A 72,089-nucleotide genomic window follows, 5' to 3' on the forward strand; every position below is an offset into this window, starting at 1 on the left:
TGTTAAATGTTGAATGGTCCAGCGATTTGCTCGGCTGGGGCCTTGTGTAATGGAAGACACTATATATATATATATATATATATATATATATATATATATATATATATATATATATATATATATATATATATATATATATATATATATATATATATATAATATAATATAATATATATATATATAAATATATAAAATATAATATAATATAATATATATGAGTGAGAGAAAGAGAATTTCATATATAACTGATCTGCACGTTTCATGATAGAATTTCATATATAACTGATCTGAGCGTCACGTAACTGAGAGGCATATGCTGCAATGATTCACAAAAACTAGTTTTGGGAAATTCATATATTAATAAAGGGCTGTATTTTTGCCACAGTCTCCACAAGCGTTCTCATGCTTCTGGCTTTTCTGCAAGTGGCCTTGAAGTCCAAATCATGCTATGCATGCATGCCAAAATTAAAATCATAAAACTGTAGACTTTCCATTATTAATGTAGCTAGACATTTTAATAAACTATCACAGTCATTTCTTTCAACTGAGCCACGATTGTTCTTGATTTTAGTTATGGAAACGAATCATTGGAAAAAGTAAAACTGTGAAGGTAAGCTCGTATTTGAGGTTGTAGACTAACTGGGTCGAGTTGATCAACCATAGGCCAGCAGTCGATCCAGCTCGATCGCATTGACTCGTATTGCTTGGCACCAGCTCGAGATGAGCTTTACACAAGGTTAGCTCGAGCTCAATTTGGCAGACTATGTATGTCAGAATCATGAAGTCTATCAATTGAACACACAAGTGGGCGCTCTCTTCATACTGGGGAGAGAGGGACGGAGTTCTGATAATGAAGATGAAAAAATAAAGCCCTGAGTTTCATGTTTTCATGGCATATAGATCTACCGTCCTTATCCGAAACTAAACACTGAAGTTACACGAGCCTACCCCAGTTTAGTTTGTTTGACCCGAACTTGAATCGTCTGTTAAAGGAGCTTGATGTGAGCTCGAGTCCAGTCTGAGTGGGCTCGTCACATTGAACAACCCTTACTCATGATAAATAAATTTAAAAATCAAAGAAGTCGAACTTAATTAATTACCATAAGCCTGAGTCGGCTCGTCAGATTGAACAACCTTAGTCATGATAAACCAATTAAAAATCAACTCCCTGGTAAAACGATAGATGTTGGGTTCATTTTCAAGATTATGGCCAAAAGGCAGCATAAAAATTTTCCAATTATTTTGACCTGCCGTGGGAGGAGATCCAACGACTCTTCTGATCTAAGTGGCTCTCACGTTGTTGAGAAAACATATTGGTTAATGTATTGCACGCCTAGGCCGAAGGGCGCTATCCCTCTCTATAAATATCTCTCCCAACTTACCACAACTGCAGACCATGTCATTCAAAGAGGAGCAAAACTAAAGAAGAAGAAGAAGAAGAAGAAGAAGAAGAAGAAGGAGAAGAGTGATCTAGCATCTCGTCTCGTCTCCGTAGAGCTTGAAATTTCATATCTTGTCAAAAGTGTCGGCCATGGCCAAGTTTGAAGCTTCCGCAGCCGTACTTGTCATATTCTTGGCTTCCTCAATCGCCATTCAGTGTGCCTCAGGTAGTTTGGCCTGGCCTTTTAGATAACCATATTCGATCAAATCTTGGTTTTTCTTTTTCTTTCTATTTTCAGCTTTTCTACATATTTTGCTCCTGTGTTTGTCTTCGTAAAGCCATGCTCCTGAAAAAGTATGTTTGTGTTCATAAAGCCAATGGCGGAACTAAGTTGTGGCTGCTATAGACAATTGCCTAATAGAATTTGTTTATTTACACATACACAGTTCATTAATTTTTACTTTTTTATATATGACTGTACAGGGAGGGCATTTTGACGGCCTTGAATTTTGATTATAGAATTGGCCTTGAATTTTGATTATAGAATTGAAATTCTAAAAAAAATTGAAATTGGAATAAAAATTCCTGCTCTAGTTTCTCTTTGTATTTGATAGTTTAGAATTTTGATTTGAGAATTAAAAATGACGTTTTTGATAAAACATGAATTAAAATTATAGAATTATGAAATAAAACTGTTATGACTTATGCCTCAAAGAGAAAAAAAAAAATTCCAAAATTCTGAAATCATAATTCTATCTAAAGGTAGAATCATAATTCAGGAATTTTTTGAGCTTATAATTTCTAAATCAAAATTCTTTGTTTGATAGCACCATTCTCATTTTAACAAACATGACAAAATTTTAATTTTCGAATTCCACAATTCTGATCTCATTAAGCACCACCATATAATTTTGACATTTAAGGTAAAAACGCCGCTTAACAAGAAATGTCTAACTCCGCCAATGCATAAAGCCGAAATCATACGAAGCTTCATTGTTAACTTTATCATCATACGATGAATATTAACTTTCCTTTCCGCATTGAGAAACCCGGCCTCACAGTGAAAGAAGAAATATTATATAATTTAATTTGTTTCCATATCGCCGGAGAACAGGTGAGCTTGTGTGTGAAAACCTGCCGGCGGACGTCTGCACCTTCGCAATATCGTCGTCCGGAATGCGGTGCGTTCTGGAGAAGTACAGGCGTGGCGGAGAGGTGAAGTATGAGTGCAAGACGTCGCAGGTGAAGGCGGAGAACATGGCGGAGTGGATTGAAACGGATAAGTGCATCGATGCGTGCGGAGTTGACCGGAGTTTGGTTGGCATCTCCTCCGACTCGCTGCTCAATGTTGAGTTCCTCAGCAAGCTTTGCGCTGCTCCTTGCTACAAGGATTGCCCTAACATTGTCGACCTCTACTTCAACCTGGCCGCAGCCGAAGGTACGTCCGTTCAGCATCCAAGAACATTGGATCCAATGGTCCTTCCAATTGAACTTAATTAAGGACAAAAAGAAACCCAAAGCAGGACAATAAAAGATAAAGTCCTTCCGGCAAAAGCCCTCTTTGTTCAGGTTGAAGATAAAAGACTTATCGACACTTTCAATCATTTGCATGTCATATTGATATTGCGATACATACCTTGAGATGGCCCTAAGTAGGGTGGCATCCAATGGTCTATTGATTCTTTTTCCAATTTGCTAAAATTTTCTCGAAAAACTTTTTATGGGTGTCCAATTGCATTTTTTGTAAGGTTACGTTTGACTATCGCGCATCTCCGATCTGGGCTGAGATCCACGGTTATAAGGTGCCATACGTTGGCCAAATTAAGGCCTCTTAGAAAATCCAAGACTATCAACTTTCCTCGACAACTAGCTACATGATACCTGCAAATGCATTTCATCTGCAGATTATAAAGAGAATTTTACTTATATTTATCAGGAAATTAATGTATCAGCTTGTAGGGAACTGCAGTCAGATCTTCACATTAATTCCATGTATGGTTCAATTAAATCCAGATAGAATAGCTAAATTCGAAAGCCAACATGTTGTGGTGGATGTGTCGGTAAAACGCGTATTTGGTGTAGTGTTAACAACAACTACCCAACACTAAATGCCTGGCATTTTAATACCATGTATTCAAAAGTCGCCGTGTTGTTCCGACTAGCCTTGAGTGGTAATAACCATAGCCACAATTATCCTTTTTTCCTTGAAAGTCTCCAAGATTTGTACCAAACTAGCGCTTCTGACACTACTAATTTTTGCTGGCAATGGATCTGTTATATTTAAAGGGTCTGGTTTTTTTCCCCCCACTTTCTATATATTAGTGATTGGTAGAAACCAGACGGCCTGTAGTAAAAGACAAAAACTAGACACTTTAAATATGACATTTAAAGTTTTTTCTTTTTAAATTTAGGATAGGTCGATGCAAAATATATATTAAGTTGATTATTTTTTAGGTTTTAATAGTGTTTTTGTAATAAACAAAAATGAATGGTTCTCATAGCATCAAAATTCTAATGAATACAAAAATCAACATTTTTCATAATAACTACTTGATTCAAAGCATGTTTTATATTAAAATAATTTTTATAAATATATTAGGATGTTTATATTTCATTTAAAATAATTTTTTCGCAAAATATAAAAGGGTCTGGTTTTCGTCCCCGACCTAAAGTGTCCGGTTAAACATGAAGAAATAACTTATGTACATTCTACTATTATTAATTTATTGGTTAATCTGAGCAGGTGCTTTCCTTCCCAAGTTGTGCGAGGCTATCCAATCAAATCCTCGACGTGGTATGATGGATGTGTTCCTGTCTGGTTTTACCGATGGTGATGCAGCGGCACCAGCATCTGCACCCGCACCGGCATCCATGTCTACACCATGATCATTGTTAGCTATGGCCTTACGTAAAATATTTACCGTCCTAATTTGTATTTTTTTTTCTTTTTGAGTATCTTGTAAGCAATAAATTGGCCTGCTGGAATGCATATTTAAGCGTCAATATTCTTTCTTTCTGTTCAGCCTTATAATATTACGGATGTAAGAAAACTGTATGTGTTGCATTAATTACATTATAACATCTGTTTGTAATATAAGATAAGCGTACACTCTCGATACTTTTATATCCTATTAGCGTAGTTAACCCGAAAATTAACGAAAATTGATTTAAACATTTATTGGCATGCTTAAAATTACATAAATGCTTATACAAAAGTGTAAAGCCTTCTAGCTCATGAACGAGGGTTTCCTCTTCCTCCAAGGGACATGGCTATTCCAACACAAAGCAGATAATATGTTCGATCATATATCATGGGTCCCCTTGACCGAAGCTGTCTTTCTTGGCTGCACAAAATCAGATTCTAACTAAACTTCCAATATGTATGTTCATGTTATTTTTTATATGTGTTTCAATTTCTTGAATTCCCAAGCTTCTCGACCAAGGAAAAAAAGAATCCTGTGAACGATATTGATAGAACATAGTTCTGCTTGTAAACTAATCAGCTAATTCTTTTGATTCACAACAGAAAGCTAATCCTCCCTTCCTAAAATAAAGTTAGAAAGTTACCAATTTCCTTGTTGTTTGATCATGTGCCAAATATTTGGTTCGTCAATCACGTGAATGGACTTTGTAATGTCTCCCAGCAACCACTACCTCAGATACATAAGGATGGGCTGACCAGCCAAGCCTCTCAGAAAGAGAACAGTGTCCGCCAGCTGAAAACCTGGAAGATTGTTCAAGTAAATGAGGATAGTCTCCAACATCTACGAAACTACAAAAGAGTATAATAGTGCACCACTTCTGCTCGAGTCTTGTGTGCTTAGTAATGATGGGATGTTTATTTCAGGTTTTGGCTACAGAGGCACTCTTCCCAGGAAATTGATAACCTTCCAACTCATGCAAGAGGCCATAATCAAGTAGACTTCCAAGATGTCAACCATAGTCAACAAATAAACATATCAAGCTAAGTCACCTGGGCACCGTTATGGGTTTGGGTATGGCAATGAGGGTACGGGCACGGCAATTTTAGAAAACATAGAAAACATGGATACAAGAGAGTTTGTGTGTGTGTGTATATATATATAAACAAAACTTTGACAAACTTAGAATTTTCTTGTGTTAATTTGTAAGTTCTAAATATTTAAGTTGTGTTTTTGTAATGAGTAATTTTTTTGTAATATGGATAAACTTAGTGGGCCTAATAGAAAGTTTCAAAAGCTAAACAAAAGAGAAAGAAAGGGGCACTGCAGTCCTGCAAGAGGTATGGTGTCTCTCTAACTTTCCCTTCAAGAAAGGGGCAGAGCAGTCCTGCAAGAGGTATGGTGTCTCTTCCTCTCTAACTCTCCCTCTCCTCCCCACCCCTTCTTCTTCCTCTCTTACCTTTCATGAAAACCCACCATCTGATTTTTTTATTTTAAACTTTAACCAAAAAAGGTATGTCGGGGATGTGTCCCCATACCCACCTTGCTGCACCGGCTTACCAACACGGGTACGGGGACATTTCCCCTATGACCTATATTTCAAGGCATATTACATTTCTTCTACAAGCAAAACTGTGGTTTCATCTCCTTTGGTAAACTTAATGACCACCTAAAAGAACATAATATATTCCTAGTTTATCATCTAACGAATAATCAGTGTCTCATGCAACTGCATGGACAACATACCAGAATCCAAGGGATTTCAGCCACCAAATTCATTCAAAAAAAGAAACCAGTTATAGCCAAAATATGTATAGGAATCACCAACTTTCCTAAAAAAAACTGAAGCCTATGATTTCTAGAACATCTATGTCACTGAACAATCAAAATGAAGATTGAGAAATAAGTGACGTCGAACCATGTGATCTCTGAAAATAACCTTTTTAAGTACAAAGACAGCAATTCACAACAACGTTCTGTTTTTTTGAGTAACAATACAAATGTCCATGAAAACCCAGTTAATATATGGTCTTGAAACTCAAACTAACATGATTGTAAGATTGATGACGAGGAATTGCCTAATTCATTTCTACAACAAGCTGATTCAGAAGCTTGAGCCCAATAGAAAGCTATCACACTACAACCTTTTGACCCTCAAATAATTTTTTTTTCTCTTAAACATAAAACATTGAGGTGCGAAGACACAACAATTCAAAAAAGAAGGAGCTATGTCATTCAAAACAATGTGGCAAACCTTCATTTATATAACAATTTCAATTCATACAAAATCACATCTGTGTATGACAAAAATGTCTCAAACCATATTATTGATGACTAACAAAAACAATACATCAATAAAATCAAAATAAGACATGCCGACACTATAAAAGACCCAAAACCTCCTCAGTAAGATGTTAATGAAGTCATTTGATCAACTTGCTGACCCAGATCTACCAAAATCTGAAAAAGGAAGCAACTGAAGGCTTAGCCTTCAGTTGTATGGCAACAAGCCAGTAAATCCCCGAACCCTTTCGGTATGAGCTCAAATGAATCACAATTATAAAAACAAATCATCATCATGTTGTGACAGGGCATAGTCACATGACTTGACAAGGGCTACTCAATGGCCACAATAACACAATTCTAACTCCCATGCAAGGCATGCATAAATATATCATTCTCATTCATTTCATTCATATACATTTCATTCATATTCTTTTCATTTCATTAGCTTCAGCGAATTAACAGTTCCTGTGGGTGCAAACATAGACACGTGCACACCGTGGGCGGCCTACAGCCGGGAGACAACTCCCGTAGTGGCCCATAACAGTATGGATCCATTCCCACTGCAGCGGTAGAGCACTCATCCATGGATGTGTGAATTTCAAGGAGAGATACTCAGTCTTCCTTAGGACACCCAAGTTGGGAAAGCGGTAGCCCAACGCTCTAAGCACATCACACAACAGTACCTTAGGGCCTTGCACTGCCTGCACTCTGAACAGGCGAGACCAGTAGCGAAGGCGGGACAACTCCCAAATACATTGCCACAACCCACTGGTCTCTCATCTCTTATTCTTTCATTTTTATCATTATAATTACACATTAACAAAAAGACTGACTAGCTCATGAGGTTGGTTCATTTCACGAGTGCACCCACACCTCCAATTGCCTCCATACGATAGCCACACATATCATTAATATTCTTAACTAGCCGTTATACAATACGGGTACAACTACCCTCCAATTTCATTCATTTGCATCATTGCCCAGGACAATACATATGCAACAAATCACAACATTCACATTCATAAACATTCACATCTTATCAAACACATCAATTACATCTTTCAAAACTTAGCCAAATCCCGGAGAGTAGTCTCGATCCGTGATTGACTCGTAACTGTCCTAGGCAATTATCATTTTAGGACGCTTCTTAATGTACAATTGGAGTCGAGGAGGCACTCGACTTGATACCCCACCTCATCTGTTCTAAGCAGTTATCAATCTAGCATGCACATGCAATTGCGTAGAAATTTTTAAACAAAACTAATCACATAAGCATCAAACTCTCATGCATACATTCAATCGTTTTACAATCATTCAATCATATCACAATCCTAGGATTCAACGATCCTAGGAACACACATTCACAAGTTGGCCCCAGGCAGGGATTTGCCTGGAACACCACCATACCTGTCGCGCGTCCACAAACACCCAAAACGCCTTGAGCTTCGAATCTGGTCGCTCAAGGTCTACTGGACGTGCCCGGTGCACCTGCAAACATACACAAGTGGTAAAATCTCTACTTGCTTAGTTTCACAATCCATACAAATATAAAACAAAATCATTGAGGCACATGTCATCGCCTCAAGGGGGTGTCGACCGGTAGTGTCGACCCACAAAGCCCTCCAATAGGCCTCTTCTCAGCCCTAGAAGTTAACACCAAATGGTTTAAACTTCACGCTTTCGATTTGAACCGATCACTAATCCATTTATCTCTTGCTTCTTTAGTTGAGGCGTCAACCTAACATACCTACAATTCCCCAACAACAACGTACGTGCACCTCGACAAAAACATAATTCACGAGTTCGCTACCACGGTTCTAAATTTTCTCCACACCACAATAATTTCTACAATGTTTCTCCAATTGCTTCAAAAAACAACTTATAATGCTAAAGAGATAAACATACATGTGGGCCCTTGTCTTACTCAATATAGTCATAATTTTTCCCCAAAATAACAGCATCGCTAATATGCATTTTAAATCATCAATTCTTAATTCTAGCATGCTCAAACAATAATTATACGTGCTCGAATAAAAAATATACAACAATCTAAGCTCGATTAGGCCTTGCTCACCCTAATTTCAAAGTCTTAGTTGCTGCAGTCCTCTCGGCAGCCACCTCACGATTTCGAGTGATCCCCCAAAGAACCAAAATTAACTGTCGTCGTCACCTTTCAAACCTTCAACTCGCTGGTATGAGGGGAAGTGATGTGTCCCCAAACTGCAATACAAACCAATAGCCCTAAAAATAGTGAGAAGGGGCGAAAAAGAATTCAAGAGGAGGGTCTGACCAAGAGGGTTTGGGCAGAGTAGAGAACGTGCGGAAGAGAGTTGGCGGGAAGGAGAAGAAGAGAGAGAGAATGCAGAGAAAGAGAGAGACGGCCAGAGAGAGGGTGCTGACGGTGAGGGGAGAGTGCAGGCAGAGAGGGTGAAAGAGCATGAGAGTGGCGGAGGAGGGGAATACGACGGGAGAGAGAGGCGAGCAAAAGAAGGCGTTGGCAAAGAGAGACAGCCAGTAGAGAGAGGGGAAGGTGTGGTAAAATGGCAAGGGAGAAGAAGAAGAAAGAAGAGACAGAGGGAGAGACCGATGGCTCACCTGAGCGCCGCCGCCGCCGTCGTTCACTTCCGTCGCCGCTGCACCGACCTCCGTCTTCCTCTTCTCTGTGTTGGGCATTCACTTGCAGCAAGAGAGACAACGAAAAGGGAGACCGAGAGGAGGAAGACGAGGAAGAAGAGACGTCGGGTTCCTTGACGCAAGCGGGTTCGGGTTCGGCTCTGGACCCGATCCGGCCCTCCAGAAAATGTCGAAATTGTTACATCCTACCCTCCTTAAATAAAATTTTGTCCTCGAAATTTAGATCATACCTCAATGTAAGAACAAATGTGGATACTTCTTTCGCATATCTTTCTCAAGTTCCCATGTGTTGTCCTTCAACCCATGCTGTTGCCACTCCACTTTCACTAAAGGAATCCTTTTCGTGCGAAGCACTTGTTCTCTTTGATCCACAATTCTAATAGGTTTTTTTCATTGTCAAATCATCTTGCACCTGAATACATTGAAAATCAATCACATGTGTAGGATCTGGTACTAATGACCTGATGTTACCTGAAACCACATATGCATAAGCAACATAAACAATAAGTTTGCAAGATGGAGAAACTGTCATCCAACCACCAAATGAAGTCAGCATGTCGCACTGTAAAAAAGCATAGATGAGGCATGAATAAAATTCCATTATAAGAGGAAAAATGCATTAACATCCCTGCAGCTCCTATAGGCACATGCATTTGTTTGCCATTTGGTTTTTCACAAAGACCTACAGCGAAACTTAGAACAAGGTATCTATTGACAAACCAAGATGAGCCATAGCATATTTTATACAGACTTTCAAGTACTAGTGAACTTCTAGAACTACTTGCTTTTTTAATTTCATCAGCAGAATGATTACTTCTCAGAAACACAGCAAGGCTTTTCAAGCATATACTGACTATTTTAGATTTATCAGTTTCTCACATTCAAACTGAAGGAAACAGAAAAGTAAGACTCTAAGAAACTATAAAATATCTTCGTTAAGAAATTGCTCCAAAACCCTAGGCTAGCTAGACCTATTCCCTTTTACTCAGCTAGCCTGACTGCCAAACCAACTGAGATGGCAAGGAACTGGATATAGACCACAAGGACAGACATAAAGTTTAAGTGCATACAAATTGGATGCTATTTCTTTTTTACTTCCTTTTGAAGTTGTTCAAAGTGAACTAAAGTACAAAATGGCAAGATGATGATGAAACTAATGTACAAGAAAGGGATTAAAACTAACTTAAATTGCTGACTCTTCCATTCCTCATGTACTGGCATAGCTTAAAACTAAGCACTGGAAATATGATAAAAAATATACGAAACCATTAACTATAATGGATATAAGGATATTATATTTATTGTATTATAACAATTCATATTATATATATAATTGTCCAACTTATATACGTATGTACTAATAATATATTACGTATATATTATATGCAATATAATATATGTTGCTGGAAGCAAGACGAGAGAGAGGAGAAGAGTTTGAAAGCGAGAGAGAGAGAGAAAGTTCTGTTCGTTGTTCTAATAGTCTGCCCTATTCTCACGTCAAATGAGAATTAAGGTAAGATAACAAATGACAACACTAGTCCACTACTAAAACATTTATTTGTAAAGAGTTGTTCCTAAAACTCTTAAATATTCAAAAAACCACCTAACACAAATATTATTCAACAATATATATACAATATATATTAACATATATAACAGAAATGTAATACTTGTACGATAACAGATATATACGCAGCATGCATGTCAAGAACGGTTCTGTCCATCACGGTGGATAAAAAACCTCCCAACTCCGAAGCACAGCCTCCCCCACAGTCTCGGCCCAGGGGGGTGGTCTCTTGCTACTTTATTATTTGTTTGCACAAGGATGATGTAGATTTAAGAAAAAAGAAACAATATCCTTCATTGTATTTTAGATTGGTTATGTTAGTCATTTTAGCTAAGGCCGACTGTGTTTTTCCTTCGGTTAAGTGTGTTTTGTGTATTCTTTGCATCAGATTTGATTATTTCTGGGTTTTTACCTCTTCACTTTTAAATCCTTAAGGCCGTTTGATGGCCTGGAAATATATTTCTGAAAATATAGGAAATGGAAAAATGAAATGGAAAAAATCTTTCCAATTCCAATTTTGGTGTGTGTGTGATGACTCAGAAATATATTTCCAATTCTATATTTCTGAGTTTGATGGTACAGAAATATATTTCCAGATTTCCAGAAAATTAATTCTTAGTTTGATGATAAGGAAACATTTGTCCAGATTTACAAAAATTAGATAAATAACCACACCAAATACATAAATAACCCTCCATTGCGAGTCTTTTTCCTGCAAGAATACAAATATCTGCAGTAAAGTTTGAAGAACATTTCAATGCATCAAGCTCTCCAGCTTTACAACATAAAGAAGGATAACATCAAAAGCAAATAAGTAGCATGATCCACGTCCAACATTGTGTGAATATACAAAGTCGCTTCTTGTAAACCTGAAAAAAATATGGACTTGTGATAAACAGTAATTACAGAACAAAATCAGCCCTGATATGCAACCCAGTGGAAAAAGGAAGGCTACAGGGCTATGCTATTAAGTCGAAGAAACCAAAGCAGTACACCTCCCTCAGTATCATATCGCGTATTCAATAGTATCTCAAATACATTCAATGGAAATATGTTAATCTTGAAGGCAGTGGCTGAAGAATACGAGGGGAGCGACTGGAGTATCTGACAGAGTACTTGCAATGGCGCTGTTGTTGATCATTGAAGCATTTAAATGGGAAGGAAAAAATGTCAACTTCCTCAGGATTTACAAACCCACATATATAACTCTACTCAGAGCCTTAGACCATGGGTTCAGGGCCATAACTGCCCAATTCATGCATGTGAGCTTTCTTCCCATCGTCTGTGGAAAAGAACATGCTTTAATCAGTTCCAAATCCTTACGGAAAAAGAACAAGAGTTAAAAAGTTCCAACATATTCATAATAAATATTCACACCATAAACTGGACAATACTATCATCCACTCAAAAATGTTAAAAACTAGCATAAGCATGAGCTTCATATGGATAGTCAGCAAAGTTCAGCCAACAATTATCCAATTTAAGGAAACATAAAACAGATATTTGCTCAATTGGTGCTATTGTAGTTGCAGATGTAGTCGGTTTTGAATAATGGCAAAGACTGATCATGGACCTTTTATTATTACTAAAACCACCTATTCTCGAACATAGCCAGCCCAAACTTGAAGTCTTTCTTTTTTGTGTGAAAGAACTCAGTATTCAGTTGGGTGTCTTCTCAGCCGATTCTACCCATTTGTCAGCTTAACGACGGTTGGATCTTGCTGCAGCTAGAAGCAGTAATATCAGCCATTTTGCAGCCACCTTGACCTGACAGGAAAAGGAGGAGACGATGGTTCCTATATTAACCAGTCATGCTTCAAACATATGCTGTATGTTTGAGTTATCTTAAATGCATGCTGGGATGCAATCAAACCTGTAGCAAGTAGAGGTTTTGGTTACTTGAATGTGAACAGTGCAGGTGCAATTTTTACCTTTTTGAGGAGATCTGATTTATTGTTTTTGGTCACTACTAGTGCAAAGTAAAACAGACAGTTTCTGCAGCATTTCTGCCTGAAGCAGAAAGCCAAGAAACAACAACTACCCAACTAGTGACAAAAGCATAATGGAAGATCTAAGAAAACCCCTGACAGGCATCGAAGGGGTTATAACAAGGTATTCAAGAGATCATGAAAGAAACAGAACTCAGCACCAAGTGAAAAGATTGATGCCTAACAAAATGAAAAAGAAGTTTGACTGCATCATCTTATAGAAACAGGAATTGCAAAAAGAAATGATCATAAAATTAGAAGAGATACATGTACATGAAAAACAAAAACATTCAGAAATAGCCGTTACCTGACTAGACAGACGGGTGGCAGCCCCATAGCAGCATAAATCTCGGAGTATGATTACCACAAGATAGCTACTGCTGATCCAGTACTCGGTATCTCCTATATGAATCAATCAGACGTGGGTTATATCCCTTCTGAAGCATTTCATCCATCCATACCTCAGCGTCCCTAAGCCTGCCATATCTCCGAAAACCATTTATTAGTATGTCGTACATCCACATGTTGGGAGGATGTCCGCTTTCCCTCATTCTGTTTACCCAATTACAGGCATCGTCAACCTTTCCCTCTCTACAAAGAGCACGCAGCAACATGTTGTACGTGATGGTTGTTGACAGGGAAAAGCTGTTCAATTAACTCTCCCAAATTCTCCGAAAGTATTGGTAACCCCTCCGTACCATCCCTAGTAGCAAATGCACTAAATAATCGACCATTTTCTTCCGCTCGACGGGACCCAGCGGCAGGAAGGGGGGAACGATCTTGGGGAGCGTGGCAGGTGATGTATGGAGATAGAACGGGGGAGGGAGAGAGGAAGGAGGAAGGCTTCCGGCCAGTAAGGGGTAGGAAGACGAGGAGGACTCCATGGCGGAGAGAGAAGGAGGAGGAGCTGCTCCACCTGGTTGAGCAGAGTAATACCAACATGCTTTGACGCGCAGGGTCATGGGCGGAATGGAGAAAAGGGTGACAGAGGAAGAGAGATTGAAAGAGAGAGAACGAGAAAAAAGAGAGAACAACCGGAAAGAGATAAACAGGAGAGAAATGGATGTACCTTTCACCGGCGGCCGGCGATGGATGCCCGACGCACCGAGAGTGGAAGAGAAGTCGTGGGAGAAATGAACCTCCTGCTTCACGGCGCGTGAGGACGCAGAGTATGCGTTGCGTGAGGACGAAGACGAAGAGGGCTGCGTGAGGACGAAGACGAAGAGGGCTGCGTGAGGACGAAGACGAAGAGGGCTGCGTGAGGACGAAGACGAAGAGGACTGCGGCTGCGAGAGGCAACTGAGGGAAGAGGCGATACGCGCGACCGTGCCCTAACGGTCCGTAAAAAATTTCCCAAAAATTATTTCGGTCTCTCCAGGTGGAGATTTTTTTTCCCGAAAAAAAAATCTGGAATCGATCTCAACGGTCGATTATCTTTTTCCGCGTAAAAATTTTGAAAATTTGAATTTTTTTCTGGATGAACAGTATTTTTCCAGGCCATCAAACGGCCCCTTAGGGGCCGTTTGATGGCCTGAAAATGTGGAATTAGAAATATATTTCTAGAAATATATTTCTTGAAAAAAATGAATGGAAAAAATCTTTCCGATTCCAATTTTGGTGTTTGTGTGATGACTAAGAAATATATTTCCAAAAATATATTTCTATGTTTGATGAAAAAGAATTATGTTTTCAGATTTCCAGAAAATTAATTCTTAGTTTGATAATAAAGAAACATTTTTCCAGATTTACAGAAATTATAGAGAACTGATCAGACATGACACGAGGCATATATTTTTGCTTTACAAATTTTTATTTATGGTGATCAGATGTGCAATCGATGCGTCCTCTGTCAGGCCTTTGATGAGATTAGCAGCTTCATGTTTTAACATTGAATGAATGTCGTCGGCGCCCTTTCCCCCCAAGATTTGGCGTCAAGGAATCATGTGTTCCTATTAATTTTGAAGGGTAGATCAACAACAGCTCTTGGCCGCACCATTTGTCGTCATGACAAGCTGGAAGTTCTTGACAGATGCAACTGTAACACGCCCATGGAAATTCAAACAGGTAAGCTGGGGAAGTCCAATAAGCAACCAATAAGAAGCAGGTCCAACTAATGCTGCAACATGTACAGATTGCACAAAACTGCCATAGAACTTCACCACATGCAAAAAAGTGTCATGAAGAAAATTCGCCAACGAGAAAGTCACATCCTAATGCAGGGGGGAGCTCTATACCAACATTATAGTATTATATTTTGAGATGATGCATGAAATATATGCTGTTATGTACCTTGATTTTACAATATCTATATATGAAAAAAGAACCAAATGATAGATTACAACTCTTTTTTTGTTTCAGAAATCCCAGTTTGTAGGACCATTTGTTCTTGTAGAAATACGAACAAGAAGAAGACGAAGAGAAACAATGATCACGATGTAACATGGAAAACCCTCAACACGAGGGAGAAAAAACCACAAATGAGGAGGAGTTGGTGCCCACTAGCAGCCAAACTCTCTCTCTCTTAAGATTATCATTAACATTTAAGGATTAGGGTTACATGACTTAAGTAGAGCCCAAAACGGGCTACAAGGCGGGTCGGGTATGGATCCGGACCCGAAACACACAATCTATCAACACTCCCCCTCAAGTTGGGCATACATATCAAACATGCCCAACTTGGATACATTCCTCTCAAATGAAGCTGAAGGAAGAGCTTTCGTCAGAACATCAGCAGTTTGGTCTTCAGACTTCATGTAAGGTAAGATCAACTCTTTCGCATCAATTCTTTTCCGAATGAAATGACGACCAATTTCAACATGTTTTGTTCTGTCGTGAAGAACAGGATTGTTGGCTAAGTTGATTGCAGACTTGTTATCACAGTACATCTTCATAGGTCCTTCAATCTCTATTCCAATGTCAGTCAACAATATCTTCAACCATAATAACTCTGACACTCCCATAGCAACTGCCCTATATTCTGCCTCTGCACTGGATCTAGAGCAAACATCCTGTCTCTTGCTCCTCCATACAACAAGGTTTCCTCCCAAGTAGACACAGTACCCTGTAGTGGATCGTCTGGTATCACCACAACCTGCCCAATCCGCATCAGAATAGCCTTCGATTTCCACAGTCTTTTGTTTCACATACAGGAGTCCCTTGCCAGGATTTTTCTTCAGGTAGCATAGCACTCTGTCCACAGCCTTCAGATGTGCATCGGTTGGCGCATGCATGAATTGGCTCAAAACATTCACCGCAAAGGTGATATCAGGTCTCGTGAGGGTAAGATAAATTAGCTTCCCAACCAAACGTTGATATCTTCCATTGTCTTCTTCACAGAGAGGCTCTCCATCTCTAAGACTCAACTTGTGCCCAGTGTCAAAAGGGGTAGGAGTAGGTCTACATCCCAATTTACCAGTTTCTTCCAGCAGATCTAATGTATATTTCCTTTGGTTTAGTACAAGACCAGTACTAGACCTAGCAACCTCCATACCAAGAAAATACCTTAGCTTGCCAAGATCTTTGAGGTCGAATTCTGTAGCCAGTAACCCTTTTAGCTTGATAATCTCCTCCTCATCATCTCCAGTAACAATCATGTCATCTACGTAGACGAGCAGGAGAGTAACCCTGCTCTCCTTCTTCTTCACAAACAGAGTGTGATCTCCATTTCCTTGTTTGTATCCATGACGTATCATCACTCTTCTCAGTCGTTCAAACCACGTTCTGGGCGATTGCTTAAAAAGAAAAGCTAAACATCCATTTGAGTGAGCATTGACAATCAAGGCTAATAATAAGGCCACTAGATTGAATCAACTTTGGAACCAGCAGATTGAAGAAGACAAAGTCCAAATTTATAAAAACCTACCTCCTCGCAAGCTCGCTCGATAGTTTTACATTCTGAGTTATATTGAGATAATGTCGAACCAGAAAAGAAGAAGCATGGTGACAACAAAGAAGAGCCCATCAACAATAGCAACCCCCAGCAAACCAACCTATCAAAAACTCTAAAAATCCCCACACCTGAGAACCGAACCTCACGCTCTCCAACTCAAAATCAAAAGAAGAACTGCATAAAAAAGAGGGAAATGCAGGAATCGAGAAACGGGAAAGGGGAAGGAGACAGGAGTTGAATCCAGAGCACAGCCAGAAAATGAAGAAATTAGAACCTGACGATGACGACTCGACCAGCGAAGTGGACCGCCTCTCCTTCCCGCACCGGCCTGCACAAAAGTCCTTCACTCTTCCAGCGTCACTCCTCCGCCTTCACAGATCTGCACAAAAAATTGGCTGCTTTTCACGGCAGACAAACAGCGACGAGATTGAGAGAGAGAGAGAGATGGTTACCTATGGTGGAGAGGCGGAGATGCACAGATCTGATGAGGATCTGATCTATGGCGGCGAGCAAGATGTGGTTGTTCCGACGAGAGAGACGAGGAGGGTAGCAGGAGAGTGAGAGGGCGAGATAGACAACGAGGGGAGAAGGAGACGCAGAGGCTGAGAGAGACGACGCAGAGGGCGAGAGAGGCGACGGAGGCAGCTGCAGGCCTGGGGCAGGAGGGAGAGGGAGGCGAGAGGACGAAGATGAGGGGAGCCCGACGCGAAGAACCCTAACGGGCAACAAAATAATTCTGGAAATATGTTTCCACCTCTCGCGGTGGAAACATTTTTCCGGAAACAAAATTCAGATTTCCACGTTAACGGTAAAAAAAATAATACCGTGTTTGTTAAATCGGATTTTTTTTAAAAATTTGAATTTTATTTCTTTCCCTACAGTATAATTCCGGCCCATCAAAAGGGCCCTTATGGTTTTCTGTCAATGACCAGCTTGGCTGTCCTGTAAGATTTTTGTCTCTTACAGATGGTTGTTCATGGATGGTTTTGCATTTGTGGATTGGGTTGTTCTTAATCGGTGCAGCAACTGTTGCAGGAAAGACTGGCAGTAGCTGTGCAAACAACGGATGAAGTGTCTGGGGAGAAGAAAGCTGTTAAGCAAAGAAGGGTGGTGTTGCGTGAATGGGTGTAGTAACCTCATTAGGCCATTATGTGTTATATAGCAACCTGCTTGAGGGTGTCAGTGGAATAAGTGAAATTGAATCATTTGAGTGTGCAGATTTCCCAACGGTAAAATTCCTTTTCACCAGTCTAGTCTGAAAACTCTTGTCTATATCTAAACGTCTTATGTTTGTGCTAACTCTAGCAAGTTCTGCGGTGAAGCTGGTTTTATCTTATCTACCAGTTGGCATGTTATGCAGCGTATTGCAGGGGGAATTAAATCATTTTTGTAGAAACACGAACCACAGAGAGAGAGAGTGGAGAACAAACACACAATCTACGTGGAAAACCTCAGAAAGAGGTGAAAAACCACGGGGAGGCTCTGACCTAGGGGCTCACCGCAACCCTAAGAGAGAGAAAATTATATTTCACTTAATTCAACACTAAACACAAGTGACAATATAAAGAGGGAGAGAGGAGAAGCCGCCTAGGGTACCGAGCCCGCCTCGGTACCCGCGCCCCATAGAACCGGGTCCAGATATGGACCCGGTTCCCATAACAACATATTCTAACACTCCCCCTCAAGCTTGGCATACATGTCAAACATGCCAAGCTTGCTAACATTCTTTTCAAATGAAGAAGTACAAAGCCCTTTAGTTAGGACGTCTGCAACTTGATCTTCAGACTTCATATATGGCAGAATCAGCTCCTTTGAGTCAATGCGTTCCCGGATAAAATGACGGTCAATCTCCACATGTTTGGTCCTGTCATGTAGAACTGGATTATTGGCAAGATTAATCGCAGACTTGTTGTCACAGTACATCTTCATTTTATCTCCCAGTTCCACACCAATATCAGTCAAAAGAATCTTCAGCCACAGCATCTCTGTAACCCCCATTGCAACAGCCCTGTACTCAGCCTCAGCACTAGACCTCGAACATACTTCTTGCCTCTTACTTCTCCAAACAACTAGGTTACCTCCAAGAAAGATACAATACCCTGTAGTAGACCTCCTTGTGTCAGTGCAACCTGCCCAAACCTGCCCAATCTGCATCTGAGTAGCCCTCAATAGTAAGTTTGTCTTGTCGAGTATACAGCAGCCCTTTTCCTGGGTCATTCTTTAGATACCCCAACACTCGTTCTGCACTCTTCCAATGACAATCCGTGGGAGCATGCATAAATTGACTTAGCACATTTACCGCATACGTGATATCAGGACGAGTTAGAGTAAGATAGATAAGCTTACCGACTAGCCTCTGATATCGCCCTTTTCCTTCCTCATCCAGAGTGGTGCCCGTCTTGATACTTATCTTAGTTCCCGACTCCATAGGAGTAAGATAGGGCCTACAACCAAGTTTACCTGTCTCCTTTAGTAAGTCAAGAGTGTACTTCCTTTGATTCATAACCAGCCCTGTCTCTGATCGAGCAATTTCTATCCCCAAAAAATATCTCAGCTTACCCAGATCCTTGAGGTCGAATTCTTTAGCTAATCTCTCTTTCATCTTTCTGTTTTCTTCTTCATCACTGCCCGTGACAATCATATCATCAACGTAGACAAGGAGAAGACTCACCAGACCATCTCTCTGCTTTATGAATAGGGTATGATCTCCATTTCCTTGCTTGTACCCAGTAGACTTCATAACGATCCTTAGTCTCTCAAACCAAGCTCTAGGCGACTGCTTCAAGCCATACAAAGCTTTCTTGAGGTGACAACATTTTCCCTCTTGAACATACCCGGGAGGCATGCTCATATAGACTTCTTCCTCCAGATGGCCGTTCAAGAACGCATTTTTAACATCAAGCTGGTCCATGCGCCACTTCTTGTGCACAGCAAGAGCAAGAATAACCCTCACAGTCTTCAACTTTGCAACAGGGGCAAAGGTCTCAAGATAGTCGATCCCATACTTCTGGCTGAACCCCTTTGCAACCAGACGAGCTTTATATCGATCTACAGTGCCATCAGGTTTGTACTTCACGTTGTAAACCCACTTAGAGCCAACTAAGTGTGTCCCTTTAGGGATATCAACAACTTCCCATGTTTTGTTCTTAGCTAACGCACCCATCTCCTCCGTCATAGCATGTAACCACTTGGGATCATCCTTAGCATCATCCACCGACCTGGGAATAACAACTTTGGATAAGGTTGTGATAAAACATTTGTAATTTGTACTGAGCTTAGCATAAGAAACAAATCTCTGAATAGGGTGAGAAGTACATGACCTGGTGCCTTTGCGCAAAGCAATAGGGAGCTCTTCATTCGATGGACTTGGGTCATCCGGGGAGATCACAAGATTGGGATTGGTTCTATCCTCATCACCAACATCTTCCACAGTAGCTTTCTCCTTTCTGACATAAACCTTGCCAAACAAGTGATCCCGGGCAACAGTGGGCTGAGCATCCACCGTGACCCCTTCCATATGACTGCCCTTCTCATTACTGACCGTGACCGTGTCAATCACACTGGGACTAACCTTGTAATCCAAAAACTCCATAAACTGAATCAGCTGATTAGAGGAATACTCTTCCCCTTTGTTCCCAAGACACTCCCCCTGAAGAGTATTCACCGGAAAATACGACTCATGTTCATGAAATGTGACATCCCTCGAAACATATACTTTGGAAGTAGTGGGATCCACACATTTATACCCCTTCTGAGTGGAAGAGTACCCCAAGAAAACTCCTTTAATAGACCGGGGATCAAGTTTTTTGAGAGTAGGGCTATGATTATGCACAAAACAACTGCACCCAAAGACACGGGGAGTAAGAGGCCACGGATTCTGAGTAGGCCACAGGGTAGAATAAGGAGACTGACCATCCAGCACTCTAGTAGGCATACGGTTAATGAGATGTGCACTAGTGAGAAGTGCATCACCCCAATACCGCTTCGGGACATGACGTTGGAACATAATGGCCCGGGTAACATTCAATAGATGACGATTTTTACGTTCAGCTATACCATTCTGAGGAGGGGTATAACTACAAGAGGTTTCATGAACAATACCCTTTCCTTTCAAGAATTCATCAAGGGATTGGGAGACATATTCTCTTGCATTATCCGTACGGAAAGCTTGAACAGTAGTATGGAATTGAGTCTCAACAAAGGCAACAAAGTTTTTCACAACTGCTGGAACCTCACTACGTTCTCGCAACAAGTACACGAACGTACATCTAGAGTAATCATCAATAAGCGTCAAAAAATAGTGACAACCACCACACGTGGGTACTCCAGAAGGACCCCAAACATCGGAATGAACTAAGGCAAACGGATGAGTGGATTTATTCAAAGAAATAGGGTATGAAGCCCTGACATGTTTAGCCAATTGACACACTTCACAAGCGAAGGAGTCAATGGAGACAGAAGCAAACAAATGAGGAAACAACTTCTTTATTAACTGGAAGGGGAGATGTCCAAGACGCTCGTGTCATCGCAGAACAGTAGATCTATCATTCACACCAGACAAGTGACCACTCGTGGCAGAAATCAACGCTGAAGCAACTTGTACCGGCAGCAACAGACAAATCACCCTGTGTCAGAGAGTAAATACTGCGTTTAATCTGATAGGTACGCAGATGTCTCTTCTTGCGACCATACATCTTTGCAAGCACAGTCCACATATCAAAAGAGGTCGGCTTCCGCAGAATGAGGGGCTGGATATCGGATGACACGGAGCTGATAATCCACACCTTCACTTGGCTGTCCTCCAACGCCCACGTTGCCCATTGAGGATCAGATTTGATGGGCGCAGGTTTGTCGCCAGTGATGTAAGAGAGACGCCCACGGCTAGTAATCCCAATCTCGAGAGCGGCAGACCAAGATAGGTAATTGTCCTTGGTCAGACGGATGGAGGTGACCTGGAGCGGCACGTTCTCAGTCTTGGAGGCGCTGCCCGTGTCAAGAACGGCATCTTTTTGAGTCCCCATCGCTTCTGCCATCACAAACAAGCACACAGCAACAAGAGGCACAGCAGCGGGAATGAGGCAACGGCGACGGGAAGGAGGCAGCGGCGACGGCGGCGGGAATGAGGCAGCGGCAACGGAAAGCAGGCGACAGCGCAACACAGAGGCCACCCACGGTGGCAGAAACAAAGAACGGGCCGAACGGAGGACCGCGGAGGCGCAACAGAGGACAGCGGAACAGAGGACGGCGGCGGCGGAACAAAAGGACGGCGGCAGCAGAGCAGGGCGACGTCACAAGTGCAGCAGCGGCGCCGGAACAGAGGACGGTGGCGGCGGAACAAAGGACAGCGGCGGCAGAGCAGGGCGACGTCAAACGGGCAGTAGCGGCGCCGGAACTTCAACAGCGTCGGGCGACGAAAAAACTTGACGATCCTTGAAAAATACGCTTCTCCAACTCCGCTGGCTCTGATACCATGTAGAAACACGAACCACAGAGAGAGAGAGTGGAGAACAAACACACAATCTACGTGGAAAACCTCAGAAAGAGGTGAAAAACCACGGGGAGGCTCTGACCTAGGGGCTCACCGCAACCCTAGGAGAGAGAAAATTATATTTCACTTAATTCAACACTAAACACAAGTGACAATATAAAGAGGGAGAGAGGAGAAGCCGCCTAGGGTACCGAGCCCACCTCGGTACCCGCGCCCCATAGAACCGGGTCCAGATATGGACCCGGTTCCCATAACAACATATTCTAACAATTTTCAACTGATGGATGGGTTGCACCAAAACTTTCAAAGTGGATGGACAAATTTATGTTTTACATGCTCATATCTGGCAAGAAGGCACTGATTGATGGAAAGGTGATAGAAGAGGTCATGAAAAAACTTGATGCTGCAAAATGTGGTGTTCTGATAGGCGCAGGAATTGGTGGAATGAAGCTAAATAGTTGATTCTTATGTTTTCTGATATTTCGACTGTGTGCTTTGGAACCTCATCTTGGGAAATTCTGAGATGGATACAAGTATAGAACCTTTGTGTAGATGGCATGAGGTGTCATCATTAGTAAAATGTTACCTACAGGCTACAGCCTTAGTTTGTGACTTTGTGTTGACATCAGCAAGTGCTCCATGACTTAGACTTGAATATTGTATTAAAAAGGAAGTGAATATGTGAAGTATGCATATGCTCAAGGTCCAAAAACAGTTGTTTGTGTCTCTATTACTGCACAAAAGGTAGCAGCTAACTGAAAATGGCGATCTTAAGTAAAACCATCACTAAACAGAGAATAATCCCTCGTACAAATAAAAAGAATACCACATATCCAGTACATATAACGGTTGCATTAATACTGTCTGTATGTACTACCAGAAATCTTCTACGAACAGAAGCGTCCACCTCATAATTGACGCTGATGTTGGCAACAATTCCGATTGATACCCAAAAAAAAGCCGTATGTTCTACACTCGAGCAAAAGACCATAGAATCTGCGGCTCATGAGCTTCCCTTCCTTTAAATCATGCGAAAGGAGAAAAAATAAAAAACAACCAACCAAGAGATCATCCAAGCGAAACTTAAGGAGTCCAATTCCCCTAATTCTGTGCCTTCGCGGCCATACCTTCGGAAGCCGAGGATATTAGATCGTCGTTCCGTGACCCATCGGCGAGCCTGCGGCGACGAGTGCTTGATTCCCATTCTCTCGTGGTTGGTCCACCGTTTCCTAAACTTCACGGTGGAGGGTCGCCGGAGCAGGAGAGGACGGTCCGAGATCTTCGCCCTTTGGGCCTTCGATGTGCAGCCATATTCAAGGGGAAGCGCGAATTGCAGAGGGAGAACGCGCAAGGAGGCATCTTCTGGCGGGAAAAGAGTCTAAAGAGGGAGAGAGGGAACAAGAGTGAACGAGGGAGCGGGTAGCAAAGATATAGAGGAAAAGAGCGACAGCAGACGGAAACCGTGGTGCAGAAAATAACGCGATATTGTTCACGTTAATGCAAAACTAAAGGTTTTAAATTATGTTCAGGTTATTTCTCGCCGCTATTTTCCTAGGGTCAGGGAATTTACAAAAAGTACATCCACTCGAGCCAGCCTACATTTGCCACTGTCTATTTTGGGGAGGAGGTCCCCAGCGCCCCTTCCTAGGGTTTTGCTCTCGTTTTTCCCGGGGAGAGGGAGAGGGTGAGTGAGAGAGGAAAGCAATGGCTCCCCCCGCCACCGCTGCAGCCCGCCCGTTGGTGATCGTCCAGTCTTTGGAGGGCGACATGGCAATCGACGGCGCTGCGGCGTCCGTCCCTCTCCCGGACGTCCTCCGGGCTCCGATCCGGCCGGACATCGTCTCCTTTGTTCACGACAACCTCTCCAAGAACAGACGCCAGCCTTATGCGGTCTCCAGGCGCGCCGGTCACCAAACCTCTGCTGAGTCCTGGGGCACCGGCCGTGCCGTCTCCCGTATCCCCCGTGTTCCCGGTGGTGGCACGCACCGCGCCGGCCAGGGTGCCTTCGGGAACATGTGTCGTGGCGGGCGGATGTTCGCTCCGACGAAGATCTGGCGCCGCTGGCACCGCAAAATCAATATCAACCAGCGCCGGTTCGCCGTGGCCTCCGCCCTGGCCTCCTCCGTCGTGCCTTCTCTCGTCCTCGCCCGCGGCCACCGTATCGAGTCCGTTCCAGAGTTACCGCTTGTTTTGCCGGACTCCGTCGAGTCTATCGAGAAAACCTCCGGAGCGTTGAAGCTCCTGAACCAGATTGGCGCCGGTCCCGACGTAGAGCGCGCGAAGACAAGCCGGTCCGTTCGTCCTGGGAAGGGAAAGATGCGCAACCGCCGCTACGTTTCTCGCAAGGGCCCATTGATTGTCTACGGAACCAAGGGATCGAAGCTGGTCAAGGCTTTCCGCAATATCCCCGGCGTCGAAGTGGCCTGCGTGGACCGGCTTAATCTCCTTAAGCTTGCTCCTGGTGGTCATTTGGGTCGGTTCATCATTTGGACCAAATGCGCGTTCGAGAAGCTGGATGCCGTCTACGGTGGCTTCGACAGGGTGTCGGACAAAAAGAATGGCTACATTCTTCCCAGGGCAAAGATGACAAATGCGGATCTCGCTAGGATCATTAACTCCGACGAAGTCCAGGTGGTCGTGAAGCCCGCCAAGAAGGAGACTAAGCGCAGGACGCTCAAGAAAAATCCGCTGAAGAACATCGGTGCTCTCCTGAAGCTCAATCCCTATGCCAAGACCGCGAGGAGAATGGCTTTGCTTGCTGAGGAGCAGAGGGTGAAGGCTAAGGCAGAGAAGCTAGACAAGAAGAGGAAACAGCCGAAGGTATATACTCTTTGCTTTCCTCCTTAACTTTATTGTAGTTCGTCCTTACAGTTTCATGTTTGTTATCTTCTCTTGCTCTCCTCAGGTGTTAGTTACTTGGTTACCTCGGCTTGGTGGTAGGAGTCAATAGTATATGAGTTTATGCTTATATTGTCAAGGATCTTGCTCTCTCTAAGTGTTTTTTTTTCTTTCTTTTTTCTTGTGATTTTGCTGCTTGATTTTGTGATACTGGAATTACCTCTTCCTTTTCTTTCTGGTGCATGTTATGTAAGGTTAGTTGGGTGTTTTCGTTCAAGAGGCATATTTCAAGATTGATTTTCTCCCATAGATAACCATATTTGTAGGTACTTCTTATTGATATTAGTGATGTAAAGTTTGAGCAAGAAGGACTTTCGTTTCCTATATTGAACTACTTTGGTTCTGCAGAAGGTTTAGGTTTATTTTTCTCTCGTTAGGCTGACATTGGTTGACATATAAGTGAAGCAGTATGGTTGGGTTGTTGAGATGCCGTAGCATTTTGTCACAAAGTGTGCAATGCTAGCTGTCCTCCATTTTTTGGAATGCAGCCATTGTACTGCAAATGTTCAACTTTAGAATGTTCTGTTTTTCAATTTTGGAATTCAATATAAGAGGATTTGGGATCTTGAATGCTTTCCGCGCCCTTGTAAATATATTTGTAGAATTTTGTTCTAGGTTTTGGGCCAACTCTTGATTGGATGCACTCTCTTCTTGGCAGTAAATCCTAAGTAACAAATATTGTTTACAGACAGAGTTTTTTTTTCTCGTGGAAATCTGGAGAAAGCCTGAGCAAATTTTAAAACAGTTAAAAAAATATCTTAAAAGTAAAATGCAAATATTATTAAATTTCAATAGTAGAAAATGTGAAAAAAACGTAAAAAAAGGCAAAAAAAATATAAAAGCATATAAAAAAGAACGTTCCATGTTGGAAAAAGTGAAAAACGAGTCTTTTTTTCGTTTTTGCTCATTAAAAAAACACCTTTTTGCCCTATTTTTCGGCTGACCTATTTTTCGCATTTTTATCGCATTTTTTCTTAAAACACTATGTCTCTGTGCGTCTTGTATTTCTGTCTCTAGCTTGTATACTGTTGACAAAAAGCAATTGTTTCCCGTGGTTACATGTTATAACCTTTTCATCTTTGAATAGTCTGAAATTCAGATATCTCATCGTGTTTTCTATTTTGCGAATCTTTGAACTTCAAAACACTGTCCAGCTTATACCATCAAACGATTGATGAATCTCTTTGCTTATTGTCTTTGAGCTGGAGTATTTCATTGTATGATGCTTTTTTCTTGTTTTTTTTTTGTCTGAATGAATTGGTTGCAGGTGGCTAATCTGGCAGAGATAAAGGCTGCTGGCAAGGCATGGTATCACACAATGGTATCAGATAGCCACTACACCGAGTTTGAGAATTTTTCGAAGTGGCTTTGTGTGACGCAGTGAGTCTTCACATAGATTTGCTTATAGCTGTAGTTGAAGCATAAGGACTTGTTTTGTTTTGTATTTTGTCATTTCTTGGGTTGTTTTAATTACATTCATAATTTTGATAGTTCTAGAGGTGAGGATAGGTTTATTTGTCTATAACTGAAAATTTTTGGATTTGCATAAGCACATTTTGGATTGCCATTACCATTCCCAAGGATCCTACTCTTCCAGTCTTGCTCTTTATGGATGTGGTATATGGGTTGAACTGGACACCTATGGGCATGGAATATAAAATGACCAAAATACCCCCACTAAAATAAAGAAAAAAACTATTTAAAAAGGGTGAAAAAAGACTGTGAAAAAGTTTATACATTACTTTATAAAAATTTTCAAAAATACCCCCAACCCCTTTTGGTGCATTGAATGCACACATCTGTGCACGCAACTCAATCTCCTTGACTCTTCCACTATCCAAAAGTTGTGGAGTCTGTAGATATATTTGCAGTCGCACAAGAAGATAATGGAACTGAAATGGAGAGTGCGATGTTATTTCCCTTTGGAGGTGAAGTATGTATACAATCAAGAACTAATTTTTAGACAGTTGGAAGGTGCACCAATAGGAATAGAGCTTGAACCAAATATAATTAAAATTTCCTGAAATTTCCACAGGAATACATCTTGCTAGGCCTGGACCCACACTGGTTAAGCATGATTAATTCCATAGGGATAATTAATTAACTAAATTTTAAACTCAAGCCAAGCCCCTTCAAATTGGTGCGTGCAAGTTGCAGACGTCCAGTTTGGACTTGAGACAAACGAATTGCCCCTTGCCTAAAGCCTTTGTAAACGTATCAGCCAGCTGAAGTCGTGAGAAAACATGCATATAAAATTTTCCTGTCATGACTCGAACTTGAACAATGTGGCACCCGATTTCAACATGCTTTGTTCTCTCACGCATCGATGAGTTAGATGAAATTTGTGACTTATTATCACACAATAGCAAGAGGCTGGTTTCACCATCGGAGCCAGGGGTGAGACCAGGACATTCTGCCTAAGGGGCAGTAGTTATAAAATTTAAAATTTTTAAGGAACACTGTTATGTAAACGAGCAAAACTATTAATACGAAAATAAACGTTTCTTGTTGTTATATGTGAGCAATTGCCCACACTACCCACTTCTGTCTCCTCAACCGATTGGAGCTTGAAGATTAAGTACGAACTAACTTTAAGCCACAAGAGTTCACAAGAAGTATCAACCAAGTCTCGGTATTTTGCCTCAGCAGATGACTGTGATACAGTATTTTGTTTTTTCCGTTCATGAGATTGAACCCCCCCCCCCCCAAGAAGGTACAATATCTTGAGATTAAGCAGTGTCTCTATAGGCAGTCCAATCCGCATCACTGAATGAAGCTTTTGGCGGGGATTTAGCGGTGATTATTTCACCGGTATAGTCTTCGCTACCATTGTCTGCCTATTGCGGTGAAGTTTGTCATTGTATATCTATTGTGAATGAAAAAAAAACCTGATTTAATAGTAAAATTTTATAAAGGATTTAATCCTGCATACATCTAATGAAAATAAAGCTACATCAATATTTGTAGCAGGCTACCCTGTTCCATACATTAAAGCTCCTGCCTATAGTGTTGACACCATTCAAATTCTATTAGATGTCATTTGAATGCAAACAGTTCTAAAGCTAAAAAAAATAAAATAAAATAAAAATAGAAGTTGATATCCATAAAAAGAGCATATGAAAAGCAAACATAAATGTATTTCTATACTATCTCAATAGCAAAAGAGATCAACAATGTGTAAAATACACAACAATTTACTAAACAACATTTTTGAACCTTCATCACCAGTAGCTCACTTTCTTGTCTCCAAATTGATGATTTTCTAACAAAATTTATTAATTCAGTCTGTAAGAAAAAGAAGTGAAGGCTGCATGAAAATTTGTAGAGACCACCTAAAAATTTAGTAGATTACATATTTCATAGCTAGCATTTAAAGCATAACCCAACATAGAATTAGCTGATTACAATCTTAAATGCTGAAGATGATGGTTCTATAGCCAATAGAATGTGGTAGAATGGTGTTCAGTAGATACGGTGTTGCAGCATTTGCCCCATTCTCAAGCTCGTCTGCTCTCCCCCACCATACTACGAATGGTCCTTTCATGAGCAAGACCGATGGTAGAGACGCACAGCCAGTGGCAGCATCACGAATAGGATATTTGCATGAAAAACCATAAAAATAGTCCGTTAGAATCAAGACCTTTAAGGGATAGTAAACACAACACTTAGATATGAAAGGACTACCTGGCCCCTCCATTGGTTTGTAGGAGCAACAGTTATGAGATGCATCAGGATTAGAGTCCGTAACTAAAATCTAAAGAATTTAGCAAAGTGCACTAAAGGACCAACATTTAGCAAAGAATACCTCGAAGAAAATATAATACTGTATTACACTCAAGACAGAAAAGATGCATTGGGAACAGTATTAGAACTTTGGAGGTGCATATTATGCATAAATGATTTAGGGACTAGGTGGCAAAAACCAACAAAAATTCAAAAATCTCCTTGCCAACAATGTCATCACATATACAAGGGTGTGTTTGATGCACAGGGAAGAAATTAACGTGGTAAATTTTCCTGGCAAATTTTTTTGGAAAAAAAAACAGGATGAAATTTAACCCTCTTCCGATTTGAGGTCATGTTTGATTCACTGGAAGAATTTAACCTGTTAATTTTAACCGTGTTTGATGCATAATAAAAAATTTAACCTGGTAAATTTAACCATGTTTGATGCACATGATAGATAATTTAAGAGACTTTTTTTCAGAAATGAAATAAATTATATGACAACATTGCGGCCTTCAAGAATATTGGGAAAAATCATAAACATGCGCAATCAATGTAATGGAAATCCAGCCTATAAACAAGTAATCAACCTGACAATGATTAACTGATATTCATCCAACACTGGAACCTATAATTAAAAACATTCACCACAACTTGTTGTCCCATCCAGTACATAAGTTTAACGACTACAACCTGTATGAAAGTTTAACGAGTACAGATCCAATAAAGTTTAAAGCAATCACCAAATAACATATGTGTCCCATTCAATACATAAGTTTAACGAGTACAGATCCAACAAAGAAAACAAGTAGTAACAAAAAAAACAATCCAGAAAAGTGGAATGTAGATCCGTCCATTTGTCTTCATCACATCTTTCTCTTCCGTTGCGTTGACATCGACAATGTCCAATGGCCTACAAAATTGCACACCGTATTTGTTGTGCAGATATTCATTCACGTGATATTGAGCTGCTTCATAGGTATGAAATGATCTGAACAGGGCGCCCTTGTAGCGATACACTAATGGTTGGCACTGCTTCAACTGTTGTATATTCCTCGTGACCTGCCTTCGAAGACGACATAGTACTTTTGACGAGGAATCATCTTCGTTGTCCTGTCGAAAACAAAACAAATGTTAAACAACTACATGCAACAATGGTAAAGATAGATAAAATAAACTTACTATTCAATTGATAATCTGCAAACATTTGATTTGTTATAGTTGTTCTCAAGGGATTGTTGCTTCCCCGCTAGTGTGTTTGGCTTGCAATTTCCGGTTCGCTTCCGATAGAATTATCAATTGAAGGTGCGTCCTCATCACCAAATTGTTCGGCATTTGGATTGTGGTCAAGTATGAAGTTGTGCAATACACATGTAGCAAGCACAATTTGAGCTTGTTTTTTGAATGGATACGGAACTTGCATTTTCAATATTGGAAAACGTGCTTTCAACATGCCAAAAGTTCTTTCTACTGTATTTCGAAGTGATGAATGCCTATGGTTGAATAATTCTTGTGGAGTTCTAGGTCTGCGTGCCCCCGGGGTGTCAAATTCTGACATATGATAACGATGTCCTCGATAAGGTGTTAGGAAACCAACAACGTTCGGATAACCCCCATCAGCAAGATAATATTTTCCTACAATTGAACACACATTACGTAAACATTTGCACCTTTTTTGAAAAAGTAATGGGTTGGTTGGTTGAAGTACGTACCTTCGGGGACCACAAATGGGTCCGTTGGATGATCAAGTGCATTGTATAATACCCTTGAGTCTGTCGCACTTCCTTCCCATCCTGCCAAAACGTAGTGGAATCGACTATCGAATCCAACTACAGCCATGACATTTTGCGAAATAAAACCTTTTCTATTGTGAAATCTTGATTGCTCTGATGCTGCGACCCATGCAGGTACATGAGTGCCATCAATTGCTCCTAAACAATCCTAGATCCATATGTGCAAGTTAGTCATGTTGTATGTTGGATGTGGGATGCATTTTGTTTACTTTACAATTTCGAAAATACCTGGAAATATGGATTGAATCGCTTCGATCTCCGAATTTTAGTTGGGACGTCATCGTTGGGCCGATTGACAAAATCTTTACCCATTATACATATTGCTCGTAGTATACAACTGACATACTTATTGTTTGTCCAGAATGCTGAAAAGTATTCTGCGTGGCACGATTCCGTTCATTGTGTCCAATTGTCAACAAAAAAATAGCTACTTGTTCTTCGATGCTAATGTCACGAGCATCCTCCAATAATTTTCTACTTCTAAGAGTGTTACATAATGTCTGATATGTGTGTTGATCCATACGGAGTAAGTCGGTACAATTTCTTGGATGACCGTTCAGCATAAGTTGAACAAAAGTTGTACCCGCTTCTCTAAATGGATGAACCATCCTCATAGATTGAGGAAGTTGTTCTAACCAAGAGAAGATGAAGACAAAAACTAGCTGATTGAAGTAAAGCAAATCATCTTCCTCGTCATTTGTTATAATATCTACCATTTTGAATAAACTGCATACATGTATAACAAGAGTTACGAAATTACGTTCAATTTGAACAAGGTGTGTGCAATTGAAGGCAATAAAACGAAGTACACGAACAACAACATGATGAAACAGATAGGATTACATTATTAACACACAACCATTACACATAAAGATATGATTACATGAAGTATACAAATGATGAATTATTGAATATAAGACATACAGTAACTTACCTACTAATTGCGAAGTTTACGCATCAACCATGACACCCGTTCTGAAGGTGGAAGGTTGACAAATATCATGGGATTGCTGCCCTTTGCTATCATATCCATACTCCTTAGTTGTGTTTGACTATCTATATCACCGGTTTGAACCATCTCTTGCAAGATTTCGCAGCATGTTACAAATTGAACCCCTTTAGAAGTACATGTCATTGTATCTACATTGTGAGCAATACCGTTCAACAAGTTATAGTACTCCTCATAATTGTTTGCCCTCTGCTTTTTAGACCTACTAGTCGTCCTATTAGTTGCCGTTGGATTTTCAGTGTTAGGTGTAGGAGGTACTGGCGATTGTGGTGGAGGACTATCTTCATTGACCATTTGTGTGAAAGATTCAGGATTCATGTACGTTGGAGTGGATTGGGATGCAGGTGTCTGTGGTACTGATTCAACGTCCTCATGTATGATGCTGTTTAATGTGATAGACTCTTTTCCAGTAGCATGAGAATCGCCGAAGACCTCGGCGAACTCATCAAAGTATCTCCATAACTTGGGACCTCTGTACTTTTTTCTGTTCGGGTATTGCTGAAAACAACCATGTGTTCAAATGAACATGTAGTAAAGAAATGTTCGACACAACCTAATAGTAATATCTCTATAACGTACCTGAATATAGTCATTCCATACTTGTTGGTCGACCTCAATACACTTGTTGATTGGGTCATACCCAAACCCGCTTGTATTCAAAATTTCTTTCATGACTGTCAAGTTTGGTTTGGAGTACTTCAATTTGTTTTTTATTTTCTCTTTACTGAATTCTGGACCAAATTTGTGTATCATGCCTTTTTCAATTGCTGTATACGCTTTGGACTTCAATCCTCCACCAGATTTCATACCAGGGATGCGGGATTGCTCCACAAGAAGTTGGACTAAATAGTCCATTTACTCTGATGTCCACGTAAGATTCTCCCTCGATGGACCGCTGTCTTCCATGGTAATAATAACTTGTACAACTAGGGAAACACATTTTCAGTTTGCAACAACATTACAACTAGGGAAAGACATTTTCAGTTTGCAACAACAGTGTATCAAGAGCTTATGATTTTCCGGAAGTGCTACAATACAAGAGAAAAAGTTGTTCATGTACATAGGAAGTATGAATTTGCAAAGCTTAAAGATAGATACTTCTCAAAAAGACACAAACTAAAATAGAGGCACAGTCAAATCACCCATAATGTCATAACTAAAAAACAATAGCACAAGCTAGTAGAGTTCAATAGCTGCTGATCAGAAAGAAGTAGACTTGATGACATGAGAAACAAATGAAACAGCACAAGGAAGGGAGTTAGATGTATTGCAGGCAAACCCCCACAATTTAGTTGCTAATGACAGCTTGGGAATGCACTAATCACAATCAATTAATACTCTTCATAGTTGATAAAAACTAGCAAAAATGAGGTCTATCTCTTCTTTGAGTTTCCTTTCTTTCTATTTTGAAAGAGAGCCCACCTGCTGCCAAACTTGGCTGCACTTCAACTGGTACAACCAACCAGATTCAGATATTATGGCAAAATAGAAAGCTGGTCCTGATTTCCTTTTCTGATTTTATCAATCAGTTTCTAGCATCTTTCTTCAATAAGAAGGCATTAAATTTGATCTGTTTCCAGGTCAGCATCAGATATGTTATGATCTCAGACGACTGATTTTATTGATGGTAACGAGATGCAAACAAAAAAAGAGAAGAAAAACAAGTATGATATGGCTGAACAGAAACACAGAGTGAGATATGCAGTTAAGAAGGAAATAGTAGCAGATAATGAAGAAAAGAAGTGAAATGATGGTAACGAGATGCACAAACTTGGCTAGTGAAAAACGATTTTCAGATTTCAATTTGCAGACAGATTTGAGATTGCAGATGCATCAGAAAAACGTTTCAGATTTTGGATTTCAATCAGAAATCAAGTACAGATCAGAGTGAAAGAAAAAGAAATGACTGAAACTGATGGGAAGAACATTAACCAGAACTGCCTGACATGCAACAGACAAGGCATCTCCAGCGTCGCTCCCTAAATGTCCAAAATTCCAAATTCATCCATGTGAAGAAGTGATGACAGAAAGAAAAGGGATTCTTTCAACAATACAACAGCAACAAATGTTGTAGAAAAGGGATACCCAAACTAAATCAAATTGGAAAACAAAACGAGGGCAATAGCAATAGATCATGAAGGAGTTCGCTGTCTTCACTATACAGAGGCTAATATCGCAACTTAGGGGATTTGACATATACCAGAAGTTGACAAAACGAGGGCAATAGCAACAGAGCGACCGGCGATCGGAGAATGCAGCCTTCTATGCCCTGTCTTCCCTGCCGATAAGATGCCATATCAAAATATATTAGGGCAATAGAGAAAGGGAGAACAGAATGGCATCAGAGAGCAGGAGAGAAAGGGAGATGCCATATAACCTGCGAGCGAGACCATGATTTCTGAGAAGGCTGTGATTAGGGCACTATTTTGGGAGAAGAAGAGGGCACCAGAGAGCAAGAGAGAAGGGGGGAAAGATCACCAGCAGAGAAGCGGCGAAGGTGAAGGCGGCGACGACGGAGCGGCGACGGTTGGAGCGACCTCTGCTGCGACGGTGGGAAGGCGACAGAGTGAGGAGGAGCTGTGGGACATGTTCGAGCGTCTTTGAGTGAGGAAGAGCTGCGGGAGAGGGCGATGGGGTGAAATGAAGTTCTGTCGGGGGGGGGGGGGGGTCGAGCGGGTGGAATTCCACCCGCTCCAGTTATGTGTTAAACGGGGTGAATTTCACCCCGTTTTGGGTGAAATTTCACCTGCCCATACGAATTTTTCCGAAAAAACGGGGTTCACCCGGTGCATCAAACGCACCCTAATAGGCAAAAAGCTAGATCAACTAACGGATAATCTCACAAGTATGATAGTTTCAAGCCTCTAAATGCAGCTGTATGGTTCCATTTGATTGGTTGTTCAACACTGCTGCATGCACAAAAGAGTTAATTAAAGGGAGTGAAAAAGAATAATCAAGAAAAAAACAGTAATAGACGTAAACAAGAAAAAAAATTATATTTAGATTAAGAACGTACAATTCATTCAGGTTCATACAGAAACTGATGTTACCTAGAATCAATCGTTCAGGATTGTCAGTAGTCAGGTTTCTAAAAGTACCATGCATGAGATTAGGTGCTCCAATTCTAAAATTACCAAAATGATGGTATTGCCTAAATAAACAAATATAAAGAAAGCTGCAATTTGAAGTACAATTAGTCATCTACCAACAAGCATCACTCACTGACCTAAGCTTCAAAAAACAAGAGTGGCAGCAGTATGAACCAATACATGTTCATGAGCACCTACCTACAATATGTGTTTATATATGAATGCCCCTATATGCTACCTTTCCAGTACAATGATTTTGCAGAATCTTTGTCAACTACCACCTCAAGCTCAATAAAATCTTCTAACATCAGCCTTGTTCTGTAATTTACAACATTGTCCTACATGATAACAGAATAACAACATAGAGTAATTAACCACTTTGAAGCTAAATATTACAATTTGCAAAGCTGTAGCCAGCTACTAAGTGCTACTAACTAATGTGCAAAGTGATAAGCACCGATTATGCCTGTGGCACACAGTGAAGGACGTATACCTCATATACATATGGCACCTCATTGTCATACTGCATGAAGAGATTTTCCATAGTTCAGCTAGTCAGCTACAAAAGCATCTTTCTCAGTGCTCACCAGAATTGTCCTGCTATGTCACATAGGTGCAGGTGCAGGAGCGGCACATCCCCAAAAATTTAAGCGCGGCAGTGCGGTGAGAGTATTTATTATTATTATTAATTTATTATTATAATATATATATATATATATAATGAATTAAGAAATTAAGAGTATACACTATAGTCTATACACTTTACACTATACACTTTATGGGTAAATTATATATGAATATTATATAGTACATACTTATAAGTTATAATGTATTGTGTATATGAATGTAACATATTAAGCATTAACATGCTTACAAAGTACAAACATTAAACAAGTAAACAAAAAACAACAAAAGCAGGACAGAACACAGAAATTGAAAAAAAAATGCCAAACAAGAAATAGCAGTCATTGCAGCAAAACACAAAACTGAGGAAGAGAAAAAACTAATAGTCAAATAAGAACATTTACTGATTTAAGTATCAAACAAAAAAATATAAGCACTCTGATGTGAGTCGTTCGTTAAATCGGTGACACAACAAAATGAAATACAAACTCAAGAGTGCAATGAGGAAGTGCAGATGGCATAATCAAGCCACAAACAGATAGAAAAATAGCCGTTTTGCCTAAAATAGGGTTGAGAAAGATGCAGACGACAATACTACTGAAATAGGGCAGAGAAGTCTTCTGTTCCACTTGAAGACCCATCGCATGTTGCCGCCGGCCTTCGTTTGACCCCCTCAGTCACCATGACCTTCCATTCTGCTGGATGTTTCAATTAAACCAGCAAAACACATGCAAGGGAGGAGCGCACGGGAGGAGAGGAAGAGGGTACATGATCGTGCCCTAAACCCTCCTTTTAATGTGAAAAGTTTTTAAAATAAAAAATATCAAAAAGGGACAACAATAGGCTTGACGCGGTTTGACCACACCTAACTCGAGTCAAACGCGAGTCAGGTGTGTGTGCAAAATGGATGGAAATTATCAGGTGCAGTCAGCTGCACCCAACTCTTGTTGACTTGTGCTGCGCGCAAATCCGGGCCACACCCGCATCTGCACCCAAGTCATGTTGACATGGGTGCAGAGGTCATTTTTCAGTGTCTGTGTGACTTAGATGTCCTGGAATTCAAGGGCAAAATATCAAGATGCTGCTAGGAGGAAAGGCATCTTAATCTTGGTTTTCTTCTTTTATGTTTTTACACCTTTGAAGAAAGTTTTTTACTCGCACACACACACACATACACACACACACACATATATATATATATATATATATATATATATATATATAGAAAGAGAGAGAGAGAGAGAGAGAGAGAGAGAGAGAGAGAGAAAGCCCAATCTGGAAAGGTCAGTTCCATATAAGAAAGCGGGAGATTTGTCTTCCTTATAGTTCAATACAACATAAAAAAAGAAAGATTGTTGACATAGTTCTTTAAAATTAACCATTGTTTATAGTAGCATACTCACCAATTTTTCTTGTAATTACTTCATCCACTATGGTTTGCGGTGGACAATAACCTACAAGATAAGAGAAAGATTAGTTCCAAAATATACTATACTTTGACAAAAGATCAAGTGGGGCATGCATTCTAGGATTATTAGTTCTAAAAATATAGTAATATACAAACCTCACTAAATTGACTACCTATACATGACCTACAAGCAAACAAATCTATTGAATTCGCAAATGGTACTCCATAGGTACCAGCCGCTGATTATTGATAGTAAAATTCCCACAAGTTCAATAAAACAATGATGTACACATGAGATGGTGTTGATGCTTGGACATGTTTCCTAGTATAACTCCTCATGTTTGAAGAATTTCAGATTGCTAAACGGTTGGGAACCAGTATGACGTGCATTTTCCAACTGTTGTGGATGAAAATCAAGTGGGGCCTGACAGAGGCAGGTGGTGACAGAAGTAATATACCCTTCTTTTGCGTACAGGTTAAATCTATAGGTATGGGAGACTCAAATCCGATCCCCAAGAAAATTCACTTAAATTAATACCTGTTAACACCCCAAATTTTTCCACATTAGAACTGAAGCGATATCAAAATTTTACAAAAGAAACTGTGAAAAATTGCAATTTCAAAGCCAATTTTGAATCTCAAGAACAATTTAGATTCAAATCATGAATTTAACCCGCAACACCAATCCTAATGTTGGATTATGAGTCTAAACTATGTCCAAACGTTATTTGAAATCCAAATCCAATTACAAATGTCATTTTTTAATCCATATCCAATTGAAAATTTTAAATTTTGATTCAAATCCAAGAATTTGATCTAATTCGGTCTAGAATGTTATGTGGGGCCCATGTGTGGGCTCCACCCAGCCTATGTGGTTAAGAGGAACCCCAGGGGTCACACACCTTTTTTTAATATATATATATATATATATATATATATATATATATATATATATATATATTCTTCTCTCAATTAAATGAGAAAAATCATTTTCAAGAGACAATGAATAAGAGTTCATAGAAAAAGAGAGACATTAATTTCTCTCTCTCCACCTTAGTTAAAGCAAAATCAAATTCCAAAGAAGCAATAAGTGTTAGAATTAAACTTACCTAACCTACTTAATCCAAGTAGGTTTGACTCGGGTGCACCTAAATGTGGTGCCAATTTCAGCTAGGTTCGGTCAACATGGGCTCTGCTCAAAAAGGCTAGGTCTGTCCCGCAACCCAATTAGTAGACAAAAATAGACTTTGACCAAATCGAATCTACTTTGACTAAAGTCAGTCAAAGTACAATTTAGCTCAATTAAGAGCTTTCTTAGTTCAAATTCATTAAATTACCTCAAACAAAGTCAAACTACTCACAAATTAGCTTTGACTTTGGTCAATTGATCGAAATTGACCAATCTGAACAATTTTGCCCTTTCATGAGTAAATTGATATTACAAAACCTAAATGAAGATTTTATGAAAGGTAAATATACATTTGGATTTGTCAAATGCATAAATTAAATACCAAATTAAAATTCAATATTTCAAACCAAAGTTTGATTCAGTTGGAATCCATCTTTAATCAAATTATGAACAAAAATACCTTTTTCAAACCAAATTTGATAGAATTTTTAAATTTTATTCAAATTTCAATTGAATTGTCATAATTCAATAACATTTAGAGCTTAATAACTAGGTTTTAACCTAACAAGCTCAATTTCAAACCAAGAAAAAAATAAATAAAATAAAATAAAGCAAAACCCGGCTCAATGGCATTTTCGTCCAAAATTTTGGTCAAAATTGGTCAGCTAGGTCTGAACCAAGGTTGATCACACCTAGCACAACCCACCTAGCTCGTGTAAATGGGCTAAGAATGGTCAATTAGAGCCATTAAACTATATTTTAACTTATTGTACAAGTCCCCAAGGTCTTAAGTGAGTTTCTAAGGTGAGTTAAGAAGATGGTTGAACCCACCTCATCCTCTATATAAGCCTCCCCTTGGCCACCAAGGGTGGGGACTAAATTTTGAAGTTTTCATCAAGTTGCTGCAGTGAAGAGCTAGAAGGGATAAGCCAAAGAGGAGAAAGAAGATTTGTCCAAGCCTTCTTCCCCCCCATCTCTCATTTTCTTCTTCATTTCCTCTATCCTCTCTATTGAGTTTGCTAAGTTAGGGTCCATAAGTGAACCCTTACTTAGGATTTTCGTAGAGAGAGCTTTCTCTTTCCCACTGCAAATTTGAGCAAGTCATTCTTCTTCTTCTTGCTTTGCTAAGCTTGAATCCAAGTTTGGGTTCTTGCTTAAGATTGCTTGATTTAGAAAACAAGTAAAGAAGAAGACCATGTATCAAAACCGATCGCAAGGTATGCGATTTTAACTCATTTCTCATATACTTTAGCTTCTTGTTGATTCATTTTAATTTCAGCAATTCGTGGGAGATGTTTATTTTCATTTATTTTATAACTAGGAATGATGCCCAGCTAGGGGAAAACTACGATTAAATGTACATGTTAATGCATAAGACATGCATATGTCAGTTTTTCTTAAAGATGAACCCATGTATTAAATTTTAAAAAGGGCCCCAAGGCCACGTCCCTTTCAAAACAACAAGTTTGAAAGCATTTTGAACTTCATACCATGAGAGAATCCCATGGTGAGAGAGTGATTTTGCTCTAACATATATGAGAAAAATCCTATTAAAGATGGATGCATTCTCATGAATGTGATCCACCATTGTATGGCGAAACTAAGGACGGACTAAGCTTGAGCATTAGTTCATCTCTTTCTATTTAAAGTCATTTTATTCAATGTTTTTTTTAATTGATCAAGGGTGGTAGGAGATATTAGAAACAAGTTTTCAATCTTCCTACGTAAAAGAACTCAACCATGAATCATCATGATTCATGAGTTATGAAAGGGGACACATTTCCTCTTTTAAAATCATTTTCCTTTTTTAAAATCAGATTGGAACACATTTCCAAACTAGTTTTTATGAAAGGGGATCATTTTGTTGATTTTTGTAGTACAAAGCTATGAAATCATTTCATTTCATCTTAATTTTTTTTTTCAGTAATTCATACACAAAGTGTTCGCAAGTTGCTGAAATCAGACCATGCTTTATAGGAATTAGCTTAATAATGTCAAAGTTTATACATTTGAAATGCCAATTTCAGCCATAAAGTGCCAAGGTTTTGAGGAACAATAAAAAAAAAATCTAAGCCTATCCAATCGACATCTTAAAATACTTTGGATTGTTGTTCTCATTCATAAGTTTTCAGTTTTGCATGAGACTAATTTATCTCCTCAAATGCTGAAAATTTTCACTTTCATTTCTCCAAAAAGGAGACCAACTATCCTAAAATTGTCCAAAGAAGTTGACGATTCCATTGGTATGAAATCTGAAATTTGAATAGGCTTGAAAGACTTATCATTTCTATCTAAGAAACAAGCTCTCTATTGAAATCAATGTCCACAATTTTCAGATATTTAAATCAGCCCAAAATCTGATTTTTTTTATTTTATTTTAAGACATAAGTAAATGTCATGCATGTCTCCCATCTAGTTTGAAAACTGATTTTGGCATCATTCTTCATCATTTTGTTAAGTCTCAAGCTTATGGACTGCATCTCTAATTTATGTGTTTAATAACATGATGAGCACATTTAGAGAAAGTCTTACATCTTAATTTAGAGAAAGTCATACATCTTAATTATAATCAATCTTTATGTGTATATTGTATGTCATGTAATTGCAATGAATGGACTTTGAGAGATTATGAGAGAGTGAAAAATGAATCTTTCATATGAATGAATTTTGAGATATTATGAGAGAGAGAAGGATGAATGTCTCGTGTAGTTTCCCTTCTTATTTCATGCATTTACTTTCACCCAAAGTCAATAGCACCACATGCACATTGTCAAGAAATTAAGTGATTCAAATTTGAGTTACAAAAAGTGACCAAGTCATATTGCAACAAAAATTTGTAAACTTCACTTAACTTCAAAAGAAAACACAAGCAATGCATTCACAATTTTGGCGAAAATATGTTTAGAAAACAACACATTTTCTAACAATTTGAAACCTATGTTTCATCAAAAGAATGAATACCTAACCAAATCACAAGTTTCTAAATATCTTAGACCGAATCACACGATTTGGCAAAAGAAGAATTCAAAATCACTTTTGATCATAAGATGGTCACAATTTCAACTCATGAATCATCTTAAGTTTACAACAAAGAACTCAATTTCAATCTTCAAAATCCCCAAGAATTATGGATTTCAAATCAAATGGCAACAAAATAAAGGTTTTTTTAAATCAACTTAAAAACCCTTTAATCTTCAAATTCATTTTCAAAACAAGTTCAAATCACTTATTCAAAATGAATTTTGGTTCTTCAATCTAAAACCTCAATGCATAAGCATATAGGATTTTCATCAATAACTCGTATATGATCCAAATGATCCTTAGTCCTTGGTCCAATTGCATCTGTAAAAGGTGGTAGGAATGATTGGACCTCATACCGACAGGCGGATCCATTTCTCTTAAATTTTTTCCCTCAAAACCCCAATTTTGAAAGAATTTTGCTGATTCGCATTTCGACGCCCTTCAAGGAAATGGTGGGTTGCGAATAGATGACACACCCAGTGGGACCCGTCATCATTTGTCTAAGGACCTATTTGTATCATATACAAGTTATACCAATTGCATAAAATTTTTCATAAACATGCATATTGGCATCATGTAGTAATCATTGAGGAGATTCCATGAACCCCTTTTATTTCAATTTATCCTACCACTCCTCAATTTAAGGGTATGCAGCCCATGTATGCTCTCAAATTTTCAAATATATCTCTTAAGAATGTATGCAATATAGCCATCTATTTCACATCTTCTCATGAGTTTTGAAAAACAAATCCTTACCTACATCATATCTCAGTCATCATGTTGCCAGACTATTTCTAGGACATTAGTGTAAGATATAGCCTTACAATTGGACCACCCAATTGGACTCAAAAGTCCCCTCATTAGTACCGAAACAGACAATAGTCCCAGTAGATCGATGGGTGAACAAAGAGAATTGGAGAGCCCAAATCTAGAAAACCCTTGGAGGAGTCTATGCCAGTACCATAGATTTGGTATATAGGCATACGTTAAATTTTGGATAAGTCAAGAACAATTTACCCGTTTATTTCCCATAGGTTCCAAGACTATTTTTTCAAAACAAAGGCAAGAGTCGTAAGGAATGCATTATCAATTTTCCATTAATTGCTTCTTGAGATGTGATGTTTTACTTTGACTCCAAACCATGTCCAAACCCAATGTCAAAACTCTTCTCGAGTCTCTATTGTGTCAATTCATGTCAACGTCTAATATTTTTTCTTGTCTAGATGGACTCAGAAAGCATTTTGCCGTATGACCACATCCTATTCGGGTCGTGTCAAGGTCGATCCAGACTTCGCATCATCCCAAGTGGAGTCTACCTACCTCAGTGGTATCTTTCATGGTACCCACCTTGTCAGTGTATGTTCCTGGACCACTTAGAGGATTGCGGTCTCGAATAAGCTGTTAATCTTGTCATGCAACCTATCAACAATAGTTTAATCCATGCAATTGTTGGAAGATGAAAAGTAAGGACCAATACATTCTGGTTCTCATGGGGTGAAATGACAATCACTCTAGATGAGTTTTCAAGCATTATGGGTTTGCCACAGCCAAAAGGTGACCTAAAAGGACCAATTGAAGACCAGTTCCTTGTGAATCAAGGTAAAGTCAAAACTCTAGAAGTGATTCGTAACTTACAAGAAAACGAAGTTGGCCCTTTCTAGAGAAAGATGGACATCAATATCTTTAACTATAAGAACTTGAAGAAACATATTCCCAATATGCCAAACTTGCTTCACTATCTAGAAGTGTCACAGTAAATACAAAAACTCCATGGTGACTTGTACCACAAGTCTTATCTTCTTCAACAATGAAGAACATGCAATGGATTTTCACATAACTCGCCTCTTCAGAAAATAGGGGCATGTCAAAGTCTGTCACATATCTATAGCAATGACAGCCTTATCATTCCTTTAGAGATGGCTGACCAAATTCTCAATTGGGGACGCAGACTAGATAGAAGTATGTGTTTTCGCACTACAAGCATGATTCTACAAACACATGGGGCTACAATCATGTCATTTTCAAAACACCGATGGACAGTTATCTAGTATGGAGCGCTACCGTAGGAAGTTGGAGGAAGTAGATGACTCAGTGATCATTTGGGACTTCTTTGATTGAGAAATCGTCAAGTCAAGATACACCTACAACCCAGTCAGAGGAAGTCTTTTATTGAGACCATTCTTTGTAGTTGAATACCATCCAAAGCATTGCCTCAGACAACCTCACTGCGTCAAAGAAAAGCATATCCAATTGAATAAAAAAGAAACCATCGTAGAGTGTGAACTGGATACCAAAGAGTGCTCCGGGATATAAACCTATGCCCAACAACGTTGGGAATCGTTTGCTCACTTGTATTTTGTCCTTGGTCTGAGAATGAGTTCTGAATATGTAAAATGGTGTGATGAAGTCCGTCCATCTATCCTTTTATCCTAGATCATCATGTCTAGTTCATTGTGGTCAACTAAACCTAATTTTGTCAAGTCTTGTCAATCTCATCTTTCTTTCAATATGCAATCAAAATTTGTCATTTTGTTCTTTGTACAAATTATCTTTCATCAATTTAAATCCTAACATTTTCAATTTTTCTTTTTACAAGGTGAACATCTGCTTTACGTCGAGACCATAAGCCAACAAAGGAGAAGGATTGAAATGGAGTTAGAGCAAACTTTTATGGGGGACAAGGGAGAAGAATCCTCCTCAGAAACACCTTTCATGATAGAAGCTAAGGATCCATAATTTGAAGAATACAGAAAATTCTGGAGATACATGATTATGTTCAATGAAGAACAAGCTCAGGCAGAGCGAGCCAAAAAGAAAGGGAAGAAAACAAAGAAATATTCATCGAGCAGTTCTGACTCTTCTGATGACATTACTACAAAATCTAGTAGTGAGGAAGAACCAAAGACTCCCAAGAAAAAGAAGAAGGGAGAATCCTGGAAAATAAAAATTCAAGAAGTTGAACATAGCTCAACTCAAAGGCAATAACAATAGGAATTTCACATGCAAAGATTCCTATGAAAGTTTTGAAAATGACAAACATATAAAAAACTTGCCTAAGAAATTTATCAAATTTGATGGTCATGGAGACTCAAAGGCACATTTGGCTATGTTCTTTGCAGAATGCTATAAATTTCGCCACAATCATGGAGCTCTCTTTCGATGCTTCCCAATGAGCTTATAAGGAATTGCAACACAGTGGTACCATGAGCATATGAATCCGGTTGAATTTAAAAATTTTGACAAATTAATCAACCTTTTCATTGAAAGGTTCGTCCAGAATGTTGAAATTGCATCCACAATCACCACACTTTATTATTTGAAATAGAGGCTAGGTGACAAGGTCAGGGACTTTATTCAAAGATGAAGGTCTTCTTACAACAAGATGAGGGACTTGATCTCCCAATCCCATGGATGGGGATTGATCGTCAACAATTTAACACAACCACTGAGGAGCCTCGTTTCCAATGCTCCAATCAAATATTTCATTGATCTTACCGAAAGAGCAGAATGCATCGAAACAGAAATTGAAAATGGAGCCTTTGATGTTGTCATCCCGGTAAAGGCTAAGAAAGATACAAAGAAGAATAGCACGAGTCAAAATGCTCCAGCCAACATCATAGCCAATGCCGTAACTTCAAAAAAGAAAGGGCCGACTATCATAAGAATAAAGGGGCAACAAACAAAGCTAGTAACAGCACTAAAAACAAACATCCTGGATGAGGATATGATAGAAAATTTACCCCATTACAATAGAGTTATGAAGAAGTCATGCACATGTAGATTGAAAGACGCACTCTGTTTCTCCTGAAAGTTTCCAAGCCCCCACTGATGATGGGGAAAAATAAAGAACAATTTTGCAAATTTCATCATGCTCCAAGACATGATACAGAAGATTGCCTTGTACTCAAAAATATTGTGCAAGATACGATCGGCAAAGAAATCATCAAGGAGGTCAGTGAACAATCGAAAATCCTCAAAAACCCTTTTCTTAAACATGGAAAATGAACAGTTTCAATGGTTAGGTTTTCAACAAATCAACAAGTCGTGGTGGCAAACAAAAGGGATAAAACATCCCTCCATTTCTTTGGGTTACTTTCCAAACATGATAAAAGATCTGTCAATGCACAAACTAGGTCGGGCAAACAAGACAGTCGGACAGAGATCGATAAAAAGTCACAAATATGAGATCCTGAACCTTTGGAATCCATTTTCAAGGCATTAGATTCTTTACCTCGAGTCAAGAAGGAATGATTTAGCCCTAACAGAGGAAATGAATGGGCTTTTGGACTATATGAAAATGGTCTCATCACATTTTTTGATAAAGATCTACCAATTGGAGGTGCATCGCATAATGATGCCTTACACATAGTGGTAGAAACAAGAAGCACCAGAGTCTCCCATGTTCTAATCGATGGTGGAGTAAACCTGAATATTTGTCCACAACAGACAGCTTGTACATTAAGCATAATGCAAGCCGACTATACTCCGTCATCAATTTTCATTCATGGATATGACGGAACAAGACAACCTTGCATATGATGTATATGTTTGGATCTAAATATCTCTGATACATATCATTGGGTTTTATTCCATGTGGTGGATATAGAACCTTCATTCAATTTGTTGTTTGGCAGGCCATGGATCCACGCTACCAATGCGGTTCCTTCCACTCTACATCAGTGCGTCAAGTGAACTCACAACAGGAATACTATAACGATCTATGCAGAGGATAAGCAGAATCGTTTTGTGCATCCAATGATTTCAGTACCAACATATACAATCGAGGTACCTAGTATTCGAGTCTGTAGAGAAAAAAAAATTCTCAAGGATTCAGCATATTGCCCATTCAGAAACCAAAGAAACAAATGTGGGTAAAAAATGATACTAAGCAAGAAACAAGTTACAAAAGTCATCCATTGTTCAAAAATTTCTGCCAGAATGAGAAAGGATTGGATTTGCTCATGCGCCATGGCTACCAACCATTCACTGGACTTCACAAACATGAAAATGAAATCTTGCAGCCAATTATCTTGACAGGACAATGAGGAACTCAAGCCATGGATGTCAAAGTTATGAAAAAATGGATGTCGAGGAAGAATTCAAGCCAATACCTTTTGTCAAGAGCAACACCATAGGTGAATGTTCACCATCAATCTGAATCAACAAATCTGTTATCATCTTGTCATCTAGTCATCGTTTTGTCATTTTGTCGTCATTGTACTCCACTAGACCAAGTGCCTTTATTTTGTAATACTTTCAAATATGCAATGACATATGCAATTGACTTCCATATAAAATGTCTCAAATTCTATCCAACCTCTTTATAATCTTTAGGATGACATCTGAGGGTCAAACATCAAAAGCCTTTAAGGAGGTAAATCCAGAACTCACTGAGGCAGAATGTCCAGAGTTCATCCAAATAAGAAAGCAAGATCAACTGTCACCTTTGATTAATGATCCGATTGAGGAAATTAACATTGGCACAGAAGAGAATCTAAAGATTTTGCAAATCAGAATAAGTCTCTCAGCAGAAGAAAGAAAAGAGTTGATAGACTTTCTCAAAGAGAATCAAGAAGTCTTTGCATGGACTTATGAGGACATGCCAGGGCTCGCTACAAAATTAGTCGAGCATCGACTACCATTAAAACCAGAATGCAAGCCAATCAAACAAAAGTTGAGGAAACTAGACCCTCGTCTTGAGGGGCAAGTTAAGGAAGGCCTAGAAGACCTACTAAAGGTAGGGTCATCCAAACAATTGACTATCCTGAATGGTTAGCAAACATCGTGGTAGTTCCAAAGAAAAATGATAAAATTTGACTCTGCATCGATTTCAGAGATTTGAATAAAGCCACACCAAAGGACGACTTTCCACTTCCAAACATCGACTTGTTGGTAGATAGTACCGCAGGCCACACTATGTTTTCCTTTATAGATGGATACTTTGGCTATAACCAAATTAAGCTGGCAGCTCAAGATCAAGCCAAAACATAATTTACAATCCCATGGGATACCTTATGCTATAATGTACTGTTGTTTGGTCTGAAGAACGCTGGGACAACATATCAAATGGCTATTACAGCTATCTTTCATTATCAAATGCATCAAATCATGGATGTGTATGTGGATGATCTACTAATTAAGTAAAAAACAAGGGAGAATCATATCAACATTCTCTCTCAAGTTTTTGATAGACTCTTGCAATATAAGCTTCGGTTGAATCCACAAAACTATGTATTTGGTGTGAAATCTGGTAAGTTTTGGGATTTATGGTCAGCAAAAAGGGAATCGAGATGGATCCCTCTAAAGTAAAGGTGATCATCGAAATGTCAGTGGAGATTGGCAAGTCAAAGATCAGAAATTGATCTCATATAAAGAGTTAGCAACTTCCCTCTTAAAATAATTCAAGGAGTATCAACTCTTGCATGTCAAAAGAGAATTTAACCCGATTGCAGACGGTTTAGCCAGTTTAGGCTCTACCATCACCTTGAACAACCATCTTTTGTCATACAAGAATAGGTGTTACAAGCAGAAAGCATAGAAACACCATGGTACCAAGGATTTTCTCCGAACTAGAACACTTCCACCTGAAATGTCTCTAAAAGAACAAAGAGCTCTGAGACACATGTCTTCAAGATATTTCATTTTAGCCGACATCCTATACAGAAGAGGATTCAACATAGAATATGCTCGATGTCTCAATACAAATGAGGCATTAGAAGTCATTCAAGAAGCCCATAAAGGAATTTGCGAGGGACATGTAGGGTATTAGACCCTCATCAAGCAGATAGTCAGAGCAGGGTACTATTGGCCCACAATGCAAAGAGATTGTCACCAATTTGTCAAGAAATGCATCAAATGTCAGTTGTATGCACCATTAATTCATGCTCCATCAGCATACCTTCATTCGGTCCGCTCACCCTGGCCATTCTCTATGTGGACCTTTGACGTAGTCGGTCCAATCAATCCACATGTCTCAAATAGACACAGGTATTTTCTTGCAGCTATGGATTATTTCACCAAATGGGTCGAAACAATCACCTTAAAAGCAGTCAAAGGGCGACATGTAGTGTCCTTCATTCACAAAAACCTTTTGTGTAGATTTGGCATCCCGCACGATATCGTTTCTGACAATGGTACTCATTTTAAAAATGAAAAAGTGTGTAATCTCTATCACAAACACAAAATACAACATCACTTTTCTACCCCATATCACCCTCAAGGTAATGGTCAGTTAGAAGCAACTAACAAGATTTTGATTTGTGTCTTAGAAATGATTGTTGAAACAGGCCGAGATTGGCACGAGAAAATGCACAATGTACTTTGGGCATATCGAACCACAATTCGAACACCCACTAGTTGCTACACTAGTAGAATTAGTATATGGAACAGAAATTGTCATTCTATTATATGTCCAAAAACCAGCAATGAAATTTTTTGTACTCATTGAACTCCCAATTAGCAAGTATAAAAAAAAAAGACTTGTTCAATTAGACCTCTTAGACAAGAAAAGACTACAAGCGACAGAGCATGTTGAAGCCTATCGCAAGAGAATCGCCCGACATTATGCCAAATCGGTCATTGAAATAAAATTCCAGGTAAATGATCTTGTACTAAGATCTATACTTGAATTTGCAATTCAAAAATTTCAAACAATTTTGCTTTGATAAGCACATTTTTAGTAATTTTCAAATCAACTAAGGGGCATAGTATCCCTTAAAGAAAGTTTCAAAAATGCATCAAATTTTCCAAAATTTTCAAACTCAGCCCATGTCTTGAGAACAATAGCAAGGGCATTAACTTGAACTATAGAAGAAATTAGTAATGAAATTGGGGGATTAATGTCTAGAAATTAATGTTGGTCCTGACAATTGGCATTGTAAAGGTCTAGCATGAGACGCCATAAGAAAAAGCCCTTGTGACCTAAAAGACCTTGGCAAGATGCAAGAAAAACCTTTCAAACAAAATGAGTTGAGCGATGAGCTCGGGGCGAGTGTAGTTGTTCCTCTGGTTCAAAGCTCTGCAGGCGTGGGTGGGTATATGACCTATGCTTACACCATGAAGCTAAAAAGCAATCCATGAATATTTTGCTTATATTAAGTCTCCGAAAGCCTTCTGAATTTGAGTAAGTAAATCCGAGGAGTGTTTTACACTTGGTACCTAAGGCCAACTGGTCTGGGAGTTACTGGCCCAAAGCTCCCTACAAGGGTTCAGAAGAAAGCCTGATAGACTTGATATTACACAAAACAAACTACACAAAACCACCAAAGGGGTGGAACTCTGTAGTAGCTTTTGGGGGTGGGAAGGAATTTTCCCCAAGAATGAAGGGTAGCTCAAAAAGAAAATCAAAATTCAAAAGCAAAAGCCAAAAAGTGAAAATCTAAGCAAAACGAGAGAGAGAGAAAGCACTTGCTAATGGATAAAATGGCGTCAAGGGCTAAGTTCTCCAAGCATTGAATGCAAAAACTTTCACAATTGTAAAGTTTTGCAACCAACAGTAATTTCTCTACATAGTCCCTGTGAGGTAGAGGAAAATCTTTTCATTTCAGGTCTATGCCTAGCATTTCCCCTCGAGTGAGGATGGTTCAGCATCATTTGAAAAATGGATTTTTCAAACAATTTGTAAAAATTTGGTGCATAAATATTTGCTATTAAGCAAATTCTTCAACTTGCTTAACAAGAAAGAGGGGCATCTGTTAACACTCCAAATTTTTTCACATCAGAACTGAAGCGATAACAAAATTTTACAAAAGAAACTTTGAAAAATTGCAATTTAAAAGCCAATTTCGAATCTTAAGAATAATTTAGATTCAAATCATGAATTTAACCCTTGGCATGAATCCCAATGCAGGATTATTAGTCCAAACTATGTCCAAACGTCATTTGGAATCCATATCCAATTGAAAAATTCAAATTTTGATTCAAATCCAATAATTTGATCTAATTCAGTCTAGAATGTTTATGTGGGACCCACGTGTGGGCTCCACCCAACCTGTGTGGTCAAGAGCCACCCCATGGGTCATGCACCCCTTTTTCTTAAATATATATATATATATTCTACTCTCAATTAAGTGAGAAAAATCATTTTCAAGAGACAATGAATAAGGATTCATAGGAAAAGAGAGACATTAATCTTTCTCTCTCCCCCTTAGTTAAAAAAACTCAAATTTCAAAGAAGCAATAAGTGTTAGAATTAAACTTACCTAACCTACTTAATCCAAGTAGGTTTGACCCAAGTGCACCCAATGTGGTGCCAATTTCAGCTAGGTTCGGTCAACATGGGTTCAGCTCAGTTAAAATGGTAGTTCTGTCCCGCGACCCAATCAGTGGACGAAAATAGACTTTGACCAAATCGAATTTACTTTGACTAAACTCAGTTAAGGTACAATTTAGCTCAATTAAGAGCTTTCTTAGCTCAAATTCATTAATTTACCCCAAACAAAGTCTAACTAATTACAAATGAGCTTTGACATTGATCAATTGATCGAAATTGACCAATCTAGACAATTTTGCCCTTTTATGAGCAAATTGAGATTGCATAACTTAAATTAGGATTTTATGAAAGGCAAATATAAATTTGAATTTTTCAAATGCATAAATCAAATACCAAATTAAAATTTAAACCAAAATTTGATTCAGTTGGAATCCATCTTTAATTAAGTTATGGATGAAAATACACTTTTCGAACCAAATGTGATAGAATTTTCAAATTTTAATTGAATTGTCATAATTCAATAACATTTATAGCTTAACAACTAGGTTTTAACCTAACAAGCTCAATTTCAAACCAAGAAAAAAATAAATGGAGTAAAATATGGCAAAACCGGGTGCAAGAGCATTTTCATCCAAAATTTTGGTTAAAGTTGGTCAGCTAAGTCTGAACCAAGGTTGAGCACATCTAGCCCAGCCCACCTAGCTTGTGTAAAGGGGCTAAGAATGGTCAATTAGAGCCATTAAACCCTATTTAACTCATTTTAAAAGTCTCTAAGGTCTTAAGTGAGTTCCCAATGTGAGTTAAGAAGGTGGTTTAACTCACCTCCTCTTCTATATAAGCCCAGACGAAATTTTGAAGTTTTCATCAAGTTGTTGCAGCCAAGGAGCTAGAAGGGAGAAATCAAGGAGGAGAAAGAAGATTCGTCCAAGCCTTCATCCCCCCCCCCCCCCCCCCCTCTCTCTCTCATTTTCTTCTTCATTTCCCCTATTCTCTCTATTGAGTTTGCTAAGTAAGGGTCTTTAAGTGAACCGTTACTTAAGATTCTCATAGAGAGAAGCTTTCTCTTCCCCACTGTAAATTATAGCAAGTCATTCTTCTTCTTCTTGCTTTGCTAAGCTCGAATCCAAGCTTGGATTCTTGCTTAGGATTGTTTGATTTAGAATACAAGTAAAGAAGAAGATCAAGCATCAAGACCGACCGCAAGATACGTGATTTTAATTCATCATATATTTTAGCTTTTTGTTGGTTCATTTTAATTTCAGCAATTCGTGGGAGATGTTTATTTTCGTTTATTTTATAGCTGGGAATGATGTTCAGTTAGGGAAAAAATATGATTAAATGTACATGCTAATGCATAATGCATGCATGCGTCGGTTTTGCTTAAAGATGAACCCATGTATTAAATTTTGAAAAGGGCCCCATGGCCACGTTCCTTTCAAAACAACAAACTTGAAACCATTTTGAACTCCCTACCATGAGAGAATCTCATAGTGAGAGAGTGATTTTTCTGTAACATATATGACAAAAAGCCTATTAAGAATGGATGCATTCTCATGAATGTGATCCACCTTTGCATGGTGAAACTAAGGACGGACTAAGCTTGAGCATTTGTTCATCTCTTTCTATTTAAAGTCATTTTGTTCAACATTTTTTTTAATTGATCAAGGGTGGTAGGGGAGATTAGAAACAAGTTTTCAATCTTCCTACATAAAAGAACTCAGCTATGAATCATCATGATTCATGAGTTATGTAGTCCTTTGATTAAATTTCATTTTAAAGAGTAGATATATATATATATATATACACATGCAATCTCTTGTTAAAAATTATTTTCCTCTTTTAAAATCAGATTGGAACATGTTTCCAAACTAATTTTTAAGAAAGGGATCATTTTGTTGATTTTTGTAGTACAAAGCTACGAAATCATTTCATTTCATTTTAAATGTTCTTTTATTTTCAGCAATCCATACGCAAAGTGTATGCAAGTTGCCGAAATCAGACATTAATTTATAGGAATTAGCTTAATAATGTCAAAGCTTATACATTTGAAATGCCAATTTCAGTCATAAAGTGCCAAGGCTTTGAGGAACAATTAAAAAAAAATTAAGCCTATCCAATCGACATCTTAAAATACTTTTTATAGATTGTTGTTCTCATTCATAAGTTTTCAGATTTGCATTAGACTAATCCATCTTCTCGGATGCTGAAAATTTTCATTTTCATAATACTAAAATTGTTCAAAGAAGTTGATGATTCCATTGGTATGGAATCTGAAATTTGAATAGGTTTGAAAGACTTATCATTTCTTTCTAAGAAACAAGCTCTCTATTGAAATCTATGTCCACAATTTTCAGCTATTTAAATCAGCCCAAAATCTGATTTTTTTTATTTATTTTAAGACATAAGTGAATGTCATCCACGTCTCCCGTCTAGTTTAAAAACTGATTTTCGCATCATTCTTCATCGTTTTGTTAAGTCTCAAGCTTATGGACTGCATCTCTAATTTATGTGCTTAAGAACATGATGAACACATTTAGAGAAAGTCCTACATCTTAATTAAAATCAATCTTTATGTGTAAATTGTATGACATGTAATTGCAATGAATGGACTTTGAGAGATTATGAGAGAGTGAAGAATGAATGTTTCATATAAATGAATTTTGAGATATTATGAGAGAGAGAAGGATGAATGTCTCACGTAGTTTCCCTTCTTATTTCATTGCATTCACTTTCACCCAAAGCCAATAGCACCACATGCACATGGTCAAGAAATTAAGTGATTCAAATTTGAGTTGCAAAAAGTGACCAAGTTATATTGCAACAAGAATTTGTAAGCTTCACTTAACTTCAAAAGAAAACATAAGCAGTGCACTCACAATCTTGGCCAAAATATGTTTAGAAAACGATACGTTTTATAACAATTTGGAACCTATGTTCCATCAAAAGAATGAACTCTACCTAATCAAATCACAAGTTTCTAAATATCTTAGACCAAATCACACGATTTGGTAAAAGAAGAATTCAAAATCAATTTTGATCATAAGATGGTCACAATTTCAACTCATGAATCATCTTGAGTTCACAACAAAGGACTCAATTTTAATCTTCAAAATCCCCAAGAATTGTGGATTTCAAATCAAGTGGCCACAAAATAAAGGATTTTTCAAATCAACTTGAAAACCCTCCAATCTTCAAATTCATTTTCAAAACAAGTTCAAATCACTTATTCAAAATGAATTTTTGTTATTGAATCTAAAACTTCAATGCACAAGCATATAAGATTTGCATCAATAACTCGTACATGATCCAAATGATCCTTAGTCTTTGGTTCAATTATTAAGGGTGAGCGTTGGGCCGGGCCGTTGTCGGGTACCCGGTACCCGGCCCGGTCGGGCCCAGATCCGAGCAAAGAAAACCGGGTCCTGGGCCGGGCCCGGGTCTAATAATGCAGCTCGGGTCTGCCCAGCTCGGCCCGCTCCCCCTCTGGCCCTCCCCCTCCGTCCCTCCCTTCCCCTCTGTCTCCCCCTCCCCCTTCCCCTCCGTCCCTCCCTTCCTCTCTGTCTCCCCCTTCCCCTCTGTCTCCTTCTCCCCCTCCCCCTTCCCCTCCATCTCCCCCTCCCCCTTTGTCTCCCCCGCTCCCCCTCCGTCCTCCGCTCAAACGGGACGGGACCCGGGATATCAGGCCGGGCCATGGACCGTGCTTCAGGCCCGACGGGCCGACCCGGGCCGGGTCTTATCGAGCCGGGCCGATGCCCACCCCTACCAATTACCCCTGTTAAAGGTGGTAGGAATGGTTGGACCTCGTACCGATGGACAGATCCCTTTCTCTTAAAAATTTTTCCTCAAAACCCCAATTTTGAAAGAATTTTGTTGATTCACATTTCGACGCCCTTCAAGGAAGGGGTGGGGTGTGAACAATACCTCGATAAAAATAAATACAATATCAAAAAATTGACAATCAACCAAACAGTCTATACACCTTGGATGCATAAACAAGGTCCTAGCTACAGATTGCTGGAGTCCTCTAAAAAGACTTCTGGAAAGCTTTTGGAGGACAAACGTGTATTCTTTTCTATGCCAAAACTTGTTTCCAGAATTTTTACCTTCACCCAGAATGTTTTTGAATAATTTTTTAGATTCATCAATCTTGGAAGACCTTGTACATGAAACCTCTGACAAACCGTTGTGATTGGCTTAGAAATTGATGAACCTCCCACCAGTTGGCCAGAAGAGAGATAAAGTGATGTAGGATGAGCGGCATCTACAGGACACAAAAACATGCACAAATAAAGAAAAGATATTTCTAGTTCAACAAGTTACTAGAGGCCTGAAAAAAGAATATAACTATACTCTCATATCATGAGATATGATGCTTAAAGACCAAGAACACTGAAATACATTAAATCAATTGAAATGGTGTTTCCAAATATTTCAATCTAGTATCCTCCAATATTTCACATTATCTGCCCAGGATATTATTAGCTTCTGAAATGATCTTTCCAAATTGAGGACCAGCATGCTGCCAACATGGTTGCATATTGACCCATACTAGCTGATGCACATTTTATGTATCCATCACTAAGATGGTACAGGCTAAAAAATCTGGAAAATGTTCTCATTCTTTGATTTTTTAATTGACTTCAACTACTTCATAATTATTCTTTAAATAGAAAAGATATGTAAAGGCCAAGATGGCCCTATTTACCATAACGATCAAACAAATATGGGTCTGAAACTGATACTGGAAACATTGTTGAGGACCTATTTACCATATTGCTTTGCCATTGGTTCATGCCTAAGAGATGGAGCTCCAAACAGACTCAAATGGACAAGACCGCAGCAAAAGTATTTATCTGTGCTCTAAAACTATTCTTCTTGAGAATTTTACACAATGAGATACAAGAAATATACCTTATTTTTCTAGCTCATTAATCAGGTCTTCAACAATATCAACAGTAGTTTGGCTATCGGAACTCATAGAGCGAGAGTCTTCAGCAGTTCTCATGGTCAATTTTTCTTCAAAAACTAGACTTTAATGACATCATCTGACTTTTGCTTGCACAGCTTATTGTTATCAATATTACTGGCATTGATTTTCCTTTCAAAGGGAACCATACGCTCGTCAATGGTCTTATAGAAGTCTGACAGCCCCATTGTTTAAGATATTGTATCCTCAACAAAACATGCTGTTCAAACTAATCCAGGAGCTGTTGAAGAGAAGAGCTTGTTTACAAGGCACGAAAATTCTTGACCATCGGAAGTTCCTGTAGCAACCTTCGCTTATTAAGTTATTATGTATCTCACTATAAAGCTTGAGTTAATCAGCGTGAAGCTAAAATAAATGAAAACAAATTGAGTCTCCATGTCAAGTACTTGGTACATGCAACACAGATAGAAATTTTCATTAGGAAAGTTTTAAGATATTAACCTTCTCAATTTAAGCACTGCATTTTTTCAGCAATGAAAATGAAATTGGAGTCAATAAAAGGAGAAAGGAGTCCCTCAAATCATCAGTGGGTGTGTCAAAACATTTTACACAACAAGCAGTTGATACTTTCTGTTATATGTTAGGCTTGGGCAAATACAACCATAGTCTTCACTCCATCAGTAAAGGGTTCTTGCATGCACTGATGAAGCTTCATTCTAAAGGGTTGTTCCATACACTGATGAAGCATGATGCCATTGGTAAAGGGTCCTTTTTTGTTTTTCCAAGGAAAATGAGGATCTAGTTTTAAACCTTTGTGCAGCAGCTGGAAGATCCAATGATAGGCTGGCACGTAAGCTAGACCTACCACAGACCTATGCAGGGAGTGAAATCTATGTAAAGTATAAACTGAACCAATCTGCCCTTAGAGCCAGGGCCTATTCACTAGGCCAACTCCTTTGGATTTGTGAAAACGCAGTTTTGGGCTTGTACAGGCTCTATGTCCCCAACAGTATCTTTGTCTTTATCGCAAAAGGTTGGTAGACAATTTATAAATTTGAACCTAAAGGTAGCTAATATATGCATGCAACATCTCATGCTTGTGCTTGTCAACTTTCGACTAAAAGCTCATACTACAAATATAAAGTCTGTAGGCTTTAAATAAAACCATCATTCACTATGGATTAAATGATGTTCATTATATGATTTACCATTAGACGTAGACATACTTACTGAGAAACATATTTTCATTGAGAAAGAAATATGCCTTATTTGGACCGAGCTACTTCAATTCCAAGGAAATTTTTAATAGTCTCAAATACTTCAACTTGAATTGATGATGTAGATAGTCCTTGAAGATTTTATACACGAGTCTTCATTCCCAGCAATAACCAAAACTGCCAATGAAAGCTTTGCAAACCAACTATGTGGAGCTTGCTTTAGGTTGCAAAGTGAAATTTTTAATTTGTAGATCCCCATCTCATTCTTGTTGGCATAACTGACTGGTATCTCCATATAAATACATTCTTCTAAATCAACATTGAGGAAAACATTGTACAAGTCCATTTGATAGAGTAGCCAATTCTGGTTTGCAGCCACAACTATAAGGCGTCTCATGGTAATCAGTTTGGGTACCAGAGCATATGTGCCATGGAAATCAAACCCTTCATCCTATGCAAAGCCTTTTGCTATCAGACGTGCTTTATAGCACTCAACATCTCTATTGGTTTTGTATTTAATTCTATATACCCATCGACACCCAGTTGGTCACCATTTCGGACACAACAGGTACATTCCAAACCTATGGGAGGATGGACAAGTTTCCAAATCTCATTTGCTTCCAAAGCTGCTACCTATGTTTGCATGGCTTGAACCAATTTAGGATCTTGAGATGCCTGCTCAAAGTAGGTAGGCCTATTTGGTGTGTGTCATTTGGAGAGTTAGGGAGGGAAGGAGGAGAAAATGTGACAAAGTGTGAGTAAATTCTATTCACGATAGCCCTAATCTCATGAAGAGATTACGGTAGAGAAAACAAAATTACAAAAACAGTCCAAAAAAATAGAAGCTATTAAAGGACTGGACAAACTATAATAAAAGAATAAGGAGATTATTAGCTTATAGAAATGGTTAATAAACACCTAAACTTACCTTTCAGCACTCTCCCTCAAGCTGGAGCATAAATATCTATCATGCTCAGCTTGTTACAACATCTAGTAAAATTTTCAATTGGAAGTGGTTTGGTAAACATATCTACAACTTGCCCTTCTAAAGCAAGATGAATGGTGGATATAGCTCAAGCCTGCACAAGATCATGAATGTAATGACAATCTACTTCAACATGCTTTGCCTTCATGGAAAATTGGATTGTTAGCAATATATGTAGCCACCTTATTATCTCACATCATCTCCATTGGTAATTTTACTTGAACACCAAGACCATCCAACACAAATCTTATCCACATCATTTTTGTAGCAGTTTGAGCCATAGCTCGATATTCTGGCTTGACACTAGACTTGACCACTACCATTTGCTTCTTACTCCTCCATGATATAAGATTGCTCCCAACAAATACACATAATCCCAAAATGGATTTCCTATCATCAACTGAACCTGCATAGTCAGCATCAGAGTATGCCTTTAGATCTAGAGAAGATCCCTTTTGGAATAAGAGGCCCTTCCTTAAAGTTTACTTTAGTCAACACCATCAAGGCTGCTTTCCAGTGAACTCTCCTAGGCTTGTCCATAAACTAGCTAAGCTTTACAACTGCCAAGGATATATCCAGTCTAGCAACAGTCACATATAGAAGCTTCCCAATCAATGACTTGTAAGATGTACTATTTATAGGCTTTGATTTATCATCATGAAGGTGAATTTTGGAATTTGGGATGCTTGTCGTTTTTGCTCCAAGCATGCATGTCTTCTGCAATAAATCAAGTACATACTTTTTCTAAGAGAGAACAAATCCTTCTTTGTTCCTTGACACTTCAATTCCTAAGAAGTATCTAAGAAGACCAAGGTCATTGGTAATAAAGTGCTTTCTTCTTGGTTTTTGTAATCTCTTGTTCATTATCACCTATCAAATGATATCATCCACATACACAACCATCACTACAACACCTCTTTCACTCTTATAATGAACAAAGAGTGATCAGAGAGAGATTGCTGAAAAGCAAAACTACTCATCACCTCCAAGAGCTTGTGAAACCAGGTTCATGGACATATATGCTGTCTCAAAAAGATCCCCATAGAGAAAAGCATTTTTAACATCAAGTTGATATAAGTTCCTTCTAGAATAAATAGTTGTATAGATAACCAAACAAATTGTCCCCAATTGATCAACAGGAGAGAAGGTCTCAATGAAGTCAATACCATATGTCTGAGTGTACCCTTTGGCAACTAGTTGTACATTGTACTGTTCCACTGATATGCCTGAATGATATTTAATGGTGAATAACTACTTAGAGGCGACTATATCAACATCTAAAGGAGGACGAACAAGATTCCGCCACTTAGGATCAAGAAGAGCTTGTTGGTGGCTAACAAGAATAGAAGAAACTGACAAGGCTGTAATAAACTGTTGCACATGTTTGCCAAGTCTATCAGTAGTAACAAACTTGGAAATTGGGTAAATGGTGCACTGAAATGGGTAAATCATCATTAATCATAGGATCAGCAACAGCAAAGGAAACAACCTCAGGAGCCTCAAGGTTAATAGGTATACTTACCCCTTTAGAAGGAGATGGAGGAGAATCATGAGATGTGGTGTCACAACAAGTATATACAAGAGGTGGATCATGGAATCGAGAGACATCATTGTCAATGTGAGAGGAAGGAATTGGAATAAACTCTAAGGAACTGGAGGAACATGCAAAGGAGGAGATGGAATCTAAGTATTTTGAGAAAGAGCATACTCGTTCTTAGAGAGGGGACCATATCACTGATACCCTCTTTGATTTATTGGGTACCTAGAAAGACACATTTAATAGACTGGGCTGAAAGTTTGTTTCTTCTAGGACTAAAAATATGCACAAAGCAAGAGCACCCAAATACTTTAGGGGGTAAAGCAAAGAAAGCTCTTTGTGGATATGGGACTTGTAAAAGGATTTTATTCTCAATGGACAACGAGGGCATTCGGTTAATGAGATAACAAGCAATTAGTATGGAATCTCCCCAAAACATAAAAGGCAAATTCATTTAGAGCATAATGGTACAAGAAACATCAAGAAGGTGTCGATGCTTTCATTCAACAACTCCATTTTGTTGTGAGGTATGCAGGCAAGTATATTGAGTACAAATGTCATGATCCTTGTAGAATGGAAGTAACTATGCAGATTGGAACTCAAGGGCATTATCAATGTGAACAGTTTTGATTAAAACCTCAAACTGAGTCATTATTTCAATAATGAAAGATTTGAGAATACATAACACTGTTGGCCTCTCTTTTAAGAAAAGACCCAAGACACTAGAAAAATCATCAATAATGATGAGATAATATTTGAATAAAGACTGAATTGAGACTCACCTAGGCCCTCAGACATCTACATGAATGAGCTCAAAAGTTATTTGACTCAATAGACTCTGACTCGAAGGAAAAGAACTACGATGATGCTTTCCTAGTTGACAAGCTTTGCATTAGAAGGTAGTCGAAGAAGGAATCTATGGACAAACTTGACAAAGTTTATTGAAAAATGGGTGACCTAGCATGAGGTGCAACTGAAACCAACATGAATCAGTCTCAATGGATGAAGAAGCTACTCCATCTAAAGTATCAAGATAGTACATGCCTCCCTCTTCATGGCCTCCACCAATATTCTTCCCAGTCCACAAGTCCTAAAAACCACAAGAGCCTAGATAAAAAAAGCACACGACAATTTAGTTCCTTTATAAATTGGCTCATGGGAAAAAGGTTTAGAAAATTTTGGGGTGTGTAACACTCTCTAAACGTGTAGGTCAGGAGGCAAGTGAATATCTCATTATCTCTCAGTCGCCGACAACCTCCCATCCACAATACTCACGTGTTGAGAAGGATAATAAGAGTACAAACTGGTAAAGCTTGAACAATCAGCACAAAAGTGTCTAGAAGCATTAGAATCAACAATCCAAACTTTACCCGTCATACTACCTACTGAGAAGGTAGAGTTGGAGACCGCAGTAAATGCAAAAGCTGACATGGAAGCAGTCTTTTGTGCAAGGAGCTGCTCACACTTAGCGCAACTCATCGTACTTGTTTCAACTGAACTCTTAGGAATGAAATGAACAAACTTGTCTAGGCTTATTTAATTGTGCAGCAGATGAAGGGGATGGAGTTGAAGTAGGAGGTTGACTGTGTTTGTCCCAACACTTGTCTTCCATATGCCTTGATTTGCCACAATAAGTGTATTGAGTCAGCCTCAACCTTTAGAACCTCTACCACCTTCTCTTCCACGGGTAGAGAAGAATGTTCCATGTCCACGGCCTCCTAAGACAGCCAAAGCAGAAGTAGAGGAATTAATGGGGCTCTAAGACAAGTAAACCACGAAGTAACTCAACCAATTATAAACTTCATCCAAATCAGGTATCTCTAAGCCAATCATCATTTGTGCCTTTGCCACTAAGTAATCTGGACATATCCCTAAAAGAAACCACACAATCATAGTATGCTCTTGATTGGACTTGCAGGTCTCACATGGGGGTTGCAAAGCATTCAATTTTTCATACAATGACTTAACTACAGAAAAATACTGAGTTAAGTCTAGATCACCTTGTTGAAGCTTAAAGATTTCATGTTCTACATGTCAAATTCGGCTCCCATTCTTATCTTGGGAGTATGTTTTTAGTAGAGACTCCCACATGCGCTTACCAGCCCTGTAAGAACAAAGTCCACTAGCAATATGGGGCTGGACACCATTCATAATCCAAACCATGACTATACCATTATCTTCCTTCCATGTGGTATACTTCCCAGATTTATGTTTAGGTTCATCTTCTTCAATAATATGATCTTTTCTGTGCCCCACCATAGACATCATGAAAAGGTGAGGACATATTTCATAATTAGAGCCATCAAGCTTAACTGTGGACCCATAGGAAAATGGATTTGGAAAAGCCTTGTGTTCAGCCCCGTGATCATCATTTTTATTTGCAGCCATTAGAACCAGACAACTCAATGTAAATAAACAACTATAAGAAGTCCCAAATCACCACCAATACAAAGAATTTAATTCTTGTTGAAGTATTTGCCAAGAAAACCTACTAGGAATCAACAACTCTCACTGAAACTAACGTATTCTAGTGGCTAGCATTAAAGATAATTTTTGTACCAACACAACTTCCAATATCCACAAGAGAAGAGACAAAAAATATATCCCATCACCAGCATACATATTTCATATCAGCTCCACCAAACAAAGAGATGCATACCAATAGACACCAGAAAGGAACACAAATAATGACAACAGCTACAACCATGGGATCTTGCAGTCTGAACAAGAATATAACTGCACCAAATAAATCTGACCTGGTCAACGACCTTAATATAATTTTTCTTTAGCCTTGAAGATGAAGGACCAGCAAGACAGACAACGATTTGCTCTAGCTGGCTTGAATATTGTCATGATTTGTTTATCAGATTGGTACAGCGGCAAGCATTTGATGATAGACTTGGTCCACAAAAGTTGATGTCATCCAACGACTACAACAACTACTGACTTCCACATTTATTCACAATCTCATGGTGCAGCCTCCATGACGTCAACTCCATTATCATTCAACAACACCAAGATCCTTCAACATGGGAACCTAGAGGCTATTCAACAAGAAGATCAACAACACTCCACCATCAAATTCAACAGCATATCGACCTAGGTCGTATTAGGTGACCACAAACCAAAGGGGAATACCTCTCAAATGCAGCAGATGTTGAGAAATGAAATAGGAAGAGAACTCAATAGCAGAGAAGAGATTTTGATGTCAAGAGGCTCCCAAGACTTCATCGCATTGACACCATGTTGTTTGGTTAGTTGGGGAGGAAGAAGGAGGAGAGAACAAGAGGAAGAGAGAGAGTACAATTCTATTCACTGTAGCCCTAAGCTCATGTAAAAAGAGATTACGGTAGAGATGTCACACCCCGACCTTTTGACACTCAAACATTTTTTTTTCTAAACATCAAACATCGAGGTGCGACTACACAACAGTTCAAAAGAGATGAGCAAAGCAATTCAAAACAATGGGGAAACTTTTATTTATATAACAACTTTGTTTCATACAAAATCATATTTATGTGTATGACAAAAATGCCCCCAAACTGTATGATTGATATCTAACAAAAACAAGACATCAATACAAATAAACCAAGACGTGCCGGTACCACATAAGAAAACAAAACCCAAAACCTCCCCAGTAGGATGTGAGTGAAGCCATCCGATCAACCTGCTACCCCGGGTCTGCCAAAACCTGAAAAAGAAACAACTGAAGGCTTAGCCTTTGCAGTATGGCAACAAGACAGGAACATACCAAACCCTTAGCATTCATATGATTCACATGCACTTCAATCATATACATTACATTTTCATTAACTTTAGTGAATTAACAATTCCTGTGGGTGCAACACAGGCACGTGCACACCATGGGCAGCCTACAGCCGAGAGACAACCCCCGTGGTAGCCCATAACAGTATGGATCCATTTCATCTGCTGCAGCGGTAGAGCACTCATCCATAGATGTGTGAATTCCAAGGAGAGATACTCAGCCTTCCTAGGACACCCAGGTTGGGAAGGCTATCATGAACGGTTTTATCCACCAATAACATTTTCAGTGATAATGAAATAGAACGTAATACCACAACAAAAAAAGTTGTTTTTGATGGTATTTTTTTGTGAGTGAAATTACTAATGATATGCTATAACATCATCGTATGTAACCATCATTGGCGACTAATGATCATCCCTAACAACTTTTGTGACTACATATATATGACATACTATCACTACTGCCCACCAACACTGACAATTGGACAAATTGTCATAGCACCCTATTGTGAGGGAGAATCATCAATGGTCCGTTTTTCGTTTTTTTACCATCAGTAATTAAATGACTAACGGTAAAAGATGTAATTTTTGTCAATATCTTGACCAGATTAGCGTCCTTGTTTTGCCTTATCACTAACGGTTTTATCCACCAATAACATTTTCAGTGATAATGAAATAGAACGTAATACCACAACGAAAAGAGTTGTTTTTGATGGAATTTTTTGTTGAGTGAAATTACTAATGATATGCTATAACATTAACCATCATTGGCGACCAATGATCATCCCTAACAACTTTTGTGACTACATATATATGACATACTATCACTACTGCCCACCAACACTGACAATTGGACAAATTGTCATAGCACCCTATTGTGAGGGAGAATCATCAATGGTCCGTTTTTCGTTTTTTTACCATCAGTAATTAAATGACTAATGGTAAAATACCTTCAAAGCTGAATATGTCCCTTTTAATGAACTTTGTCTTCTCCAAACACACTTGATATATGGCACTTGCTTCTAGTACATCCAGATAGTTTAGTGAATAAATTGTTCACCAAATGTAATTCAAACATCAAAATGTCAGATCATTTTTGTGATGTTTGCCAAATGTCTAAACAAGCTCATTCATCTTTTCTTATTACTAATACTAAAACTCAATCTCATTTTGAGCTTCTACATTGCGATGTGTGGGGTCCATTTCCTCAAGCATCAAATTTCAGAGCTCAATATTTTTTTACTATTGTGGATGATTCAGTCTATACTTACCTAATGAAATATAAAACTGAGACAAGTCATTTACATTAGATTTCTATTGTTTTTTTCAGAAAAGCAATATCATGCTCGTGCGAAAAACATTAGAATGGATAATGGAGTGGAGTTTTTCTTCCCAAATGGGATTAATGTTTTCCTTCAACAAAGAGACATTTTACATGATCACCTCATACACCATAATAGAAAAGAGTGGTGTAGAGATAGCATTACCTCGAATACAGCTAGAGCCCTAAGGTTTTATTCTGATGTGCCATTAAAATTTTGAGATGATTGCATTTTAACAGCCACATATCTTACAAATAGGGCACCAACTCAAAGATTACAAGGAATCATACCTTATGAGAAGTTGCTTGGAAAGAAACCAAATTACTCCCATTGGAAAGCTCTCGGCTGCCTCTATTTTGCTAAAAACTTTGACTCCCAATTGCAAGTTTGATGTGTGTTTATGGGTTCTCCAATTGAGAAAAATGCATATAAGGTATATGATATTGAAAAGCAAAAACTCGTTTCTAATTGTGATGTTGTGTTCAATGAATGTGTTTCCTTTTAGGCAGCAGTTCTTTTAGAACCAATATCATTCATTCCACTTCCTATAAATGATCCATGTGTTGAACAAATTATGAAATGAACTGATGATGTTCAGATAAAAACATCTACACAACATGAAAGCCAAGGCTCTTCATCAGAAGTGACCTTGTCACCACAAAAGAATATGGCATTGACTTCATCTCCTACAACCAAGCCACGCATTCAAGTTGATCAAACTGATGAGATTGAAAACCAGCTAGTTTCAGATGAGCACCTTAAGAAACCATAATTGCTTTCTCAAGTCATCAACTTCGAAGCTCAAAACCTTTTGTTCTCTTGAGAGGATATTATTGTGGAGCTGCCAATCATCAATCCACTATTTCATCATCGCCTTGGGCATCTAGAGCAATGCATACAACCAGTACCCTCTCAATAAATACATACCATTTTTGTAATTTCTCTCCTTCACACAGAGCTTATCTTTTTCCATTTCAAACTATTGGAAGATAAGTTTAGGTGTTTAGGAGGTTATTAGCAATTTTAAAAAGTTAATTGTAACGTGCGATGTTTGCAGGTCGGATCGGGTCAGGGTCCAGACCCAGACCCGAGCTCCATGCGCGTGAGGAGCCTGACGCCGCAGCCCATCTCCCCTTCCTCGTTCCCCTTCCCCCTCGTTTCCCCTCTGCAGGCAAAACAAGGACGCTAATCTGGTCAAGATATTGACAAAAATTACATCTTTGATGATCCAACACATTGTTAATAAAACTGTATTTTTATTTTCTTTAGTTTTTGTTATAGTGTAAACAAGTATCACTACAATGAACACAACAGACATTGAAACCATGCAATAAAATGTCATTGCACATAAATGAGAATAACAAATCTTTATGAAACGTGTGCATTCATACAAAAAAATTGTACATGAATATCATAGTTCTATATCTTGTACATTGACACAATATTTTATACTTAAAGAAAAAAGAAATAGTGATTGTAGGAGTTGTTGGCTAGTAGATACTTCAACATAGGTGTGGTTTTGGATATAGATATAATTTGCAACATATTTCAAATTTTGTTCATGCATATAATCAAATATCTTGTTGCAATACAAAGTGAAACAATGCACCAGTTATATTTACTAGATTTCACAAATAGTAGTTCCAATCGAGCTCTAGGGACAACTTTTTGACTATCAATATACAATCAAAATATGACAAATTCATAGTATGATCAAAAGAGAACAAAGAATTCTAATACTCAAAAGAGAATACTTCGATTGCAACAATTAGAGTTCTGCATAGTTCCAAAATGTTTAATGGTGTTGCACAAATAATTACACTTAAACCAAATGTCCCAAAAGCATAAACAAATAAAAGAAGAGAAAAGGCTAAATCTAAATGCAGCAGCCTTTTGAAAACGTTAAGAGTTCCTTGTTCTCCAATGGCGCCTTAACCTTTTCCAATGTGTGTGGCCTTCAATCTTGTCATTACTCCACTTCCCTCTCGAGCAGGTTGTGAATTGTCCAAAAAAAAGTGTTCCATTGCACATATGTTAGAAAGCAAAAAAGCAACTTCATAATATTGACCATGCACAAAAACAAGACACTTTTTGTGTAAGTCCGTGTACTTGTGTGCTAGTCGATTTCTAATACAAAATGCAAACTGGTTCTTAGTATCTTACATGATAAAAGCATTGAAGACTAGATTAATGCTGGCTAACTCAAGTCTAGACTAGTTCACTTGATCTTTCTTGCGTGAACTCAAAGTTGTGCCTCAACTTTACTTTTTCTTGTTCAACGAGACTTTGGTTATGAGAACTATGAGAACACAGTGAACTCATATCAGAGAACCTAGAGCAACTTATAGATCTGAAAAAGAAATTCGAACAGTAAAATGACAAAGTTACAAAAAAACATCCTTTCTGTAATAAATTGTTCAAGCACCTGACTTTGTGATCCCATTTGAAAGTCATAGAAAGCTTTGTTTTGGCTGAAAAGATAGATTCACGACATGGTAAAGAAAACAAATAACTTAAAAATACTTAAGAAGAATAACCATGCAGAAAATAGAGTGTGTGCAAAGTCAAGCAGAAATTGTGTTTTCTGTAGAGTTTTGCAAAAAAGTTGCCAAAAACATATCTGACCAAAATGTTAAACTAAGGTAAAAATCAACATAAAATCACATGAAAGTTTGGGTGAACATACTAGACACCTATAGCAAACTCCTGGGTTTTACAGAACTTTATTTGGACCTCTGGGTTGAGAGAACTAAGTTAATTAATTCCAGAAAATTTTAGGACTCAGTTCTGCCAATTCTGCCAGAAATAAAAAATTTGGGACAGAAAAACCAGTTTAGAAAGTTGACATGATAAAGGGGTCAAATCCTAATAAAAACATACAAAAAATTGGTAAGAACAAACTAGACACATACACAAAACTGAGTTTTTTTACGGATTGCAAAAACAATTTCTGGTTTGAGAGATATAATCATTTGAATTTAGGCAAAAGTCAGGCTTATGGCAGCAACTCCAGTTTTCATCTAACTCAAAATTTAAGATCTCTTAAATTATATTTTAATGAAAATTCTCAAATCTGACGACATTAATAATGTGAATCAATCAACTAGTCATATGAGAATTTAAAATAAAGCAAGTAAAAGACAAAATAAAAACTAACTACATTAATCAAATGAAACAAAATAAGCAAATAAAATACATGTGCATGAAGACAATGAACTGCAAGTATGTGCATGTGCATTGCAATCTACATAAAAGGAAAAAGATAATGAATACAGAAGGATGTGGAAGAGAAGGATAATGCTCACATGAAATCCATAGAAGAAAAAAAGAAAGATAAAGAGAGGGATAGGGAATGAGTGAGAGAGAGAGAGAGAGAAAGAGCATGTTTTTCTTCCTCTCCTTCTTTTTCCCTTGCTGGTCCACATCCAAATCCCTTAGAAAGCTCTTAGAAAACCTTGAAAAATGTGTCAAAAGGGGGAACCTTATGTTAGTAAAAGAACAAGAAACTAATTAAACAAAACAAGAGAGTGATGAGAGCCCTTACCTTGGAAATGAACTAAAAGGGGGAACTGTAAGCTAGTAAAAGAACAAGAAATCAACTAAGTAAAACAAGAGAGAGATGAGAGCACTTACATTGAAAAAATATTCCCAAAAGGGGGAATAGAGGGCTGATGTCCTCTACCCTGTTTGTAAGCTTTTTGGCTGAAATTTAGCCAACTCTAGCCAATCAAACATTTAGAAAATGTAAAATGTGGATTGTTGTGGTAACATCAATCTAACAATGGAGATTTGATTTAAAACTAATCAAGGGCCCCAAGTTCATCATATAAAATTGATTTTTCTAGTGATTTCCAAGAAAATAGAAGTGGAGGTCGCACTCCTAGGGTTTGCTTTTTGAAAATGATGAAAACCCCTAGCTAGTCTTAAGATGGATGGCCAGGATCGAATCAGTTCAACATGGATCAGTTTAGAGCACTTGATTGGAGATCTGATGTTTGATCTGGATTCTGATATGAAATTTGGATTTTGGATTTAGATCAAAGGTTTAGATCTGGTTTTGGATTGATAAAAATGGTTTTTGATATCATATGTGATATCTAAACCTGGAACAATGTAGATTACAGACCTAGATTGCAGTTTTGAAGTCTAAAATCAAGATATGAGATCTAGGCACATGACCTGGCTCAACTGGGTTCAAGCTTAATGCTAGGAGGTTGACCTAGGCTTGCTTTTTGCTTGGAGCGTTGGGCTCCCGCCTTCCCAACCTAGGTGTCCTAAAGAAGGCTGAGCAATTCTCCTTGGAATTCACACATCCATGGATGATTGCTCTACCGCTACAACATGAACAGAACTGTATTGTATCCGTAGTGTGCACACGCTTGTGTTTGCACCCATAGAAGTTGTCAATTCAGTAAAGCAAATGGAAATGAAATAATTGTAAATGAAGTGAATATGCATGAAGTAAATGTGATTATTGAGTATGTTCATTATAGTAATTGAGTGGTTCCTACATGTTGTGGAATATGTGAGGAGCTACCATGACAAAATATGTAACTGCATGCTACTATCATGATATGATAGTGTTATGTTTTTGTATATGTTATATTCCATATTTGAGCCCTTACCTTAGAGGGTTAGTAATTTATCTGGTTTGTTGTCATATTGTTAAGGCTAAGCCTTCTGCTGTTTACCTTTTTCAAATTTTGGCGGACCTGAGGCAGCATATAGATCAGATGACTCCACTCACATTCTACTGGAAAGATTTTGGTTTTATTGTCGTGCTGGCACATCATGTTTTGGGTCTCATTGATGTCTTGTTTTGTTAGACAACTATGTTGTTGTTTTGAGGCACTTTTGTTACATGTGTTATTGAAAAATATGAACTGAATTTTGTATGAACTAAATTTACTATATAATGAAATGTTCGCCCATTGTCTTTTGATGTGCATAGCTCCTTTTGAATTGTTGTGTTGCCGCACCTCAATGTTTTACGTTTTAACAAAAAAAGTTATTTGGGGGTAAAAGGGTTGGGGTGTGACAACTTTGGTATCAGAACTATGAAAAACTCCACTATGGATGTGAGCTAAAGTCTAACTGTCAAGCCTTGTTGCCCAGGTACGCGGTACTTGATTGAGCTCTTATTGTAGTCTTGACTTTCACTGTGATATATACGTATATGATAGATTAATGTTTTGATTATTTTGGTGATGCATTTTTGCAATTGAACTTGTAGGAGTTGTCTTAGGCCTTGCATTGAGAATGAGGGTTCTTGTTTGTACAAATAGAGTACCAATGTAGGGGTAAGAAGCGAGGTGGGCTGGCTACAGAGGCACAAAAAGAGCCAAGTTTGGTCCATCAGATGCACATACCCCATTGAACGATAGTACGTCAGGGCAACCGTTCGCTCAGACTAGTGTGGGTGCCCAAACCCCAGCAATGCAGACCCCACCCGTGGATCAGTACACTATACTGACGATTTTGCTGACACTGACCTTCCAAGTACAGTCGATGGTCAGTAACTAGATGAGCCATGCGTCTCTTATAGGAGACACCACTGCACCACCTAAAGGGAAGGCGACTTCGGTGTTGTTTAAGTAGTTTATATCTATTGAATAAGAAAAGTTTTATGTTTTAGGAGGTTCCTTGTAATATTAAAGAGTTATAAGATCTCTTTAATATTTTCCTTATTTCCCATTGAGTTATTTTGTAAATCCCTTTTTACCCTAATCTCTTTTATAAGAGAGATAAGGGTTATCGTAATAACAAGTTCTTTTAGTTCAATCTCACGGCAACTTCTCTCTCTCACTCTCTTCTTCTCCACTGCAACATGGTATCAGAGCTACGGACGTGACTGGAGACTTGAAGCACACAACCAGCGCGCGGACGTGACGCACACCATCGGCGATCCTCCGTCTCCTTTCAGGCTTGATCTCTTCTACTTCCTCTGTTTCTTTCTCCTTCACCTCTCGCCTGTTCTAGTTGCTGTTTTCCAGCAACGGAACAGTGTGGAGGAGTCTATTCACGCTAGGAGAGATGCGTGAATAGACTCCAGCCGTGGATTTTTTTTTTCAGAAGTGTATATAGTATCGCAGCTGTGTGGGAGTCTGCACTGATTAATCGCCTATGATTTGATATGTTATATGATCAACGCAGCCAAGTGGAGGACTGCTATCTATGACGTCTATGGCAAGTTTATGTTGATGGTTTTATTTGCTGTCGTTATTCATGATCTGTGAAGGATAAACTGTGGTACAGCAGCGTTAGATGCATAAATAGATAAGTCGTTGGTCAACGCAAACAATACAAATAGTGGGGATTCGTTTTCAGTTGTGGGCTTGCTGATAGCAACGTTTTTCTGTCTTCAGATTGCAGTCCTCTTTGTTGTGGTGTTGCTGTCAACAGTTGGACAGCAGGTTGATTGTTTCTGCGCATCTAACTTTGCCGTGTGGGACGTCTGTTCTTGTTGATCAGTTTCTTTTTCAATAGAAATATATATATATATATATTCTCTTGCTATTGGTGGTTGATCTCTTGTGGACAAATTAATGATGGCTGAAAGTAATAAATCTGATTTTTCTCATGAAGTTAAAAGTGGAGGAAATCCATTTTCATATGGTTCTACTGTAAAGTTAGATGGATCTAACTATGAGATTTGGTCTCGTGTGTTTATGATGTTTGTGATTGGACATCAAAAGGAGCATGTTATAGAAGAAAACGAACATGTTGAAAAGAGTGGAAAATATAGTTCATGGAAGGGAGATAATAATATTGTCATGTCATGGATCATGAATAGTGTGCAACCCCAAATTGTATCAACTATTGCATACTACACCTCGGCTAAGCAAATGTGGGATTTCTTGAAACAGACTTACTCGAATGATAGGAATATTAGCAAAATATTGCAGGTAGAGGAGGAACTACTTAATCTGCAACATGGTGACCAAAGTCTTGCTCAGTACTTCGCTTCCCTTAAGTCCATCTCTGAGCGACTTAAAGCATTACGTCCTCCATGTCCAACATGTTATAAGACCCATGGTGAACAGTCTATGGTTGCGAAATTCCTACAGGGTCTCTCCTCTGAATATGCAGTAGCAAAGGCTCAGATGCTGACTGGAGCAGAAATCCCTGATCTAGCTGAAGCCTACAACAGGCTTAGTCGTCTTGCTGTGACCCTCTCTTCACCTGCCAGTGATATCCATGCCTCTGCCTTAGCAGCTTCAGGAGGATGTGGACGCGGTTTATTCAGGGGAAGAGGCATGGGCCGTGGGTCAGGAGGAGGTCGGGGGAGATTTCAGTACACTTATTGTGGCAAAATAGGTCATTTGGAAGACAGATGTTGGGATAAACATGGTCGTCCTACTGCAGCGCCATCCTTAGGCAGAAATGTTACATCAAAGCTGGGGAAGAACTCTTCTTTACAGTCTTCTATTGGAGCGGCCCAAGCAACGTCATCAGTAGTAGATGGGTCTTTATCTTCTTCTCAGCCTGAGACAATGACTGTGAGTATCAATAAGTCAGAGTATGAGGACTTTCTAGCACACAGATCTACTCAGCTATCGGCCTCCACAGTTATGACTGACAGCGCTATGTCTGTTGACACTATCTCACATGGTACAGGTACTACTTGGATTATTGATTCAGGGGCATCGAGGCACTTTTGTAGTACGCCTTCTATGTTTACTATGCTACACTCACTACCTCAGATACGTCATGTGAGACTTGCAGATGGTAGATTGTCACCCATTATGGGATATGGAGATATCAAGATCTCTCAATCTATGACTATTCCCAATGTGTTATATGCTCCTAAGGTAGTGAATTGGTAGCTCATTATAGCTCATTATATGCGAAAATGTAAGCATGTGTGTGTATACGTCTCTACGAAAGCACCTGACATCTTGATACCGCACATGTTAGAGAGTCTTAGCTAAATATTGCACAAATGCATGGAATATACTTGGCACATTCAGGTAATATCCCGAAAAGACCATACTAGATTATAAATGCCCATAAATTAATATTCTTAATTACCTTATGCAATAGAAAACCATAAGGACTGAATTATAAAGTTCCAAACATAGATAAAAGAACATAGACCAAGTACCTCAAGGTTGTTTTCTTTCTAGAAACAAGCCAAACACAAAAGTCTTTCTTCAATATCAAAAAGGAGTTGGAGTTCTAAGTTAGTGATTCATAAGAACATTTTACATTTTTGTACAAAAATTTAAGAAACTGAACAACTAAGTCTAAGACAATCACTAAAAGCTGATCTTC

General features: G+C 38.7%; 3 protein-coding genes across 3 annotated transcripts; 2 read left to right on the forward strand and 1 right to left on the reverse strand.

Moving 5' to 3' along the window:
* The first annotated feature begins 1,504 nt into the window (after positions 1–1,504).
* On the forward strand, positions 1,505–4,358 carry LOC116266442 (uncharacterized). The gene is made up of 3 exons (XM_031647667.2): positions 1,505–1,607; positions 2,496–2,819; positions 4,125–4,358. The coding sequence occupies exons 1-3, from the start codon at positions 1,532–1,534 to the stop codon at positions 4,265–4,267; spliced, it is 543 nt and encodes a 180-aa protein (XP_031503527.2). The 5' UTR covers positions 1,505–1,531; the 3' UTR covers positions 4,268–4,358.
* A 19,390-nt stretch (positions 4,359–23,748) lies between these two features.
* On the forward strand, positions 23,749–26,625 carry LOC116266441 (60S ribosomal protein L4-like). Its single transcript, XM_031647666.2, has 2 exons — positions 23,749–24,974; positions 26,320–26,625. The coding sequence occupies exons 1-2, from the start codon at positions 23,859–23,861 to the stop codon at positions 26,434–26,436; spliced, it is 1,233 nt and encodes a 410-aa protein (XP_031503526.1). The 5' UTR covers positions 23,749–23,858; the 3' UTR covers positions 26,437–26,625.
* Positions 26,626–31,508: 4,883 nt separating this feature from the next.
* Positions 31,509–32,495, reverse strand: LOC116265262 (uncharacterized protein At2g29880-like). The gene is made up of 2 exons (XM_031645816.2): positions 32,160–32,495; positions 31,509–32,078 (listed from the first exon to the last, which is right to left on the reverse strand). Exons 1-2 carry the CDS (start codon positions 32,433–32,435, stop codon positions 31,509–31,511), a joined length of 846 nt encoding a protein of 281 aa, XP_031501676.1. The 5' UTR covers positions 32,436–32,495.
* Between the last annotated feature and the right edge of the window lie 39,594 nt (positions 32,496–72,089).

Source organism: Nymphaea colorata, chromosome 12 (assembly GCF_008831285.2).
Source record: "Nymphaea colorata isolate Beijing-Zhang1983 chromosome 12, ASM883128v2, whole genome shotgun sequence".
In the NCBI taxonomy this organism is placed as follows: Eukaryota; Viridiplantae; Streptophyta; class Magnoliopsida; order Nymphaeales; family Nymphaeaceae; genus Nymphaea; species Nymphaea colorata.

Coding starts and splice junctions, on each gene's coding strand:
- LOC116266442 (XM_031647667.2), top strand. CDS start 1,532: ATGGCCAAGTTTGAAGCTTCCGCAGCCGTACTTGTCATATTCTTGGCT. Junction 1,608..2,495: donor CGCCATTCAGTGTGCCTCAG/GTAGTTTGGCCT, acceptor GCCGGAGAACAG/GTGAGCTTGTGTGTGAAAAC. Junction 2,820..4,124: donor CAACCTGGCCGCAGCCGAAG/GTACGTCCGTTC, acceptor TAATCTGAGCAG/GTGCTTTCCTTCCCAAGTTG.
- LOC116266441 (XM_031647666.2), top strand. CDS start 23,859: ATGGCTCCCCCCGCCACCGCTGCAGCCCGCCCGTTGGTGATCGTCCAG. Junction 24,975..26,319: donor AGAAGAGGAAACAGCCGAAG/GTATATACTCTT, acceptor AATTGGTTGCAG/GTGGCTAATCTGGCAGAGAT.
- LOC116265262 (XM_031645816.2), bottom strand. CDS start 32,435: ATGGACTATTTAGTCCAACTTCTTGTGGAGCAATCCCGCATCCCTGGT. Junction 32,079..32,159: donor TATGGAATGACTATATTCAG/GTACGTTATAGA, acceptor GGTTGTTTTCAG/CAATACCCGAACAGAAAAAA.